Source organism: Papaver somniferum, chromosome 9 (assembly GCF_003573695.1).
Source record: "Papaver somniferum cultivar HN1 chromosome 9, ASM357369v1, whole genome shotgun sequence".
In the NCBI taxonomy this organism is placed as follows: Eukaryota; Viridiplantae; Streptophyta; class Magnoliopsida; order Ranunculales; family Papaveraceae; genus Papaver; species Papaver somniferum.
This window is the reverse complement of record NC_039366.1, coordinates 20,808,422-20,880,510: the sequence shown is the minus strand read 5'-3', so window position 1 is coordinate 20,880,510 and position 72,089 is coordinate 20,808,422. Positions and strand designations below refer to the sequence as shown.

Below are 72,089 nucleotides of genomic sequence, written 5' to 3'. Positions count from 1 at the left end.
GGATAGAAAGTTTAGTTGAGCTCAAGAACTCCATGGAAATCATCATACAAGACGAAGGACTACTCAAGGAACCGGTGGATCTTCATCGACTAAAAGGTATGTGGAGACTTGAACTTATCTATCACTCAAAAGTCTATTTATCTTTTATCTTGAGAAAAAAGTCGTTTTTCTATATAGACTTAGATTATACACATTTGCTATTTCAAACCGAGTTTATCTCGCCTATCTATTTCTCGAAATCTGTGTTGGTAAGCTTTCGCTTTAGATGATTGAAATGAGAGTTTAGATTATATAACCATTGGAGGATATAAGCATTGTTGTGGAAACACATATATGTATAAGTCCTTATTCCTTGAACCGAAGTTTGCGAACTTTGTTGATCAAGAGAACCAGAATGGTGGCGTGAGCCAAGTCCGCGAACTGGCGGAAGTTCTCGTCCCGAGAAATTCTACCGGAGTTTGTGAGCTCCGTCCGGGAACTTAAGTCCGCGAACCCAGTCAGCGAACTTGAGTAGGTTACATCTAAAAATGATGTTTGTGAACTTATTCTTATATAAACTAAGGAATGCAAATTTCAAATCGTGGCTATATAGTTCATGAACCAATTCGAGTGAATCAAATCGCTTTTGCTTCAATTGTGTCTTTTGTAGTTACATAAGATTTCCTTGCAATTGAACAACTCTCTAACTAGTTCATTTGAGTCACTTGAACTAGTTATGGTCAAGAAGAATATGGTTGATATGAAAGTGATCATATGGCTAACCATTTGGTTGACATTGTTGAACCAACAAATGTACAAGTTTGGGTACGGTTACACAAGCCTAGAAACGTGCATTTCATTTGTGTGCAACAAGCTAGTTTTCAATCTAACAGTTGAAATATATTAGCTTGAATCTAATCAGGTTTTCATCTAACGGTGAATACTGAATGTTTCGTTACCAAGCTAAGATTGATTGCAAACCCTGATTTGAAAGACTATATAAGGGAGAACTCTAGCAACTGGGAAACCTAATCCCCACACCTTCTATGTGATACTAGTTGTACTAAGCTAGAGTCGATTCTCTTTTAACCTTTGGTTTCTTCTTCTAAACCAGGTTAACGACTTAAAGACTTCATTGGGATTGTGAAGCCAGACCGATACTACTTTCCTGTAGTTGTGTGATCTGATTTTGCTGTTTCTATCGTACGAGTACAATTGTAATAATTGGCTTGAGATTGATATCTCTGATAGGCAAGATATAAAAGAAATCACAAACACTTCGTCTCACCGTTTGTGATTCTGCAATATCTTTTTTCGCTGCGTCGATTAAGATTATTGTGAGGTGATTGATAATACTAGGCTGTTCTTCGGGAATATAAGTCCGGTTTATCAATTGGTTCCTGTTCACCTTGATTTATCAAAAGACGGAACAAAACTCGTACTATATTCGTGCGAGACGGATATATCTATTACCGTAGACTTTTCTGTGTGATACAGATTTATTTATTAAAGTTTTTGACTTTGGGTCATACCAACTCTTAGTTGTGGGTGAGATCAGCTAAGGGAATCAACTACGAAGTATCCTGCTGGGATCAGAGACGTAGGAGCATAACTGTACCTTGGATCAATGTGAGATTGATTGGGGTTAAACTACAGTCCAGAACGAAGTTAATTTGGAGTAGGCTAGTGTCTGTAGCGGATTAATACAGTGTGTGTTCAATCTGGACTAGGTCCCGGGGTTTTTCTGCGTTTGCGGTTTCCTCGTTAACAAAATTATGGTGTCTGTGTTATTTCTATTCCGCATTATATTTTGTTATATAATTGAAATATCACAGGTTGTGCTTTTGAATCAATCAATTGGAAATCCGACCTTTAAATGTTGATTGAAATTGATTGATACTTGAACATTGGTCTTTGGTACCGTTCAAGTGTTTTCTCTTGTATTCAATTAGACTCGTAGATTTCTATTTTCTTGAGAAATAATTGAATCAAGAAAGAGAGATATAACTCTTTGATATACTTTATTAAGATTGAGTCTAGTTGATTCTCTTGAAAGTATATTGGAGTTTGTCCATATAGATTGCTAAGCGAAATATTGGGTGTGGTTGTTGTACCCCCACTTTTTCAATTGGTATCAGAGCAAGCAAACACGTTAAATACCTTATAAGTCTGTGTTTGTAGCGATCTGATTATGGACGAGTCTATCTCTAATAACGTACCAGTTCAGAAATTACCAGATGATTCTAAAAGTTTGGATTCACCTGAGAGAACTGTCACATATAAGTCAATATCTAAACATTCTCTTGATGTAAAAACTGTTGATTGGGAAAATCTCCTAGAAGAACACTTGGATGAACTTTCTGAGGAAGGTGATTCAAATATTGATAGAGATGTTGATGAGGAAGTCTCAGAGTATGTTAGGTTTTTGGATTCGTGGAATATGAAGAAGATTACAACTTCTCATGTCTCACCTCTTCTGACTCCTCTTTGTCGAGAAAACAAGAAATTGAGAAGATGTTACGCAGGTGTTTATTTTTCGAATCATTCTAAAGAATCGATCCTCAAGGATTCTGAGGAAAATATACGTATGAAGTCACTTGAATGTGATAATCTTTATCAAAAGTACTTTTTGTTGGAATAGAAACTTGCAGAATCTGAAGCAAGGTTTAACTCTCAACAAATTAATTTTGATGACAAAAGAAAGTGCTTGTCTCGCTCGAGAAAAACGCCTTGAGGCTGATTTAGCTGCTGCTCTTGATAAAATCAAGATGTTGGAAGATGACTTGAAAAAGTTCAATATTAGTTCAAGCAAATTAACCAATATGCTAGGAGCAAGTAAAAATCATCGTGATACACGAGGATTGGGCAATAAGGGAATAGATGCTCCAAGTATTAGCAAAGAGGTAAAATTTGTCAAGGCTAGTGATTCTTCTCAACAAAAGGTTTCCACTTATGGAAAAAGTGAAATACCTTCACCGGCAATTAAGGTTCGAAAGAGCAAAGTATATCAACCTCCAAAGTCAGCACATACGGATCGAGGTAAGAACATTCCTTATGTTTGCCACTATTGCGGAAATAAAGGTCATCTATAAAGGAGATGTTTTTTCCATATAAGGAATGAGAAACTTCATGATGTTATTGTTTGGACATCACAAGAAGTTGTGAAACCAAGATCATATGTTAAAGCTAATCCCCTTAATGCTACAGGTTGTAACTGTCCAACCTTTAGGCAAAGGAATCAGTGTTGTGATAAACCTATTTTTGCCTATAAACGTCATACGAATCCTTCTCACAATCGCAATGGTTATCAAAAGGATAACTTCGTAAAGACGAAGAAAAGATCCGATGTTCCCAGTTGGAGAAAGACTAACTTGCAAAAGAATAGTAAATCCAATCTTATTTCGAGAAATCTTGAAGAGGGTAACGGGAAGAAGATTTCGGTTGTTTCTAAACGCACTCATAAGTGGGTTCTAAAGAAATTCAATGACACTTTGAGTGTGAAAAGGAATGATCACCCAGAAAATTCCATGACTATGGAGAAGGCAGTATCCATGATGTTGGAACTTAAAGAGTTCTTTGGAAAGATGGATTTGGATGTGAAAGGTTCTAAAAGTGATCTCTTTCATGATAATCCAAAAGTCACTTGTGGTGAGCCAAACATTTTTCACCTCAACACAACTTGAGTGTGTTTTAAGTGCATCCTCACCAAGGAATGCCCTGTTATGTATACGGTGAGGGAAGCACGAAAATTGGGACACACAAATTATGTTTGGTAAGGCTGTAAAATTCAATTGGATTCATCTAAAAAGGTATGTCTATAAACTTGAGCAATATTTGTGCTTTTATTTTCTCAGAGAACTTATAATGATTCACGTACCTTTCTTATCGTTCTTTTCTACCTAACTTGATCTGTGTTTAAGGTTCTTAAATGTTTAGGTTTGAAAATAATAGTTCGGGATGTTTGGACTACATGGTACACATACCAGGTATGCATAACATCATTTAAAACCAAAATCCAGGGGTTTAGGTACGCATACTCGTTTTCATACTGCTCCAGGATACGAAAATTCGTTTGCAAACCCGTATGCATACTTGACGTCGATATTCGGTAAATTTGTTTTGGCCGTAACTTCTTCGTCCGAACTCGGAATGACCTAATTCTTTTTGGGTTCTCTTACTATTTGAATTATATTCAAAATGGTGATGATAAATACTAAATGTGAATGAGTTGAGGTTGGTCTTTGTCCCGTATCTTGTTTTTGAGTGTTTTGCTCCGTTTCGTCACACTTGTTCTACTAGACTTGGGCACTTGGATTCTTGGAGTAATTATATTCTAAGCTCATTTGTACCTTTTACAAGAATAAGGTTGGTGAATCACAAAGAAGGAAATTCAAGAATGGGCAGTAGTACGCATTGCCATGGGATTCTTGAATGTTCACAATCATCTGATGTGAACTATGATGCATGGTCTTTAATGACTTTGTATGTTCTTCTTTGTTAAGAAAATATTTTTATACGCTTTTGGTAACTACTCTTGGTGTAAATCCGTGCTAAAAAGATTGATTCTACCTTCTAAGGACAAAGATTGATTTTTGCAGTATTAATCTTTATGATTTTATATATTGCAATATTGTTATTGGATATGTGTGTTTACGTCCGTGAACTATGATTGTTCCATACCTTGTCAAAAGTAAATATGTCGATATGCATGTATTGATAAAAGAATGAATAGACTTTTGACAAAATACAAAAGTTAAGCCTATTATGTCAATTATTGATGAAAGATAGGTTAAAATCTTTTGTTTGCAGGGATTACGTCTATTGAATGTCGTTATGCGAATAGTGATGGAAAATAGAATGAATCCTTGTGTACTCCGCAGTATTGATCTTCCCTGATCCACATTTTTATGTATTACTATGAGGCTCCGTAAAGTGTCTTATGTTGAGCATTAAACGTCCAAGTTGATTATTTTTATGATTAGCTTAGTTGTTGTTCTGTGAGGTACTTTATGTCAAGCATATTCAACTAAATTAATCATCTTGTTTGGTTATTTAGTTGTTGCTCCGTAAGTTTTCTTATGATGAGCATGACCAATTAAATTGATTACTTTTGTGATTAGTTTGGTTGCATATTTCAATTAGATTAATTATGGGTTCTCTTTTGATTAATCTAGTTGTATATTTTTGAGTCTCCATAAGTTTACTTATGTTGAGCATTTTTCGATTGAATTAATCATGGGTTCTCTTGTGGTTAATTTAATTGAGTATTTTGGATTCAAATTCATACTTGTATGTGATTTGTTATGTCCAAAGAAATCCTTCTTTTCTTTCGAAATTAAGGTCGCTCTTGTTGTTCTTTCGGGAATGACATTTTATGGGGGAGAGTTCTTAATTGAACTTGTGCTTAATTGCCAAATCTTTGTGAGGAGTGCGGCTGTGGAATATTATAGGGGTTATCTTGTATCTTTATAAACTCCTTGATGAATGCATTTAGCTTCGGATTTATGATTGCATCTAAATAAGTTGATATTTTGCTTTCTTTGGGTCAAGAAATATCTCTTTCGGAAATTTCATTAAGATCTCGTTCTTGTACCTTTGCCAATTTTATTGATAAAAAGGGGGAGAATTAATATGTAGTTCACACTACAAATACATATGGTTTTCGGATCATTATGTAAGGGGGAGTGGTTTCCATGTGAGATGGAGTATTGACTAAGGGGGAGTGATACATATCACCATAGTATTGTTGTTGAAGCTGTGATACAATTGAACTTTGACGCTGTGTAATGATACTATGACAATGTATAACAATGATTAAGAACTCTTGTTTTCTCATTGTTATAACTATGGATTTTCAACAACGATGATCCTGAACTTACAACCTTTGGGATCATTGGAGTACTTGATAGACACATTTTTGTGTCTAAGTTGTCCTCAATTTTCTTTATGTTGGTACTTATTGTGGTCTTTTGTGTGTTTGTAGGTATTTTTGAGAAATAAACATTTTTGGAAAAATCGGCTCGTAAAGTTGCTCGGGGCACCCCCGGAGGATATTTGTTAAAGGCACCCTCACTTTGGATAAGGGCACCACTAGGCACCCCAGTTGTTAAAGGCACCCATATTTTGGATCAGGGCACTTCGTCCTCAACATTTTGAATTTCAAATATGGCGGGAAACTGTTGCAGTTGAAGAACAGATTAGGGCTTGATTTTTGGGTGTGCTAGAAGTAGACTCAATGGCTGAAACTTCATGGTTCGACTTGATTGATCTTAACAGGCATGGTACGATCAATGTTTTGGGTTAGAATTGGCTGGAAACTCAGATTACGTAATTCAGGGAGTTACGTATTTTATAAACCCGTTAATGGTTGTTTTGGTTTTGGACGACTTCTAGGGAGATTACAACGCTACAATTGGTTGGATTGGGACTGTTTCAGATTAACAGGTCTACTAAGTCCATCAGAACCGGTGAATTTAGGCTACATCATCGGAGAGAAGAAAACAAAGAGTACGTGTACAAAGTGAGACAATCACGGGATTTCATGAGCTGTAGTGAGTTTTAAACATGTACGACAGAGTTAAGCAACCATTTGGAGCATGTATAAGATAAATATGGAGATTTTACAGCTGCAGAGTGTGTGAAAATCAAAATCAGAGAAAGAAAATCCGTACCCTGCATGGAGAATAACGAAGAATATTTTACAATCAAGACGAGATATTTTGTTGTTAATATGTATAAATAGGCTGCTGGGATGTTGTAGAAGGGGGACGGATAGTTGGGAGAGAGAGAGGACCAGAAAGTCGAAAAAAATCAAGTTACAAAGCTGCCATTTTTCTGCTGCTGCTGAAGAACACGAAGAACATTGACCCACACAAGCAGTCGTTTATGCTACAGTGAATACGAAAGTCGCGAGACAGTCTTATATGCTACAGTGGTAACGACCCACAGCCGAGGGTCGTAGTTCTCTGGTTTGTAACAAATATAATTGTTACAAACCCGGTTTTGAATTATTTCTCCCTTTTAATCATTTGTAAACACCCTTTGAGCAATAATAATGATTTTTGAGCGTGTTTCCAACATGATGATGTGCTAATTCTCTCACAACCAAGGCAATGAGGAAGCTATTTACGCATGAATAATTTGGTAACTATTACATTTTCTCTAATATTTAATTATAATTCACTCAATCACTACTTTTGCAGAGTTTTAAATTGTTTGCGTAATTTTCCTAATCAGTTTTGATTCAATTAGATAAGTTATGCTTTGTTTAGATAATCTATGCTTAAGGGATACAATTGATGTTTGAGAATTTGCTTGATTATTAGTGAATTAAGATATAAAGGACTTAAAAGATAATTAGAGTTTTGGATTATTTACCATCATTAATTCATGTGTAATAGTGGAATCAGTGTCTTGGTTATTTTCTCATATCTTGAAGTCAATTTTGTAATAAGTTTTGTTTGTTTTTAAATTTTTATTAAGTCTAAAATTCATTGCCTTCACAAGTCTTAAAACAACCCTTTTATCACTATCTACAACAACTTTGAAAACACATCAGTATTTGGAAGTAACGAAGATTTTGAGTGATGTTGAAGATTAGACATGTGGAATAGGAGCTACAAAAGTTGATTAAGTTATTTTTAGTATTCCATATGTACTGATAGTTTTGTCACTAAAATTGACAAAGGGGGAGATTGTTAGAGCATTGCTCGGTCGAACTCGCATGCGTTGCTATCTCAAGCATGTTTTTCAACGTTAGTGATCAAACCTATAAGTCTTGATTTCTAGTCTACTATAGCTAAGGTCTTAGACTAGGATAGAAAGTGTAGTTGAGATTAAGAACTTATCTATCACTCAAAAGTCTATTTATCTCATATCTTGAGACAAATTCGTTTTTCTATATAGACTTACATTATACACATTTGCTATTTCGATCCGAGTTTATCTCGCCTATCTATTTCTCGAAATCTGTGTTGGTAAGCTTTCACTTTAGCCAAGTTCATCTTTACCTAGTGATGAAAGTCATGAAAAGTTTCAATCACTTGGAAAATTACTTACTTTGACGAAAAATAGTTTGTGAATAACAACTATAGAATATCAACGTCCTCTAAGAATGTTTCAATGATTGAAATGAGAGTTTAGAATATATAACCATTGGAGGATATAAGCATTGTTGTGGAAACACATATATGTATAAGTCCTTATTCCTTGAACCGAAGTTTGCGAAATTTATTGATCAAGAGAACCGGAATGGTGGCGTGAGCCAAGTCCGCGAACTGGCAGAAGTTCTCGTCCCGAGAAATTCTGCCGGAGTTTGTGAACTCCTTCCGGGAACTTAAGTCCGCGAACTTGAGTAGGTTATATCTAAAAACGATGTTTGTGAACTTATTCTTATATAAACTGAGGAATGCAAATTGCAAACTGTGGATATATAGTTCATGAACCGATTCGAGTGAATCAAATCACTTTTGCTTCAATTGTGTCTTGTGTAGTTACATAAGATTTCCTTGCAATTGAATAACTCTCTAACTAGTTCATTTGAGCCACTTTAACTAGTTATGGTGAATAAGAATATGGTTGATATGAAAGTGATCATATGGCTAACCATTTGGTTGACTATTGTTGAACCAACAAATGTACAAGTTTGGGTACGGTTACACAAGCCTAGAAGTGCATTTCATTTGTGTGTAACAAGCTAGTTTTCGATCTAATGGTTGAAAGATATTATCTTGAATCTAATCAGGTTTTCATCTAACGGTGAATATTGAATGCTTTGTTACCAAGCTAACATTGATTGCAAACCCTGATTTGGAAGACTATATAAGGGAGAACTCTAGCAATTGGGAAACCTAATACCCACACCTTCTGTGTGATACTAGTTGTGCTAAGCTAGAGTTGATTCTCCTTTAAACTTTGGTTTCTTCTTCTAAACCAGGTTAACGACTTAAAGACTTCATTGGGATTGTGAAGCCAGACCGATACTACTTTCTTGTAGTTGTGTGATCTGATCTTGTTGTTTCTATCGTACGAGTACAATTGTAATAATTGGTTTGAGATTGATATCTCCGATAGGCAAGATATAAAAGAAATCACAAACACTTCGTCTCATCGTTTTTGATTCCGCAATATCTTTTTTCGCTGCGTCGATTAAGATTATTGTGAGGTGATTGATAATACTAGGCTGTTCTTCGGGAATATAAGTCCGATTTATCAATTGGTTCCTGTTGACCTTGATTTATCAAAAGACGGAACAAAACTTGTAGGTATATTCGTGGGAGACGGATTTATCTATTACCGTAGACTTTTCTGTGTGATACGGATTTTTTATTAAAGTCTTCGACTTTGGGTCGTAGCAACTCTTAGTTATGGGTGAGATCATCTAAGGGAATCAAGTACGTAGTATCCTGCTGGGATCAGAGACGTAGGAGCATAACTGTACCTTGGATCAGTGTGAGATTTATTGGGGTTCAACTACAGTCCAAACCGAAGTTAATTTGGAGTAGGCTAGTGTCTGTAGCGGCTTAATACAATGTGTGTTCAATCTGGACTAGGTCCTGGGGTTTTTCTGCGTTTGCGGTTTCCTCGTTAACAAAATTCTAGTGTCTGTGTTATTTCTATACCGCATTATATTTTGTTATATAATTGAAATATCACAGGTTGTGCGTTTGAATCAATCAATTGGAAATCCGACCTTTGGTTGTTGATTGAAATTGATTGATGCTTGAACACTGGTCTTTGGTACCGTTCAAGTGTTTTCTCTTGTATTCAATTAGACTCGCAGATTTCTATTTGCTTGAGAAATTATTGAATCAAGAAAGAGAGATATAGCTCTTTGATATACTTTATTAAGATTGATTCTAATTGATTTTCTTGAAAGTATATTGGAGTTTGTCCATACAGATTGCTAAGGGAAATATTGGGTGTGGTTGTTTCACCCCCACTTTTTCAATCTTAGTCTTGCCTTGATGTCCTTCTGAAAACTTGGTATGTCTAATCTTTGTCCCTCCACAATTGAGAATTCTTAGTGGAGTCGTGAATTTGCGGAGTTGGTTATTTCCTTGAATTGGGTACTCAAAGTCTCGACATTTGTGGATTTATCATTCTTCAAATGATGGCGATGACGTCTTCCAACAAGAAGTTAGGCTTTCCTTGTTTGATTGAGCAAATGTGTCGCACTTCCTCCACTGCTCCTATTGGAACTCCCAAGCTTGTTCGTCCTTGTAACTTCAAACGTATGAAGGAGAATTCTTGCAAGAGACAAAGATGTGATACCGTTGACGATTCTTGTGATTCTACCACCTTGATTCTTCTTCATCAAATTCATAAGGTGTGTAAGATCAATTCCAAGGTAAAATGTGTGCAAGAACAATTACGTGTAATTGCCACTAAGTTCCCCGAAATCAAGGAATACATGGATAAGATTCACGCTACTTTGATAGTTTTCGATGATGAAGGTGATGCCTAAAGTTTTCTTTCTCTTATATAATTTTGTCTAGGAAACTTCTTATGAGAATTTATTCTTGTGTTTTAAGAAGGATAACTAGGGTTTGAAATAGCCATTATTGAGAGTACACATAACTATTCCCAACGATTTTCATCTTGCAATGTTTTTAGATTTATTTATTTAAATTCTAAAGTTTATTTGGAAGATGATTTTGCAGTATTAATCTTTATGGTTTTATATATTGCAACTTGTTATGAGATATGTGTGTTTGCATCCGTGAACTATGATTGTCCCATATATGCTCAAAAGTTAAGTTTATTATATGTCACTATGCAAATATTGATAAAAGATAGAATGAACTTTTGAAACAAAAGTTAAGCCTATTATGTCATTATGCAAATATTGATGGAAGATAGGATGAACTTTTGTTTACAAAGATTAAGTCTATTACATGTCTCTATGCAAATATTGAAGAAAAATAGAATGAATATTTGAATATTCCGCAGTATTTGTCTTTCCCTGATCCACATCTTTGTGTAAGTATTGTGCGGCTCCGTAAGTTCTCTTATGTGAGCATTTCCGATTAAATTAATCATGGGTTCTCTTGTGGTTAATTTAATTGAGTATTTTGGATACAAATTCATGTTTCATGTAATTTGTTAATGTCCAAATAAATCCTTCTTTTCTTGTAAAAGTAAGTCGCTCTTGTTGTTCTTTCGGGAATGACATTTTATGGGGGAGAGTTCTTAATTGAACTTGTGCTTAATTGCTAAATCCTTGTGGGGAGTGCGACTGTGGAATATTGTAGGATTTTTCTTGTATCTTTATAAACTCCTTGATGAATAAACTAAGTTTCGACTATGTGAAATCATCGAAACAAAGTTGATATGTTTTCTTTTAGTCATGCAGTATCTCTTTGAGAATTTCATTATGATCCCACTAGTTTTCGTACCTTTTCCAATTTGTATTTCCAAAAAGGGGGAGAATTAATGTGTACTTCACACTACAAATACATATGGTTTACAGATCATTATGTAAGGGGGAGTGGTTTTCATGTGAGATGAAGTATTGACTACGGGGGAGTGATACATATCACCATATTATTGTTTCCAAAGTTGTGATACAATTGGAATTTGATGTTGTGTAATAATACTATGACACTGTATAAAAATGATTGAGAGCTACTATTTTCTCATTTTTATATCTACGCACCTTCAATAACTATGATGTTGAGTTGAACACATTCAGAATCACTGGAGTACTTGGAAGCGACGAAGATTTCAAGTAATGTTGAAGAACCAAGGAAATCAAGCATTTGGATTGAGATCTACAAAGTTTGTTTATTTTGTATTCCATATGTATTGATAGTTTTTCACTAAAATTAACAAAGGGGGAGATTGTTAAAGCACTGCTTGGTCGAACTCACAAGAGTTCTATCTCAAGCTTGTTGTCAAGTTTAGTTGCCAAAACTATAAGTTTTGATTTCTAGTCTACTTATAACTACGTCTCCGATTAGGATAAAAAGTGTAGTTGAGCATTAGACTTCACGGAGTTCATCAATTGAAGACGAAGAACTACTAAGGGGAGCTTGTGGAACTTCATCAACAAAAGGTATGTGGAGACTTGAACTCATCTATCACTCAAAAGTCTATCTACTCTATCTCCTATTTGAGACAAAAGTCGTATAGCTATATAGACTTCGATTATACACATTTGATATTTCGATTTGAGTTTAACTCGCTTACATATTTCTCGAAATATGTGTTGGTAAGCTTTCGCTTTAACCAAGTTCATCTTATATTCTTGACGAAAGTCAAAAGATGATCATGTGAAAATCACCTGGTAACATCTTACATGATTTGTGTCAGACAATCATTTGATGTAGACTTGGAATGTTTCGTATTGATCATTCGATCACTTGAAAATTGCTTCGAAGCTAATAGTTTGTGTGAGACACCTATTGTTGTCTTTTAAGAATGTTTCAATGATTGAAATGGGAGTTTAGAATACTTAACCATAATTGGATTATCTGCACAATATGCGTACTTGCATATGTGTTGATCCAAGACCGGAATCTAGTATGCATACCGGTATGTGTACTGGCGAGGTCAGGTAAAAATCGGGAGCTAAAGTATGCATACCAGTACGCGTACAGGCGAAGTCAGTTGAAGTCCGGGTACTATAGTATGCATACAAGTACACATACTGGATTCAACTGAAACTTGGAAGTGTACAACAGTATGCGTACACGTTTGCATACTTGCAAACACATTCCAAGTCCAGCTACTTAAGTATGCGTACCTGTTTGCATACTTGAGTAGGTTATGTTCTAAAATCGGTTTGTTCACGAAATAATACATTTACATATTAAGGAATGCAATCTTTTGCAAACAGTGGCTATAATGTTCATGAATTGATTCGAGTAAATCAAAATCGATTTTGCTTCAATTGTGTCTTGTATACTTCTATGAGAATATAAACAATTGAACAACTCTAGAACTAGTTTCATTTGAGTCATTTGAACTAGTTATGGTTAAGATGAATAAAGTTGATATGAAAGTGTTCATATGACTAACTTCGCTTAACTATTATTGAGCCAACAAAGGTGTACACGTTTAGGTACGGTTACTCATATCTAAATGAAGTCACTTTTCATTTGTTTTTAACAAGCTAAGTTCGATCTAACAGTTGAAAGATATTAGCTTGAGTCTAATCAGGTTTTCATCTAACGGTGAATATTGAATGCTTTGTTACTAAGGTAACATTTATTGCAAACCCTGATTTGAAGACTACATAAAGGATAACTCTAGCAACTGGGGAACCCAATCCCCATACCTCTTGTGTGATACTAGTTGCGACTAGAGTCGATTCTCCTTTAACCTTAGGTTTTTCTAAACCCCTGTAGGTTAATGACTTGAAGACTTCATTGGGATTGTGAATCCAGACCCAACTATTTTCTCTGTAGTTGCGTGTTCTGATCTTGCTATTTTTTTATCGTGATTGAGTACTATCTTCTCTAATTAAGATTTGCTCGAGATTTAATCTCCGATAGGCAAGATAAAAGTAGTCACAAACATCTTCGTCTCATCGTTTGTGATTTCACAATATCTTGTTTCGATACCGTACGATTAAGATTAATGTGAGGTGATTGATATTTCTAGGTTTTTCTTCGGGAATATAAGTCTGGTATATCAATTGGTTCCTGTTCACATTAATTTAACAAAATACGGAACAAAACTCAGAGGTATGTATGTGGGAAACAGATTTATCTATTCAATAAACTTTTTATGTGCGACAGATTGGTTTATCAAGTCTTCGACTTTGGGTCGTAGCAACTCTTAGTTGTTGGTGAGATCAGCTAAGGGAATCAAGTGCGTAGAGTTCTGCTGGGATTCAGAGACGTAAGGAGCGCAACTATACCTTGATCAGTGCGAGATTGGTTAGGGCTCAACTACATTCCAGTGCGAAGTTAACTTGAGTAGGCTAGTGTCTGTAGTGGCTTAATATAGTGTGGTGTTCAAATCTGGACTAGGGGTTTTTTCTGCATTTGCGTTTCATCGTTAACAAAACTTCTGGTGTCTGTGTTATTTCTTTTCCACATTATATTTGTTTATATAATTGAAATATCACATGTTGTGCGTAAGTTCAATCAATTGTGAATCCAACCTTTGGTTGTTGATTAAATTGGTTGACACTTGGATATTGGTTTTTGATACTGTCCAAGTTATTTCTTATATTCAATAGGGCTCACAAATTCCTATTTTCAGATTGAATTGAGAAATAGAGATATAACTCTTTGATATACTTTTCTTAAGATTGAGTCTGTCTGTCTAATTAATTCGCTTGAAAGTATATTGGAGTTAGTCCATACAGATTTCTAAAATAAATATTGGGTGTGGTTGTTAGACCCCAGCTTTTTCAAACCCAGGGTCACACACTATAAATTGCAAAAAACATGGTAATATAGAGAGCTTTCATCTTTAGATTCCTATACATGGGACTAAAATTTTGGTTCACCAAAGTGAAAATGGGCTGGTGAATCCTCAATGACCCTCAGGTCTTAAATTTCAATAATACCAAGACCATCAAAACAACATGAAACTCATTTCTCAAAATGAATTAAATTTCAATAAAAAACAAAAATTACAGAAAAACTCGGGAAATACCATATTAGACAGAGTTGTCCATGAGGTCATGAACCTCTGCTTAGTGAGATATTACCGAAACTACTTGTTATAGACAATTAACGTGATGTCTTGAACTGCTAGTGTTTGATATAATTCGCGATAACATCCACACATGAAATCTCCAAGGTTGCTGCCAAGCTCGTGTCGTTGTGTCCATTTTGGCTCTGAAGTATTTTGTTTCTCAGAATGCTATGGAGAATCAGCTCATATTCTCATAAGAAGAGACCCACTTCCTCATTAATATAGGTGAATTCTATCAAGAGTGTTACTGCTACACCCCATTTCAATCTTAAATTGGAATTATAGAACTCATTAAAACTTCTTAAAAGTCACCATTCACATGCAGTCACACTATTACAAAAATGCACCAAAATGAGGGACATAGAATGTAATTCTCTAAATAGTGAATTCCTTTAATTATTACAAATTAGTTGTCTCATTTGAAACCTTGATCTTGTGATCTCCATTCAACAAAGTTGAGTATCCTTCATGGTTATTTTATTTCATGAGCTTATATCCATTCCCCTCGATGCAATAACAAACTATCTCTCTAGAGTTTCAGCAGTGGTTCACATAGGCTACGCTGACAGAGGAATACCCAACAAAAGGGTTTTAAATATTCAACTTCCTCTCATTCTTTAATTAATTTAAGAAAGCGAACTCTAATTTCATCTCAGTCGATTTCCTCAATGTATGTTGGAGGATTTCCAACCACCTATACATCTTACGAGGGCATACACATAGGCTAAGATTCTATAAAGACGGAAATCACGTACAACACTTGTCAAGTTCAGTGCAACATGTATCGCACACGTACAGAAATTAAAATGTACATCAAGTACTGCAAATTTCTGATATGATCATCCCAATAATTCTTATGGGTCACACTTGTATTTGTACACCTAATGCGCTGCACATTTACAACACACATTAAACACATCGAGTTTGACGAAGACCATTTCCGTCAGAATTTCTCCTGGTCCCAGTGATCCTTTTCATCATGCTTTTTTACAACAACTTAGTCTTTCAATCAAATTGTAAACATCATATCTAGGTGGTTATAAAGCATATAAATGCATATACAAGATATGTGTACTACATACTAGTACAGTCACTATATATTCCTCCAAAGGTTAGTGCAAAAAATATATCACATATTTGAAATTAAATAAACATCCCAGTTATCTGTTCCTCTAATCAAAGCATCCCTGTAATTTTCCAGAATAAAATGGGAAACATGCACACATATTTTACAACACATATTAAAATCATTTAACAGAAACTACGTCATCAAAATTTAATTTTCGTTATTTCTTATCCTTTAGACCACTTCAACAACATATTAATTTTATGTCAAACTATAAACGACAAAAAAATTGTTAGTGATTGTTAAACACATAACAAAGACATGCTAAACATATGCACATTTAATTGATTTGGTGTAAACACATTTATCAAATTCATTAGTTTCACATGTCCAGAAAGTACAATCATCTTTTTCCTGTCTTTATGCTTAAGAGACAAATTTGGCAGAAAACACTCTTTTTAATGTTCTTATTCTTGTAATCATGCTCATGTTACTTACCGGATATATCAACAGTATAAGCCTAAACTTACAAAAATTTGTATCACATTTTGTATGAGATTTTAGTTTGGTCTCTATCAAAACATTGGCTCTTAATCGACTTTCCTCAACATATTGGTTCTTAGTAGTGTACTTTGGTTCGAATAGAAAATTTTGTTGTTGGCCGCTAGCTAGCTCTCTTTCTTAAAAGCCGAAATTGAAGGAGTGGAACAAAGTGACTTTCGAAGGCTGGCTGCAAAAGCTCTTGTTGATACCCGGATACTCGATCATTTACATCGCTCAAGTGGCCGAGTTCTGCAGAGATCTGGTAGGCTGATAGGTAGCTGTGGATCTTTTGGTAGATGAGGGAATTTTTTGGCACAAGATTTTCTACTTCGAATTTCCACTTAACCTTCCTTGATGATAAGCCCTACTGTATATACGGGAAACATCAAATTTGAATCACACTCGGATTCAGAACTGATCTGGAAACGTTTAGATGATGACTCAGCATGCCACATCATAAAAATGGTCTAACTGTGACTGCCTCAACGATGTTACTGATCCAACCATTAATCCGTTTCTGCAAAACCGAATCTCGAAGATAATTTCTAGGAAAATTATTTAATTTTGGGATGTTTCCACCCCATAACTGAATCTGTAACCAATTGAAAAACAAAAAAAACAAACAAAAAAAACCCGGGAAATAACAACTTCTTATCAAGCTCGATCGAAATACAAATACAACTAGCTAAATGTTCGCTAAAAATATCAACAAAGGATATATAAATTCCGAACTATGATTTTGGGCATACCAAAATCTTCCAAGGCATACTGAATGAAGACAAAAAAGGTTGTGAAATAGCAAAATCAGATAACCCCTTAACCCAAATTTTTTTTAATGGCAAATCTGCCATTTACGTATTAGTGTTAATAATCTTGATTAGTGATTAAATATTTTGTTTAATGATTAAAATAATTTTCAGAATTATAAGAGTTGTTTAGATGAAAAATTTGGGGAAAAAAATAATCAAAGTTTTGGTTTGGTTAAGAAGGAGAGAAAGAGAAGCAGAAAGTGAGAAAATTCTAATTCTTGATTCAATGGAGGATGAGGAGGGTCATCATTCATCTAAAAAACCTAGGAAAATACATATCAACTACAACAATGATCCAGAAATGGCTGATTTCTTAGATTATGAGAATGATTTTACACAAACTCAAAAACAAGCTCAAACTCAAACACAAACTCAAGATGATGATTTTTATGAGCCAAATCCAGATGATGAAGACATTGATGACGAACCCAATGCTTCTAATACACAGGTACACTTATATCCTATACTTAATCTCACTTCTGTAGCTCTCAATTATCAAAAGTTAGGTTTTTTGAATCATGGTTTGGCGAAACAGGTTGAGGTTCGGCTCACATCTATGAGCCGAATCTACCAATTGATGAACGGTTCGGCTTACTGAATCTGTTTACTGCATGCGCCGAACCTATAATTTCCAATTCCAACCCTTTTGCGATGACACTAGTTCGGCTTATATGAAAGTTTCATAGTAAGCCGAACAACATCCTGAATAGAATCATTACTAATTCGGCTTATATATCCAAAATCGTATGTGCCGAACATAATTTTTTAATTTCTGGGTTGAAATATTGTTACTGGTTCGGCACATATGGAGAATATCGTATCAGCCGAAACCCCTTATGTTCAAGGTTCGGCACATAATATGATTATCGTCTGAGCCGAACATGAATTTGTTAATTTTTGGGTTAAAATATTGTTCGTGGTTCGGCACATATTGAGGATATCGTATAAGCCGAAACCTGTAAATATTTATAGTTCGGCAAATAATGTGGTTATCGAATGCGCCGAACCTTGTTATTATATTCCCTTTCTAGTGTTTAACCTTGTGACATTCTTTGTAGATCGTGCTTGGACCCATGGAAAATCAACCTGATCCAGTAGACATAATTCACGAGGATACCAAGGATCACTTCCAAAATGATTTGGTATGTAAGAACCTTTTGTTTACCTTAATGTTGTCGGAATATTCCAAAGTTTTTCTTACTAATTACTTGTTTTGGAATGAACGTAGATATGGAAAACTAAACCAGAAGTTCTGGATTGGCTTGAGGAACACGCAATGAAGATAAATTGCGTACTAGTTAAAGGACAACAAAGCCGATGGGATCGGTTTGAAATGATTTGTGAGCGTAGTGGAACCGGCGCTAGCAAGGTTAAAAAGGGTACTGTATACGTTGGGAAGACCGGGAGAAAGAATAGGACGAAGACGAAAAAAAGACATTGCCCTTTCAAGATCGTTTTCAACCTCAATAATAAGTCCATGAACAAAGAAGATCAATATTGGATAATGAATAAAGATATGGATTTTCGTCATAACCACCCACGTCCCAAAGACCTTCATGGACATGCGAAACTAGCACGACTCAAACCCGACGAGATGCTAGAAGTGGATAAAATGACACGAGCACGTTTGCCACCTTCTAGGATTCTTAGCAAATTGAAGGCGGACAACAAGAATAACAAGTCGACTATGCAAACTATCTACAATGCAAGACAAAAGATTAGAAGACTCAATTTGCAAGGTAGGATGGTGATGCAACAAGTAATGTGGTTAGGGGTCAAGAATAACTACGCTTGCCAAAAGAAGTTGGGTGACTTCGGTCAAGTCACACACCTTTTCCTTGCCCACCCGGAATGCGCCCAATTGGCTCTATGCTTCCCACAAGTTATTATATTGGATTGCACGTACAAGACTAATAAATAGAGATGCCGTTGATGAACATTGCGGGGCATACTTCGACAAAGGCACCGTTCACCGTGGCTTTTTGTTTCATGGAAAACGAGAAGAAAGAGAGTTATGTTTGGGGGTTAGAACAATTGAAGTTAATCTTCCAGGAGGGTGCTCTTCCTAAAGTGTTCGTTTCCGATCAAGATTCATCGTTGATGTATGCTATTAAGAAGGTATTTCCGGATGCATTCAATTTTCTTTGTACGTTTCACATATGGTGCATTGTGAGGAAAAAATGCCAACCGATAATTCAACCACTTAAGTTGAAAGAATTAGAGAATATTGCTAAGCTACCGTTGGAGACACGAGTAAAGAAAAACAAGGAATTCTTGAAAGCATATGAACATAATGATATGTTGTGGGATTCTTTCCAAGGCGAATGGGAAGCTTTGATATGGTCAATCACCGAGGATGTCTATGAAGAAAATTTTAAAATGCTTATTAAGCATTGGAAGACCGCCTACCCCGATGTCATTACTTACTTGGTCAAAGATGTGTTGGAACCTAATAAAGAAAGCTTCGTGAGTTGTTTCACAAATCGGCACAAACACTTCGACAACCAAGCCACAAGTATGGTAGAGTCGGCTCATTATCGGTTGAAGAATAACCTTTTTGGTTGTGTTGACACTTTTGTCACGGTTTTTGATGCAATTGATGAATATTTCAAAAGTGATGTTGTGAGAATTAAAACCGCGTTCGAGCATGACCTTATGTTTAGACACAAGAATTATGGTACTAATTGGCTATGGGAATTAACTTATAGAGTCTCCCATCTATGCATCGACTTGTTGATGAAAGAAGTGGATTTGATTAAGACATTAGGCGCCACCTTGGAGGAAGAGTGTGTTTGTAAAATGAAGAAATCTATGGGACTTCCATGCCGCCACGACCTACTTCGGTACAAGGATGGTATCATACCATTTGAGGATATTGATCATTTTTGGAAACAATTAAGCTTCGATCCTCTCCCAACCGAAGACGACGAGGATGATCTAGAGATATGGGACACGAAAAATGGGAAAAAATTTGCGGAGATGTATAGGAATATGTCCCGACCTCAAAAGAAATTCCTATGGGACAACATGATGCCGGTCATGTATCCTTTCACCCAAGAAAATATTTTGGAACCGGAGAAGAGTGACCCGAAAGGTAGGAAGAGTAAGAAAATGAATAATTTTCAAACTAGACAAGCCAACAAGGAACTATTGGCTAATAAAAGGAATCCATCCGGCGTTGAGTACCATGATGCAAGGTTTGAAAAGGCAAAGAAAGAAATTGAGAAGTTGATGAAGGAGGAAGAAGTCAAAGTTCCAAAAAAACGAGGTCGTCCGAGTATTCAAAAATCGGAAACAAGTAACAAAGAGGTGAATGATAACGATTGTCCGTCACAAGCTAAGGATAGTAAAGAGGATGTCAAGGGGAAGGCTAATATGTATCTTTCACAAACTAAGATAAAGGAGAAAAGGAACGTACATGAAATTGGTAGGATGAGAGGACCCAAAAGAGATAAGTCCGGTAAGTATATGAGGCCTATCAATTTTATATACGATAACTACTTGGAAGATCTATCGCCATAATTCATGAGCATATTATAGCAATGGACGACGTGCAAGGCGATGAAAATTGTGGTTATTACGTCACGGCGGAACAACTTGATCCTTTTATGGAAGGGAATAATCTGGTGCCCCCTGAAAATGAAGTGAACTATATTCGGCAACGATTGTTACAAAGCCTACGTAAAAACAAAGAATTCTATAAGACAATGATGAGAACAGGTCCAAGAAAAGATGCAGGGGTGGCAGCGGAGTACGTTGCATTCGAACGTCGTTTGCATGGGGATTTTATCATTACCGAAGAACATTGGATGGCAATGCCCATTTGTGGGTTTTTAATAGCGGAGACATTCAATTGAGTCGTACATTGTTTCGCATGGACGGGTAGTAGCTTTACTTACGCGCCTCCAACAAAACCTTGCAATGATGGTGTAAAAGATAAAAGACTTGTTCTTGGATTTGTTCAAAATTGTCATTTTATCGGCCTCAAACTTAGACCCGGTTGCCCATTACCACCCTTGATGAGTGCAGCCTTTTGGCCTAGATTTGAAAATAATTTTGCGATGGATTGGTGTGCAAATTATGCGACGAAAATGGATCTTTGGAAATCTTTGCATGTGCAGCCTCCAAGTGGACAAGTAATTACGTTTTCAAGTGATGAGGATGAAGATATTAACCAAGAGGTCAGTGAAGATGATGAGAATGAGGTCAGTGAAGATGATGAGAAAGAGGTCAGTGAAGAGGATGAGATTCGTTTAGGATCTCCATAAAAAATGTTTCATGGATTTATCCGTTTATTTTGTGTCTTTTGATTTTCGTGTAAGATGAGGATGATATTTTGACTAGAATTGCAGTTACATGTACCCATCAAAACGAAATACTTAAATGATTTACTTTTTAGTTATGAAACGTGTCGTTTTCTGCAAACTGGAACCATGAACACGTGCGAAGGTTCGGCTTATAATAACAATTCACTGCAAGCCGAACCTGACAACAAAAAAATACCATATTTTTTTGTCAGGTTCGGCTTATAATATTATTTCACTGCAAGCCGAACCTTAAAACTTTAAAAAACCAGAATTACTTTGCTAGGTTCGGCTTGTAGTATATTTTTAAATAAAGCCGAACCTTTCATGATTCATGAACACAAGAATTATTATATCATTCCAAATAGACTTTTCAAATTCATAGAAATTGTGGATTACATCCCTGCTACATATTAGGCTTCCAATTAATTTCTAATATCCTAAACGGGTAATGAGAAACCTTCTAAGAATGTGGTAGTGATCTTTGTATTTGAAATTCTTTCTCTTACATCGTCGCCATTCCTCTAGAGCTCGAACTTCAATCTCAGAGTTTGTTTCACCTTTGAGTCGATATCGACTCACAATCCGAACTAAAGTTATGAAGTCTGTGACTTTTTTCTTAATACTTTCAATTCGGCAAACACAAGTCCGCACTATTCCGTCTGTGAGGATTAGCTGTTTCCATGCTGAAGGCTTCATGAATTCTAACCAAGTAGTACATACTCATCAGACCTTTTACTCGTCGTTCTTCACCTTTCTTTGGATAGTATGCTACATAATTAGTGCAAATAGATAAATCTTCTTCTAGAGTAACCACCGGGATACCACAATGGCCCATGATATATACCTACCGGCATATCCTCATCTTCAACAACTTCATCTTCTTCATCTTCCTTCTCATATGGTTGAAAAGTGACATCATCAACACCAAGACGGTCTAACGTCTCTCTCAAACTTTCCACCAACTTCTTTTTGTTTCTTTTCTTGGAGTCCTCGTACGCGTACCGTGCTGCAGTTGGCTCTGTATCAACATAATCGACATCTTTCTCAAATACTTTGGCCAAGTTCAAAATTGGGAAATGGTCATATATCCACACCTACATCCAAATAACCACATTAAAAAATCAAAGGAATTGAATTGATAGAAACAAGTTTTACTTGGAAACATCAAAGTAAGAATAAAGTTTGCAAACTCAGAGAACTGTTCGGCTTATATGGAGCAAGTATTATAAGCCGAACCAAGTAAGTAAAAACTTCGGCTTAAAAGATTTTATGGTTATAAGCCGAACCATACTCTGAACTACCAAAAGTTACCTGGAGCAAAGTGAAGTTCCCTCCGATGTTTGTACTTGTCAACCTAGACGCGGTGGCAAGTTGGTCCAGCAGGTAAGCGAGCGTAGCCGTTTCCCAAGCAAACTTGTTACAAGTTTCAAGATTCTTTACCAATTGGAGATAATTAGCATTTACCTTGTTTCCGGTAGTGTCGGGAAAGATGTCTCTACCAAGAGTATAAAGCAAGTAGGCAGTTCCGGTTTGCTTCACTTTGACGGGATCCATTATCAACAAACCTTGTGTTACTCTTTCCTTTGTGTTCTCAAACTCCTTTTTCAAGTTAGTCAACTTGATCTTCTTATTTCTGCCACCTGGTATGCAAACGGTATCGACATCTTTAACTGATCGACAAAACTCCAACTCAGTTTTGTGTGAACCCAAACCAAGGCATTCCAGGTACAAATTGTATAGCTCATCCCAACTCATGTCATAAAAACCAGCATCCACACTTACACCCCTTGCTTTAAGGCCTGTAATCTTACTAGCCTCATCAGGAGTGATTGTCATCTCTCCAAAAGGTAATTGAAATGTGTAAGTTTCTGGACAAAAGCGCTCGGTAAAGGCAGAAGCCGACACACTATCATATTCCTTATGTCCATAATTGATGATAGGACATAAAGCACTGCGTTGTACGTAAGCAATCACCTCAGGAACCTCTTCATCAAGACTCCATTCCGCTGCCCTATGGTGTCTCAATACTCGGAATGCACGGTTGTGATCAGGAGTCTCATAAATTTTCTTCGCCAAGAATCGGCATAACCAATCAACACATTTCCTCCATCTTCCGGAAGACCATGAGGAAAACCATCTGATCGAGGTGTAATTACGTCATCTTCATCAGGAATGTGTAAACCAGTGATCCGTCGATCATCATCGTCCTTCTATTTCTCGGGTTCTGCCACCTTCTTACCTTTCTTGTCTTTCTTGGGTTTTCCTTGGGGTTGTGTTTCTTGATGAACTTCTTGATTATCATCAACTTCTTCATCTTCAGCTATTCCTTCTTCTTGTCTTTCAATTCTTACTTGTCCAGCTTCTTCTTCTAAAATTCCCCCTCTACCTCCCGCTCCCAATTTTTTCTTACCTCCTTCTCTAGGATCGGGAGTTTTAGAAGTAGAAGGTGTTACCTCCATCTTCTTCCTCTTTGTAGCTGCATTGGTCCTGACACAAGTATGAAAGTTATAAGACTAATTCGAACAACAAAGGGATTTGGAAAGCCAAAAACTTGTAAGAAAATAAGAAGGCTCGGCTTACCCGAAATAACACATATGAGCCGAATCATGTCTTGAAATTTTTATTAGCTTACACAGAGAGTGGATCGGCTCATACCACAAAACAATTATAAGCCGATCCTATATATTCGTCTCACAACCGATACTGTCGAATAAGTCGAATCTATGGTTATGAACTCAAACATGTATTCCGGCGCAACATGATATCATATAAATAAGACGATCCTATACACTTGTAAAATTTATGGAATTTTAAAAATGATATTCGGCGCAACCCTAATACCATCGAATAAGCCGAATCTAGACTTATGAATTGAAACATTTATCGGCATAAAATGGTGTCATACAAATAAGTCGATCTCACACATGAAGAATTCATGAATTTCAAACAACATTAATCGGCGCAAAACTAATAAAACCATACAAGCCGATCCTAAGCACATGCAAAAATTCTGAAATTCAAACAACATTTATTCGGCACAAAACTAATACTACCATAGTAACCATACAAGCCGATCCTACGCACATGCAAAATTTCTGAAATTCACAAAACATATTCGGCACAAAACTAACACCATCGAATAAGCCGATCCTAAATATAAGTCTCTGTGTCATTAAGTTCGGCTCAAAACGGATTTCAGATTTACGCCGAGCCGTTCATACGCACTTTCAGGGTTGAGTTTCAAGTAGGGGTGTAAATAATACCCGAAAATACTCGGCCTGCCTGTATCCGCCCGAACCCGCCTGTACCCGAAATAGCCCAAAGCCTGTTATGCCCCGTCATGAGCCATCCGGTCTGGTCTGGATTAATTTATTGGGCGGTCTCGGGCTTTACATTTAATTATGATGTCCGGACTGATACCCGGCCTGATGCCCGGCCTGAAAACCTTCTATGTACCATTAATCATTTAATATCCTCTTAAAAAGACTTAAAAGTTACCATTTTACAATTGTCAATTTTGTGTCAAGAAAAATTAAATATATACTTGTTTTTACTTATAATTAACTTTTTCAAAACATTAATGGTAATATATTTTCTTATTAGAAATTTTATTGTACTCTAATTAATTATTTATTGTAGGATATAATTAAAAGTTTGTCATTGTAATTTAAATATAAAATAATATATCACTTACGGTATGCAATGGTAGAAAGGAAAGGATATTATATTAAAATTAAATAAATTTAATTGCAAGCCTGGAAAAATAAATTTAATACCATTCATTTGAAAATTTGAACTTAAAAATAAGAAAAAAATTCAAAATAGTGGCATATCCGGCCCGATCTGGCCTGCCCGTATAAAAAACGGGCTTCGGGCGGTCTTTGGGTAGCAAATTATCATCTTTTGCCCGGCCTGCCCGGCCTGAATTTGTTTACGGGCTCACAAATATTAAGCCTGGCCTGCCCGACCTGTGTTAGTTTTTGGGCCGGGTGGCCTGGCCTGCCCGAATTCACACCCCTAGTTTCAAGAACAGCTCGGCGCACATCTAAGATTTGTTTTGCGCCGAACTATACACTGTCACCGCCGCAGAAACATGATTTTGACGAATTAAATCGACCAAACCAATCTAAAACATCAAATACGAGATGGATTTGTAGAACTAACCTTCTTATTCTCATTTCCGGAGTTGGTTCTTCTTCAATCTCTTCTTCCGGTTGATTTTGTGGTTGATTTTGAGTTTGTTCTCCACTCTCTAAATCTTCTTCTTCTTCAATAGGTTGTTGAGTCGATCGATTTGAACGAGATACTGTCTTACGACGACCCACTATATAGATGAGTTTAATCGTCGACTAAATTTTCACGAATCGACGATTAAATTTCCGCGATGATACGATGAAAAAAAAAGGAAGAAGAAGAAGAAGGGTTCGGCTGTTGTGGAGGAGGGAGAAGAAGGGGTTAGGGATATGAAACTGATTTTGATTATGAAACTGATTTTATGTTTATTGATTTTAGGTTTTTGTATTAGGGTTAGGGATATATTAGTAATTTAAAGGATTTAAGGGCATATAGGTAATTGAACCACCCCATAGGGTACCCCTTATAAGGTCACCCAAGTTAGGACTAGTCCTTTGTATGCCTTGAAAGTTTTTGGTATGCCCAATATCATGGTTCTAAATTCCAGATAAGGATTTGGAAATGTGATGAGGTGTCAAACGGGGAAGAGGGGACTATACTCATAGTATGTGCCCCATCGTAGCCGAACCACTTGACGTCCCATAAAGCCGTTGAGCCTAGATCGACCTAAAAACAGACGCCCAATCGCCCGTCAATCCACCAACCTCAAATATGAGAGCGGGATCTTGGCCAACTGGGCTAGTCCCTTTTGGTTACCTCTTACTTAGTATTTTACAAAGGCTAATTAACCGGACGTTCGGCCGGGAGTTACCAAATGTTCACACCTAACATTGGTTTCACCTCTCTATTTAGGGTTCTTTGATGAGAAAAGGAACGCAATACAACAATTATGAGCGGAAAACCCCAAGTTGGTTGTGGTGATCAAAGTAACACCATGTCGTCCTCTATCACTGCAACACCAGCTAAGAATAAAAGAGCAACAGGAATTGGTCGTTCTGCGAAAAGTAAAACCAAACAGTCTTGTACTATTACCATTACTCCTGCAGCAACACCTACAGAGATGAAGAAGACGAAAAGAGCATATAGGAGAAAAGGAAGCACCTTCATCATGATCTAATTATGGAACAAATACTAGCCAAGCTTCCAGTTAACATTCTGCTGCGTTCCGGTGCGGTTTGTAAATCCTGGTATGAATCAATTCATAATGATAATAAACGCTTAACTGACACTCACTTTCTTCAATCGCAAAAGAAACCCTATTTACTCTTTTAATCTTTTAAATGTTAGACATAATGTCGCTGATACGGGTGAGGTTAGATCTGGGTGTCACTTTTTCAAATTGGCTTCTAGACCTAGCTCAATTCATAGGGATTATCTGCGTCTCCAGAGGTTCCGTAATTATCCTGTTCATTTCTCTACCAAGGAACTGGTTGGTTACTGCAATGGTTTCCCTTGTATTGCACAATCTGATGGTAAATATAAAGCTGTTTACACAATCTTCCAAATATACAGGGCTGAGACTATGCATATCACCTGCACACCCATTGTTAACCAATATATGAACAGTGCCCGCACCATTTGTCACGGATTTGGGTTTGATTCCTTAGCAAATGAGTATAAATTGGTAAGTGTGTTTCGTACCTCTCAAAAGGAGCTTAACTTCATTGTATTTACATTGGGAACTAAATTATGGAGAGATGTCGCTGCTGCAAGCACGCCCGTATCCGTTCATGGCCTTCCTATTACGTGGGTAAGAGCAGCCACTGGTAAAGATAAACAAGCCATCTTTTGCAGTGATAGTGGCAGTGGATGTTTGGTTTGGAAGATATTAGTAACTGTGGCAGGAGGAGGTGCTAACAATGATAGCAATAATGAGATGGAGATGTTGTTATTGTTCAATCTGCATGATGAGAAGTTTCGGTTCATTCAAGTACTCGAAACTAAAGGTACAAATGGCGAAGTGCAGAAGCAGTTACTTGTTGATTATCCCCATCTCTTGGAGTTCAAAGGGTATCCTTGTATTGCACGTTTAGAAAAACCATTAGGGAATAATGGAAGTGATTGTTATAATCCTCTTCGTCATGATCGTCGTGCTGGTAGTGGTAGTTGCTGCTGCTGTTGTAAAGTTATATTTTCGTGTTCAAGGATGAAGTGAAGCAAGTATGGGTTAAGGAAGAGAGTTTCAATGTTTGTGTGAAACCTTCTTTTCACCCTGAAGCTTGGACTTGCTATTCTAAAAATGCACCAGATCCCTGCTGTTTTTGTTTCGGGAGTACTACTACACCTCCAACTCGTATCTTCAGTTCCTCTGATCAGATCTTTCTGTACTGGTTTGATGGGAGATATCTTCATGTTTTTGACCTGCGTTCCGAAAAATTACTGCTTGCATCCCCTTATTTTGGTTTTGATGATGGTCTATTTAAAACTAAGATGAAAGAACCCTCGCACACCTCTGATGCTGGTGGTGATGATAATATTTATTGCTCCAGTATGGATTATCAGCTGCACTATCAGGGGGAGAACTTCCTTTCTCTGCAATCCTTCGTACCTAAAGGAGTGGGAAGCGATGATATTCTGCTTTCGAGGAAATAGATTCGAAGAGAAGAACCCATCCATATTCGGCTTACATATCTCAACCAAATAGGAGCAGAAATCCAGAACAGCTTCAGTTTTTATCTATTGATATACTGCTTAAACCACAATTATCCATTTTACTCGTGGCTTTTAGATTCGTTTCGTTTTTCTCTAGAACTTATACAATGTCAACTGGGGACTGAAGTTGCTAACATATATTCAAACAATATGTTCTGAGAAACATTTGCAAAAGCTCCTAAAGTTCCAATAATAACAAAGTAAAAACAAAATTTTGATCCCTTAGTAGCCTTCAATTTCTCTCTAATTACGAAGTTTGCTTGATATGAAACAACTCCCATGTTTTTTTCACGTCTAGCTTCAGTATCTGGTTAACAACGCGAAGAACCAATGCCCAGAATGGATTCATGATAGAATTCATATCCAGTCAAGCTCCACTTTGTGTAGAGAACTGGGGTAGCCTACCAAGTGGAAGAATATGATCCTTCAAAAGCTCGTACTCTTCACTACTTATCTGGGCACCATCCAGAACCTTGCGTGTTAACATCCTCGTACCTGTCATATGTGCTGAGAGTCCTGGAATTTGACACACCGAGAGAGCATCCATAAACAAAAGAACAATCAGGTGCCACTGTTTCATTCCGAAGGATGGAAGTGCATCGATGAACGACATAGTCTCTATCAAGCGGGACATTCCTTGCTCCAGGAAGGATACTGGAGTCGGCAGCCTTAAATCCATAACAAGTCCTGGCAATGCTCGGGCAAGACAACCAGACAGTGTGTGCTTAATTTCAGAAGAGCGCCCATCACTCAAGACAATCTTGTAAGGATATGATCTCCCATTAATGGATAAAAACTCTTCTTGAGAATCTTCGTCGCGCCCATAGATATAAGCCACAGAAGAAGATGTTACCCATCCAAAAAGTGCCATATACATTGTCGCAAATGGTGATAAACTTAAGTTAAAGCCCTCGGGTTGAGGTTCAAACCATGAGTTCTCAGGATCAAATAGCTCAAGATCAAAAACACCAGGCTTTGTTGGCCATTTTAGAGGTGCTGATTCTGGTTCGAGGCCATCCTCAACCATCTCGGTGTCTCCTCCATACATGTGCTGTGGCAAGATAATGATCCCAGCTTCAGATACAGCATGACTGGCATCAGATTCACCACAAGCCACAACTACAGCTGCTTGTTTCAAAGCATTTGCACATGCCTCTGCTGATGCTAAACGTACGGCACTGTCCATATCCTCCACTGTCTGACTACCTGAGCTTTCAGCGCTACCTTGCGAGTCACCCATCTCTTGAACATCACAAAGGTTGCCATGGCTCTCATTACCAGTATCAGTTTCTTTTTCATCAGCCCATGTAACATTGCGAGTCAATTTTTTTGAACCCGAAGACTTCAAGGAGGATTTCAATGCAGTTTCTTGTAACAGAGCATCTATTCCAGCACACAGCTCTTCTTCTTCTAAATCAGTAACATTCACATCTGAACCACTTTTGGACGCATAGTAAGATACTTCAGGAATTTCATCCTGACTTATGACAATTGAATTGTTCAATTTTACTTTCGACTCCTCCTCTAACATTGTTTTAGAACAACTCTTAACAGCAGAAGACTTGTTAGGAATGCCAAGTTGATCCCCCATGATAATACTACTCGTAAATTCCATCTCATTCACTGCCTTGCCTTTCCCTTTCTTTGGCTTAGCACTTTTAGCCTTCAACCCTTCTCCTTTCTCTGGAAGCTTCAAAGATGAGTCACTTTTGGGAACATACCCTTCAATTGCATTTGACGGACCACCAACCCAATCATCCAACGACACCCCTTCCCCAACCTTGGCATCCATTTTTTCCTGAATCCTCAACTCAGATAATCCCAAATCACCATTCTTCTTCCCCAAACCCTCTTCTTCCAAACTCAAATCCTCAAACAACTTCAAAACCTCATTAACCTTCGACGAATTCACTACTGGGCATCTCTCATCTTGCAAACTACCCCCAAAAGCTAAACTGTTAACAACACATTCAGAAGAACAATACATATACGTCTCTTGTAGGTCATAAACCTTATGCTCTTTCAACGAAATCCTATACCGCCCTTTCCTTGGCCGCTCTAATGGCAACGAATTCTTACAAAGAGGATAACCACATACATTAGAAATCGACCTTTCAGTAACAACATCTTCATAATCCCTTTTAGAAATCAAAGACCCAGCTGCAAACAGTTTGTTCTCATCGTTTATACCCTCAAGAAGTGCAAGCTGTAGCTTGTGCACAGCATTATTTGTAAAAGCTAATTCAGCTTTAGCCATTGCAGAAGAAAAAACTCCAATGCAACTTGTACCAATTCAAACCTAGATCAAAAAAATCAAAAAAAAAATCAAAAATCAACTGTTAATGTAAACAGATTAAGTTCAGTTTTGCAAAATAAGAAATCAAGAATTCATTCAACAGTTGTATAAAAAACCCTAAAATTAACAAATTTCATAGTCAGTTGATATGAAATTACTTGCCTGATAAAAGAAGAATGAATGATTATTCACTGACTTGATTTCACTTAGGGTTCGTTGAATCGTTCTTCTCTTCTCAATTCCAACTCAATCAGAGTGACCGACTGAGAACTCAGAAGGGAAAGAAACTTCGAAGAAAGAACTGAGTCGACGATTTATATAAACCAGGAGGGGTTAAAAAAATTTAAAAGACACAATTACCCCTAGAAAAAACTCATATTTACATCAATTACCCTTGACAAAGGGTTTGAACTTTTAAGTTTGTTTCAGGGTTTCCATTAGCTAGGGCAAAAACCAGAGAAGAACCAAGAGGAAGAAGACGATGGAGGGAGGAGGAGGAGCGACATCAGATGCTGTTGGCGACAAAGAACGATCTTTACCTGCTGAAATTGCTATTGCTACTGCTAAAAATGGTTTATGGGGAGCTGCTTTCGGTGCTTTGTATAGTAGGATTCCAACTAAGCGTGTTACTCTTCAGGTTAAGTTGGCTTCCTAATTCAAACCCTAGCTTCTTTTTTTTTGCCGAATTTTAATCGCATTTATGTATTGTTGACTGTTTGTATTTTACAGACTCCTTTAATTTCAGTTCGTAATGTCGCTGTTTTAGCTGGTGTCTATGGAGGTACGATGTGTGCTATGAGAGAAATCAGAGGGAAAGAGAAAGACGATACCAAGGCTTGGTAATTTTAAAACCCTAATTCTTATTCACTCTAATTTTGACTTCTTTGGAACAGTGAAAGAAAATGTTGTATCCTACACTATGATGGTATGGTATGATGTTAGATGGACCACTTTTAAAACTGATTCTGAGGAAAACTCCGAAATGTTCGTCTAGACCTCCAATATAGACCTAGGATTCAGGTAGACGAACATTGAGCTTGTTATTGGTAACGATTTTGTTAAGGATTGAACTATCTTTTCACGGGTTTCTAGCTTTCTCTGATAAGATTATCTGGTATTTATTTCAAAAAATTAGTTAGAAAGTTATTTCTATCCTCAGCGTAAATAGATTTCCTTACGTGATGCAACTGCTGTTGAACTTTTCTTTTTATTCAAAGTCTTCGATGATTAAGATAATAATTGCTTCTACCTGTGATAGATTTGTTTGTATGTAGATACTGATTCATTTGGATTATCAAAGTTCGAGTTGTGGTTGTAGTGGGTTAATGGCATATTCAAGTATGAATGAGTTCTGTAAGGAGATACAAGTTTAGATGCTAAAATTGGTGAACTGATTTTTTTGTTTTGTTTTGTACATCTGCTCTTCAGTTTGTGTTTGATATTTCCAGAGTCAACTACACTGTGCTTATTTATGGTCAATGTATACATGGGTTCCTTTGGAGCAGTACATCTTACATAAAGATGTCACATATTATTTTTGAGTTTGCGTATGTAGTAATTCAATTGGTCTTTCACCAGTCATAGTGTTTCTTATGGATCATTTCATGTTGTGGTATTAGATAACAAACCTTTTTTGGAGTCTGAAAATGTTGCACAGCATGTGCTCTTTATATTCTTTGCTATTTGTGCTTTTTGCTACACTTTTATTAACTGTATAAAGTGTTTGAGTTATTTTCGTGTTGATACTTCCTTTCCTCAACTTATTATGGAGGATCATGGCCGCCTGACAACAAGTGACTGCCAAACTTAGTTCACTATAAATGACCTAGGTCATCATCTTGTTTTGCAGCATGGTGGCAGGTTTTACTTCCGGATTCACGTTTTACTTGGTTGCGAGGAGGCCTTCTACTCTTAGAGTACCAACTGCTGCAATTGGAGTAGGGCTCTTCTTTGCAGGTTTTAATGGTCTTCTGCATGAGGTAACATTCGTTATCCACTTTCTTAATTGCCACATACTAATCGGTTATGGGGGACCCATCATTGAACTAAACAACTGCAACATAGAGCTAAACGCATTTTGAAACTGTTTATTGTCTTTAATGCTAATTAGTAGTTGTTCCGGGAACATTTTGTAATAGTGGACATGGAACACAAACATCAATTTTCAATTGAGGGATCATAAATCATCTTGATTGTGCAAACAATGGAGACCTAAACAATAGAGAACCAACCGATTGAATAATGTGTGAAATCAAATATCAAACTTCAGAGGTCTTAGCAAGAACCATCACCACTAGCTGTTAAACCAAGACAAGTTACAGCAAATAAACCGACTCTTTTAGTGGGACATCTGCCCAACTTGCTGATTGGCTTCAAAGTCTAATTATGCATATTTTCCAGCAAATTCTTAAGTATAAACAAATGTACTTACTTCCCCAGGAGTTAAAGCAGGAATATAACTATCAGACGCCATTCTACCTCTCATAGAAGGATCACAAGATAAATAAAGATTCTTCAAAAGAACTGAATTTGATCCTTCTGGGACTTTGAGTTCGAATCGCTTGTATCTGTGGTTGGTATCATATCTGATTCTTTAGGAAACCCAGAAATATAATGTCTAAAAATGATTCTTTTATTACTCACTTCATCTCCATTTCCCATTTTTGTTTGTCTCTGTAACTAAATTACTATGTGCTTATGTGCAGGTAGATGGCCGTATTCGGGGTACAGCAATGGAGGATACACATGTTTTCGGAGCTAGAAAAGGCTGAAATCCCTGTTGGAGCAAGGATTCTAATACTGAACCACATTGAAAGGTGTTGATTTCAGATCTCAATTTCTTTTATATCCAAATTACTCTTTTTATTCTTGAGGTTGTAAATTAAGATTTTCCCTTTGTTCACACCTTAACCCAGGGATCCTGGTTTTCGAAAGATGTGGGGAAGCTGAAAACATACATGTGTGACTGATGGTGAACAATTGAGTTATATATATTATGTAAAGGGATATAAGCTGTTGTTGGGTGAATTACGAACCTTTCACTAGTAAGTTCTACTAAATTTAACTTATAGTTAGTGGTAATAGTAGGTATAACCATGTAGTTGAAAACACAATGATCTTAGTATGTAATGGAAAGCTTTTGTCATGAGTTGAAGTTCGCCTAATGATGCTTGCTTTAGATTGAATTTTTAACCTTTCACCAGTATCTTTTACTGAATGCAGCAGTTCTTTGTTTAGTAATGTTCTTCTACTGGGCTTTAACCATATTGACACCATAGCACCACAACAGGAAATTTTGTGGTGGGTGCTGACTGCTGTTAATCGAAATTACTGAATATGGTTTGGAGGTAGGGATAATGATCAGGTTAACTGTTCAGGGGATACTTGAACAGTTGAGATAGTGGGGAATCTGGTAGTGGGGTTGAGAAACTTACTAAACAATGTAACTTAAAATCTTCAGTATAGATCTAACCATGAAATAGTATTGTGGTGTTAGGTTATATATGCTTTAGATCTAACCATGAAAGATGTGGAGGTTAGGGTTGTATAAAAGTGAAGCACAAATAAGATGTTATAACCTACAGCTAGGTATTTCAGATTTTACAGGAGAGTTTTGCATTTGGTAGTCAGTATGATGTTGGTAAGCTCTATGATGCTGACATTCTACATTGTGGGAACTGAGAATTACATATTGAAATATGTCGCAGCAGAAAGATACTTCCATTTGGGTTGGATTTGCTTCTGGGGTTCTTATCATCACTAATTGATTTTTCTATTAGGAGTTTTCTGGGAATGCATCTTCTGATATTAGTCAGTCTAGCTAGCCACATTGTTTTTTTGTTGCTGATTTGTGAATATCACGGTTGAACAGTTGATTTGCTAGTTAACCCACCTTTCAGTGGCAGTGTTGGATCGTTTTAGTCCACTGAACATTTTATCTTGTTAAGAGATTAGCACTCCAGAATGCAAATTTGCTCGTTGTAAGTTCTGTAGCCTAGTGAAGTAAGTTGTATTAAACACTAGGAATTAGCAGCTTCTGTTTGCTGGTGTTTTTTGGGATACTACTGTAAGTCTCTGTGTAGCCTCACTTGTAGCTTTCTGTTTGCCTGCAATAGTTTCTAAGATTTCAATTGTCCGCCATGTGCTTCGCCTTAGAATCAATCAAGACACTTTTGTTTTCCATCTGGCTACTACAGTATGTTTACTGTTTGCTGATGTGTTTATATATGCTTGTGCTTCTGCTGAGCTGTCTATCTGATGGAGAGAATGTCCTATGTGATGTTTGAGGTTCAATGTTTACCCATCACTTGAGACTAATCTGTACCACCAAGCTGGCACCCAACCCCCACCAGACCAGGGACCAAACCAACCGGTTCTCTGAGTTTCGAGAGCAGAGGTTGTCATCGTCCACCAACCCCCATCAGACCAGGCACCAAACCAACTGACAAAATCCTTCTATCCCCATGAGCTGGATAGTTCAAACATGTGTGCGGACGGTTTAAAAAAATAAATAAAAACAACCCTTTTTTCTTTTGACGCTTTCCGTTCAATCTCCTCCATCTAATTTTTGAAAATTCACTTGGTTACAAATTCTGTAAATTCCTTCCTATATGTGATTATTATCTTAAACATCAAGTTGACCGAAAAGAGATCCCGTATTTAATCCAGCAAGACACAAACACTGGAATCCATTTTAGCCTTTACCAATCCCAATGTTAAGAGGCTTCTTTTCTATCTGTCGGATTTCCTATCGGGATAAAACCCGGAGTCTCGGACCAATGTTAATAGGCTTCTTTGTTATCTGTCGGATTCGGGATAAAACTCGGACAAAATATCCCTACCGATATTTTTCCCAAATAAAAATCCCGATAGGGGATATGTGGTTCTGGGAATGCTTCTTTGCATCGGGATTATAAATGGGGTTACGGTGGGTCTGACTGTTCTCCGAGTCGGGATTATTTATCCTGAGAAATCCTCGGTAAAGCTATCATTTTCGGGATAAAAATTACATAGTAGTTAAAAATAGGAGTTAAGAGCTTAAAGGATTAAATTACCCCTCACAAAAACCGATATTTACAATAAGTTGCCCTTCACAAAGAAAGCGTTGGATAGAATATTAATCCAGGGAGAAAGCAAACAAATACAAAAAGAAGAATGAGAAGAGTTTTTTTTTTTTTTTTTCTTTTCTTCCTTGCACGGTAAGAATAAGAAGAGTTGGAGGAGCGACGGCGATGGCACCAACTTCTGTTGTCGATAAAGAACAAGTATCTTTACCTGTTAAAACTGCTGTTGCTACTGCTGGCGATGCTTTACTTGGAGCTGTTGTGGGTGTTTTGTATAACAGGATTGCTAAGAAGTTTGTTTTTTTCAGGTTATGCATTAAGTTGAATTCCTTCCTTTCTTTGAGCATATCAAATTCAAACCCTTTTTTCTTTTTCGAATTTTAATGGCAATTATACATCGTTAACATGACTGACTGTTTCTTTATTTTACAGACTCCTTTGATTTCAGCTCGTAGTACGGCTGTTTTTTGTGGCATCGATGATTGGTGCTATGAAAGGGATCAGAGGGAAAGACGATACCAAGGCTAGGTAATTACCTAATTTAAAACCCTATCTCCCTCATACATTTATTTACTGCTTCTTTGCTAGTTTTGAGTTCTTTGGAATAGCGAAGAAGCAACTATTAAACAAACAAAACTGTGATGGTATGATGTCAGATGGACTTTTAAACCTGATTTTGAGGAAAACTCCGTTTCCTTACCGAGAAAATGTATTCATCTTTGCACCCAAGTGAATGAAACATTTCGTTTTGTAGAGTGGTGGCAGGTTTTACTTCCGGATGCATGTTGTACTTGGTTGGGAACATGCCTTCTCCTCCTAGAGTACCACTCGCAATCGCATCAGGGCTCTGCATTGCGTTTTATAATGGTCTTGTGCATGAGGTAGCATTTGTCGTCCACTTTCTTAATTACCACATAGTAATCGGTTACGGGGTTGCTATCAGTGAACTAAACAACTGCAACATAGAGCTAAACACAGTTTGAAACCGTTTTCTCCTTTACTATTAATTACTAGTAGTTGTTGCTGCACATTTTGTAATAATGCACGCGGAACGCAAACATTATTTTTTTCAATTGATAGATCATGTTCAGCTTTGTTTTGCTTATGTGCAGGTAGAAAGCCGTTATCAGCATGCAACATTGGAGGATACACGCTACATCAGAACAAGACGCATGTTGTCGGAGCTAGGCCTTGAGGATTACGAGAAGCACTTTAAGAAACACTTGTTAAGGGACAAAACAATGCATTTGCTTAAAGAAAGGCAAGTGTAATCGGAGGTTATCATATTATGCCTTCGTTGTTGTGTGCGTTGTTAGTGTTTTCTGGAGATGATAACAAATATTTTTCTGTGTCTTGATTTTGCACAGTGATCTAGAACAGGCTAAAATCCCTGTTGGAGCAAGGATTGAAAATACTGAACCACATTAAAAGGTGCTGAATATTGCTGATCTCAATTTCTTTTGTTTCTATTTGCTTTTCTTATTCTTGAGGTTGTAAATTAACACCTTAACAAAATACCCAGGGATCCTGATTTGCGAAAGATGCGGGAAGCTGAAAACATACATGGTATGTGAAACTGATGGTGAACGATCAAGTTATATACTCCAATTACACTTTAAAAAATTAGTGGAGTATTATTTAGAAAGTTATATATAAGTTGTTACTGGGATAATTTCAAACCTTTCACCAGCAAGTTTTACTGAATTTCTTAAATTCTAATTAGTGGTAATAGTAGGTATAACCATGTAGTTGAAAACACAATTATTTTAGTATGTAAATGGAAAGCTTTTGTCGGGAGTGTTCACCGAATGATGCTTGCTTTAGATTGAATTTCAAACCTTTCACCGGTGAGTTTTAGTGAATGCAGCAGTTGTTTTCTTCGTAGTATCCTTTTACAGCACTTTAATGGTACTGATCATAGCACCACAACAGAAAATTTGTCAACATAAATGTTGATGTTACCCATTATGTGTATACATATATCTCACCATGAGACACGTGTATATAGAAAGATACGTGGAAAGCATGCAGGCCAAGACATCAAAATACGATGCATTACGGAACACCAAATAAACCCCAAGGAGTTACTTTATCTCATCCCCAAAAGAAGCTAAGATCAACGGTGGAGAGAAAGTTAGCTGACACGGACGTGACAGGGGCAGAAGACACTTGTCTGACACGAGCAGGCATCTCAACTACCCTCATTAAACACTCTGAGCAGTATACGTGTCGATCAACCCGTGGGACGAGCGAGGATGTCTCTGCGTGATCAAGTGGAAAACGCAGACCTCTGCGTGATGGACACAAGACACTAGAAGATAAGGTTCCAACGGCCTTCAGAGATGGGTCCCACACTCTAACCCTATAAATACCCCCTCTCCACCAAGAGGAAGGGGGATCGGAAAAATCAAGAAGGAAAGGAGAGAGAGATTTCGAGTGTAAGTTAATCCTTTAGAAGAGAAAATACATGTAAGCCCAAAAGTCATTCGACTACTCTTGTAACCGTGAAGAACATAGTGAAACAACAAACCCCGTGGACGTAGGCCTTAGTGCTGAACCACGTAAACCTCGGTCTTGTTTATATTTCAGCACTTTATATTTGCCTAACCCCATGGATCTTTACTTTTATGTATTGTTTTCTTTGTTTTTACCTATATCCCGTGCGCAAACGCGCCGCATGGAGTTGTTAGATGAGGCTGTGATAAACCCGAAGGTTTTGAGCCAAGGAATCAACACTAAGACATCATCATCACAAATCACTCTAGATTACGATGATTGGTTGTGAGCATTCGGATGCCTTCGTGATTTGAGTGTTCACAATTTGGCGCTGGAAACAAGGACTTCGTCCCGGTAAAAGATTTATCTTGTCCTGTGATTTCATCTTAAACTGGCATATGACTGCTCTGATTTATTAGCTCGGACCGTATAGATCATTTGTTAACTTTATTATATTCAAAAACGCACCCATTATCTTCGATAAGATTTATTGTTTTGATCCATGGATTTACGTTTTTCTTTAGATCTCGTGCGAACCTGTCTCTCAGGAGGGTTTTCGTAGTTTTTTAAAGGATCTACTTGCATTTTTAAAAGGATCTCTTTTAATAAAACTTTAACCCGTGTATTGTAACTCGTATGTGTTAATCCTCTCCTGGAAGAAGATATTTCGCCAACTAACCCGATTCACGCGGATATTCCCGTTTTTCGCTGTTTGAAATTCCCTTGTGCAGAAAGAACGGATTGTGAGTAAAGAAGGCGAGTTTCTGCGAGATCTCATGGAAAAGACGCAGGAAGCAGGAAAATCCAAAGCTTTGTCAAAGGAAACACCCAGGACAACCCCGGTCATCACCCGAAGCAAGCAGAAAGGAGACAAAGCTAAAATGACCAGTCAAAGGCAAGATACTGTGGAAATCACTTCACCTATGAACGCTAATTCAGTTGCATCCGCGGCTCTCAGAGCAGCGGCGAAAAAGTACGGTGCGGCTGCGGTAGTCCCGAAGGCTGCAGAGTCTAGCAAAACTTGTGCTATGAATCAATTTCATCAACCAAGAGAAAGGGTGGATGAATCCAGAACATACCAACCCGTGCACCTTCCAACTTTCGGAATGCCACCAACAAATGATCAAAATCAAACCATACCGGCGGCTCTAGTACCGCAGAGGGGCACTCACACCGATTTGGAAATGCCAGCAACCGAAGCTGAACCTCTGCCACCTTTAGTGCAGACCGTAGAGGAAGGCGGCACCATGGCCGTAGTGGCACGCGCTGGGACTCCCAATCAGGGGTCCAACCAATCACATCGACTGATGGCTGAGCTTGAGAATGAAGAAGAGCCAGCAGGTTTACGCAGATGCTGTAGCCTGTTGGCCAGAGAAAATCAAGATTTAAAGCGGATTGCTCTAAGCACGAAGACCAGCCAACAACTTGATGAAGCAAATTCCAAAGCACCAGAGCCAAACCGAGACTGTAGAGTCGTCATAGCGGCTAATGAGACGCGACTAGGGGAAGTAGCGTATCCGACCCGGATTATGACGACGGAGAGTCAGACGGTAACGAGCAGAAGAATTAGGGCACCACCGCGCGATGGAAGAGCTACGAGATGAGATGATGGCCGAGATCAGGCAATTAAAAAATAGACAAGGCGGGGGAGGTTAGAAGAGGTCATGAGAGAAGCTAACTCTACGCCCTTAACTCATCGCTTGGCCAACACCCCTATTCCTGAAATGCCCTGTCCCAACGTTCGAATGCTATGATGGATCCAGCGACCCTGCTGCACATATTCGGTACTACAACCGTGTCTTAGCTAGATGGGGTCAGAACGACGCCGTACTCTGCAGATACTTCCCGTCAAGCCTGAAGGGATCGGCATTATCATGGTTCGATAATCTGCCACCAAACTCCATCCACTCATACGACCAACTCGCAGAGAAATTCTTAAGAACATACATGTACAACAAGACTGTAAACACCGGAATGGATAAGCTCTTTTCACTAGCGATTGGCTACAAGGAAACCACGAGGGAGTACACTAACAGATGGCACAAGATCTGCCAAGCCATAGGGAGCGTGGACCCAGTGGTAAGCATCAATTGCTACAAATGGGGATTAGACCGAATGAGTCCCCTATTTGTTGAAATTCATGGAGCGTGCCTAAGACAGAGGGAGATCTTCGAATAATTATCGAAAAGCACGCTCGACTTGAAGAAATTCAACGGGAAAACCCGAGGGCATATCCGCAGAGATCTCACCGCACCAATTCAGCGAACAAACCAATGGGGCCAAAAGGAGTTGCTCAGTGGAGAGACCTCACGAAGATAGGAAGGAACGAAGGGATGAACGAAGAACAGGTGACCGAAAATTCGAAGATCAAGTTTACACGAAACTCAACGCTAGCTATGCTCGTATCCTACGAGAGATCAAAGGGAGGGAAAACTGGAGTGGCCATGGTCTAAGGGAAAGCAGCCCCCGAGATCCGAGAAGTCTAAAGATTACTGTGAATATCATTGTTTCAACGGACACCAGACCGAAAAGTGCAAGAACCTTAAAATAATGATCCAAAAATTAATTGATGCGGGAGAGCTCAAACATTACGTACGAAAGGATGTTACCGAGGATAGATCCAAGCGAACCAAACCAGTCCAACTTCCGGAAGGAAACCGAACAATCAACACCATCTCGTGTTCTGAAGCCACAGGGCCCTCACTTACAGCGCAGATAGGAAAGAGGTTACGGAAGCAATTCGAAGACCGCTGCGAATTGTATAAGGTCGATGGGATAGTGGTGGACGAGCACGAAGAATGGATGGAATCTCCTATCATCTTCGATGCCGAGGATATCGAAGAAGATATGGAAGACCATAACGATCCCTTGGTCCTAACACTACCAGTAGCTGGATGTAACCTCAAAAAGATCCTCATAGACGGGGGAAGCTCCGTAAACGTCCTATTTTACGATGCATTCAAACGGATGACTCTTATTATGACACACCATCTACGGATTCAATGGAGCAGCCACGAAGCCCTTGGGAGACATCGTGTTGCAGGTTAACGCAGGGCCCATGAAACTGAAACCCGATTCAGTGTGGTGGACACCCCTTCCCCCTACAACGCTATTATTGGACGAAAATGGATACATAAACTCAAAGGAGTTGCGGCAACGTACCACCAATATCTCAGATTTCCAACACCTGAGGGAGTAATGGAAATCAAGGGAGATCGGGTCACTACGAGAGAGTGCCAGGCCACTCAGGATCATATCAACAACGAGCAAGAAGAGCAGCGAAAAATCCGAAGAGTAAAAAATAAAGAAACCGCGAAAGAGAAGGCCATAGACCTGTTCCTCAAGGAAACTACAGGGAAGGGCTTGACGAAAGATGATAATGTCCTAAGCACAGAGACAAGTACTTCAACAACCAGCGAAGAACAGAAACACGCTAAATAGCAATTAAAGAACGTCCCAGTCCTCGGAAACCGAAGCCTGTGTTCACACCAGTGGAGCCCGTAAAAGAAATCAACATAGGAACGGAAGAAACCCGAAGATGATCAAAATAGGGACCATAATGGACGAAGGAAGGAAGATTCTTAACCAAATTACTTAAGGAATACGCGGATGTGTTCGCCTGGAAGCTAGGAGATATGCCGGGGATTGACCCAAAAGTAATCCAACACGAGCTACTACGCATCAAACCGGGCACGCCCCCGTTCAGGCAGAAAATACGAAAAGTAGCTCCAGAGTATCATGAGGCAGTAGAAACAGAACTTCGGAAACTACTAGACGCAGGATTTATCAAGGAAGTCAAGTACCTACCTGGATCTCCAACATGGTCATTGTTCCTAAGAAAAATGGAGGGGTTAGAATATGCATCGACTTTACTAATCTCAACAAGGCATGTCCAAAGGACAGCTATCCCCTGCCGAGCATAGATCAGCTGGTAGAAGCAGTAGAAGGATATGAAGAACTGTCATTCATGGATGGACATTCTGGCTACAACCAAGTAGCCCTGGCAGAAGAAGATCAGCCACACACAGCGTTCTACACCCCACATGGCCTTTATTGCTACACTAGAATGCCCTTCGGACTTCGAAACGCAGGGGCAACATACCAAAGATGGTCGATGCTATCTTCAAGCCATGGATTGGAGGAACCTTAGAAGTCTACGTTGACGACATGCTCGTCAAAAGCAAGCTGCGCAAAGATCACCACCAGGACTGAGGAATATCTTCGAAGCAATGAGAAAACATCACATGAAAGTGAATCCGGAGAAATGTACTTTCGGTGTCACCTCGGGGAAATTCCTCGGGTATCTGGTAACAAAAAGGGGCATCGAGGTAGACCCAGCAAAGATTCAAGCCATAGTAGAGATGCCGTCCCCGAATTTAAAGGAAGTACAGAAACTCAATGGATCCATAGCAGCGTTGGGCAGATTTATTGCCCGGTCCTCGGACAAATGCAAACATTTCTTCAATATTCTCAAAAAAGGGAGCAGGTTCGAATGGACCGTTGAATGCGAGGAAGCATTCCAAAAAATCAAAGAACACCTAGCCTCAATCCCGATCCTGCAGAAGCCAGATCCTGACGAGGTTTTGGCATTGTACATAGCAGCAACAGAAGACGCAGTCAGCGTGTTGGTCAAAACCAATACAAGATAGAACAACCTATCTATTACGTCAGCAAGACCCTCAATTCTGCGGAAAGGAACTATACTAAGATTGAACAACTCATCCTCGCATTGGTATGGGCTACTCAAAAACTGAGAACCTACTTCCTAACTCACCTCGTCAGGGTCCCATGCAAAGCACCATTGGAAGCAGTCCTCAAAAGCACGGGAAAAGTGGGCCGAATAGCCAAATGGAACACCCATCTGGACCAATTCAACATCATTCATGAAATTCAACATTCTCGGAAGTCCCAAGTTCTGGCGGATTTCTTAGCAGACCTCCCCCTTGACAACGACGAAGAGATTAAGGGAATACCAGAAGCCGAGGAAGAAAACAAGGATCCAATGGATATCCTCGAACCTGCGAGTCAAAGACAATGGGAAGTCTTCGTCGACGGATCCAAAAATAAGGAAGGAGCAGGAATAGGCATTGTCATTATCACCCCAACCGGAGAAAGGATTATACAGGCACTTAGGTTAATTCAAAGAGCATACCAACAACATCGTTGAATACGAAGCTGTCGTACATGCCCTCCGTATAATAATAGAGATGGGGGTAACCGATGTAAGGCTGACAAGTGATTCGCAGCTTGTCATACGGCAAATAGGGCTCGAGTATAATGTGTACGATGACACCCTCTCAGCTTACATGGCCTTGGTCCAAACATTGGCATCACAAATCCCGAACATTAAGTTCCGGCACTTATGCAGAAGGGACCTCAGGCACGCGGATGCCCTAGCATATATATCATCCATGCTGAGGGATAAAAACGTCGAAGCTATTAAAATAGCAAGGGTATACGAGCCTTCGATTGCATCTCAATTCTCCTTCGCTACCAATCAAGATACAGTGGAAGAAAATATCGAAGACCAGGTAGGAGAAGACATCCATAACGACTTTGACGAAGAAGATATCCTGTCAAGAGCAAATCAAGACGAAGACTTCAGCAACGAAGATGACTGGAGAGTGATGATCCATGCCTCTCGAAAAGGAAGCTTACCTGCGGATCAGAAACAAGCTAGGAAGATACTCTCCAAAGTAGGAAGATATGATCTTCGGGATGGGGTCCTGTACAAGAAATCCTTCCTTGGACCATTACTACGTTGCTTGTCCCGGAAAGAGGGGCATCGAATTCTAAATGATATCCATTATGGTGACGCGGGGAATCATAGCGGCATGAGATCACTAGCTGACAAAGCAAAAACGCAAGGATATTACTGGCCGACAATGATACAGGATGCCGCGAGGATGTCCCGACGGTGTGAAGAATGTCAGCGCTTCGCAAAAAATCCACGCGCCGGCAAAAGTTAAACTCTCCGTCGATAGCCCGTGGCCATTTGCAAAATGGGGCGTAGACATCGTCGGGCCTTTCATCGAAGGATCAGGGAAAAGACGATTTTTGATAGTAGCCACGGACTACTTCAGTAAATGGGTGGAGGCTAAGGCCTTGGCCAGGATCAGAGACGTGGATGTGTTTACTTTCATATTCCAGAACATCATTTGCAGATTCGGTATACCCGCTGAAATTGTCTGATAATGGCAAGCAATTACAGGGGAAAAATATAGACATGCTCTTCGATACTTTCAAATAAGAAAGAACAAGTCCACCCCCATATACCCTCAAAGCAACGGACAAGCGGAAGCTACCAACAAGACCCTCGCCCTTATACTCAAAAAACAATTAGACGAGCATAAAGGGAGATGGTGTGAACAACTGCACAATGTGTTATGGGCATACAGGACAACGCGAAGATCCGCCACCGGGGAATCCCCGTTTCTTCTAACTTATGGAGCTGAAGCAGTCATCCCTACGGAAATCCTCATGCCAACCACGAAGACCGAAGCTTGGGAGAAAAACCTCACAACAGATATGATGTTAGAAAGGTTGGACGACTTGGAAGGAAGAAGGGAAGCAGCATTACAAAAGATGGAAAATTATCAACGAAGACTAGCAAGGGAGTACAACAAAAAGGTAAAGCTTCGGAATTTTGTAGAGGGGCAGTATGTGTTGAGAACAATCCCACGGTATCAGCAAGAAAGATGGGGAAAATTAGCACCTACGTGGGGAGGACCTTTTATAATACACGACGTTGCGGGTAACGGTTCCTACTACCTTCGTAATCTAAAAGGCGAGGTCCTCCGGCATCCTTGGAATGCTAAGTGGCTCAAACCATACTTCCCATAGGAGCAACGCAGACTTGAATCTGCTTGGAGTGTACCAGAAGAAGAAGGGAGCCTGACCGCTCCACATGTTTCTATCTCTGGAAGAGGAATTGCAGGCCTCAACCTATCAATCAAACAAGCTTTCAAATTATCAAGTCAACGAATCTATCGACAATATTGGGGAAAGTAGTTAATCTACAATCTCTCAGGGCTCCCCCATCAGTGTCCATAAGTGTAAGACCAGGGGGAAGGCACCCAGCAGAAAGAGATACCCAACCAATCTTAAGGCAACGGGTCGACGGAATGGGTGTGTAAATATTTTAACCCCATATCCTAGAACGTTGCCTCGGCCCCCACCGTCTGGGAATCCTCTGGCCCAGGATTCGCCAGCGGGGTGACAGGTCTCAAGACGATCACGAAGGTACCTCCTTCAGTATCGCACCCAAACACTTAAAATTTTTTTGTTTTTTCACAAATGCTTAAAATAAAAACAAACCAACATTGCAGGTATATCAAGAAAAGGATCCATTTCATAAAGGATATTGATACAAAAAGTGAAAGGCCAATTCAAGGAAGATACACATCAAAAAATATTCCTTTTACATGATATAGCAAAAAATATTCTTGTTACATGATTACAAAAAAGGGAAGATAATAAATGCTGCGGTCTCTACCTAGATGCCGCCCCATCGCAGGATTGTTCCGAAGACTTGAAGGGACGCTCCCACCAGAAGAGGGTCCCGAGGAGCAGGCAAGGCAGAGGAACTGGACGACGCGGATAGTTCTTCACAGACCATGCTCGTTCTTTAGGCCAAGTTCTATCTTCTCTCAGCATCTTGTTCGTCTCCTCAGCCAATTGACAACGAGCCTTGTGCTTAATAACTGGTCCGCTGTTGGGCTTGGGATAACGAAGATAGACGATTCACTTCTCTAGAAGCAGCACCAACGGCCTCCTCGCGGGTTGCCGCCAAACTCTTAAATGATTGGTCTGTTCTTCCTGCTGCGCTAAGGAAGATTGAGCCTTTTCAAGTTTTTCATTTGTGAACGCGAAGTGTCCCTCGAGCTCTGAAAAAGACAACACGGAGTTAGCACAGAAAAACACAATCACACTCGATGAAATAGGGTTATACCTTCGACACAAGCCGAAGCCTCTTCATACTCATTAACAACCGCATCTCGCGCTTCATCAAGATGTCATATTCCGCGGATAATTTCTTATAGTCTAGTTGAAGGTTGGTGAGAGTAAATTGACAGGCATCTAATTCTACCTGCTTCATCGAATCCATGTGACGAAGGTGGTCGACTTCTTTATTTATCTCTGATACCCCTTTGCTAAGTCTGTACATACACACTTCAAGATTCCTCTCAGACTCAGCCTGACGAGCTACTTCAGCGGGACGCGGCAAGGGCATTGCTGAGCACAGACTTCGGCACGGGCATCATCTCTTTCTCTGACAAGACATAGCATAATCCTTAACTCCTGGAAGAGGAATGGATCGAGCCTTCTGTAATTCTTCTTCCAGCAGCTGAATCCTAGACTCCAACAAGGAAGTACGCTCACGGGATTCCCGCAGACTATCACGTGTCCACAGCAGCGTACCATTAAATAAAGCACGGTCATGGTTATACAGATTTTGCATGTCGACCATCTGAACATGCCTTGCGCGCCATACCTCAGCCCGAGCATCCCATTTCTTGGCTTCATTCTTAATTTTCTCAACAATTCTTAATACGAGATTTTGCCGTGCTCTTTCGTTTCGAAGCCATATCAGCTCGGGGACGCCACCCACTGGAGATAGGGTGGGGGACTCAGACAGAACAACTAAGAAATAGAGGAATGACGACCACTGCGAGGGAAAAAGAAAAAACCAAACCTGTGAAAGCTGAAACTTGGCCGCGAGTTTGCTCTAACTCAGCGCGAACAGCAACAAGCTCTGAACGAAGACCGGCCTCCGCTTCACCCAGCTTTTCTTTCTCCTTGAGGCTTTTCTTCAGCTCTTCTATTTCCACCTCAGCCGCAGATAATTCCTTTTCTCTGTGACGAAGCTTAGCCTCGAGCTTCAGAGATTTCGCTTTGAAGAACTGATACAGCACGTGGTTACAATGCTCACTCCTCATCATCTACACATCAAGAGACAAAACATTATTTCACCGAAGAATTGATCGTCACGTAGAAGTATGTACGAAAATTTACCTCCAAGACACGCTGCTGAGGAAAGCCATATTGATACCCGTCGGCTATGGCCATCATATCTGCAACGGAAGTAGGAGGCTCCGACACAAGGGTAGCTTCGGGAACACTCAAATTTTTCCCCAGGCTCAGACACCCGCGCCTTGGAAGACATTCCATCATGCGACGGGTATACGCATCAGAATCCTTTTCCCCAGCAACAACAGGGGCGGGATGAGGGACAAATAGAAGATTCTTTTCCTTGAACCAATCCATTATGGCGTCCTCACCCTCAGATGTCGGCGAATGGAAGATCCGCAGCAGGCGATCAATGACCGACTTCCCCTTTCTGACACGGCCCCTTCAGCACAAATGTCGGCACCACATGCGCACCATGCTCCTCCGCGCCACCATCTTGAACAGCAGCGTCTCCATTACTAGCACCCCAGACATCCCAATCATCATTGGGGGAAAGTAGAGAGAAGTCCTCAGGAAAATCGAGGGCATCATCATAAAACTCCCCTGTGGAATACATCCGATCAAAAGAAAACTTGAGAGGTGGGAGAGTATCCGCGGCATCCCCAACAGGGACAGAAATCACCAATAACACCGTCATCAGCTACCACGGCTTGTTTCTCCTTCATCACCATCATGACCCACAGACCTCTTCTTCGACATTGATAGGGGAAGTACCAGTACGTTCCTCCCCATCTGTAATCTCCTCATCCTCAGCAAACTCTTCGTTCACTGGACTTGTAACTTCTTCATGGGCCTCAGCCTCACCCATCACAATGGTAGAAGACTGCTTCGGCTTAATCTTTTTCTTCTTCGACACCTGAAAACCAACACCACAAAAAGAATTATTTTTCCCGAACAGTTGAATTTCTAAAGAAGGAGAAGCGCAGCTAGAATCCGCGTACCTGAGCAGTCGAGGCTCTCGGTGGAAGTATAGCACCAGAACCTTCCTCCTCGTCTCCCTCACGACGTCAAGGGCATAAGGAAAATTCATACCTGCGAAGTTTAAACGCCAGGGACAGAAATCTCCATAACGAGCAGGAGGAGATTCACGTGGATTGCTACTCTCAGTAGGACGCCAACCGCGTGGACCAGGGATCCAATCGTATACCCATGGACCAACAACTTCGATAACGGTAGCGTGCCACTCGTAGTCATGGTCGCGCTTGATCCTCTCGCGGGCCGGGAAAAGTTTCCGCTGACTAGAACCCTCCGTCCCGGGAACATACTTCAGCTTGGCATCGCTGACCTCATTTAACAGACGAATTTCGCTCCGAGGAGCAGCGAGATTCCGAAGGCTGACACTCCACGGCTTACGGTTCCTACTATTGACGTAATCACCGAAGGAGTTATTGAAATTCTCAGGAGTATACCATTCCTTCTCCGCGGGATTGGGAACATAACAAGTCATTGACGTCTCCCCCTTACTCCTCAGATAGCACTCCCTCAGGGCACGGAGATAATTCCCCGATAGTTGCGATACAGAACGGCTGTGAGTATTGGTGGAAGAGCCTTCACGACTAGCAAGCACATCATAGTAGAAGGAATCACCTGACTTGTACAACGACAACATAAGACCAGCTTCGAACGCTCCAACCGTAGTCAACAAATGAAATTCATCGAACTCATACTTTGAGATAAGCTCATAAGTAATATCATCCTCAGGGGCATAGAAACGAACCTCGAAGGCTTGGAGCTCATGCTTTTCCTTGAAAATTTCGAGTTCAATATGTTTAAACGTTACTTTTTTCTTGCTGACCGAAACACTGCGTATCAATGGGGCAGCCTCATCCTCCTCGGCGGGACCGGATGAACCAATGAACGCCTCGGAAGCCTTTCTCTTCGAAGAAGGATTTTTTGAAGATTCAGCCCTCGGAACACCACCTTTCGTATTCTTCCCTTTAAAAGAAGTTGTAGGAGGGGGCGGCAGATGATGCTCGGGCACTACAGAACGTAGAGGAGGAACATCAAAAGCGACAGCACGAGTCGGTGCCTGCGTACTCCTAACATCATCACGAGGACGAGACACCGCGCGATCGAAGACTTTTCGAGCCCCAGAAGGATTTGTCGAAGGAATCTCTTCCCTAGAAGATGAGGCCTTCTTCCCAGAAGAAACTCGACTTCTACGAACATCATCTTGAGACTCTCTACGCGGAGGAGATCTCGATAGACCAAAACCAGGAGTCTGATAAGGAACCCGCGGACGGTCAGACATGGCTGCGAAAAGATTAATCATAAACAAGTCAAGAACAAACTCAAGGACATTACCAACGATCAAAAAACCACATAATTAGCAATCCACACACGATAACGCAGAAACCTTAAAATTAGCATACATGCTCGAAATTCCATAAAATCCCTACCCTGAAAAGCTCAATCAATACAAGAAAACAATGGCCTCCTTGATTTAAGACGAAGAACAGGGGAAAACTAGCATGCAAGCATTAAAAGAAGTTCTTCATCACAAACAAGGAACAACAGTAGCAGAAAATTTACAAATCAACATAGCGTAAAACCATGGAAACAAAGAAAAGAAAAACTTATCAGAAATAAAGAGGAGGCAAGCGTGATTAATGCTAAGGTGGAGAGAATTTAAGGGCTGAAGAATGAAGACTGACAGAGAATTTAAGGGCGGAAGAATGAAGACTGACAGAGAATTTAAGGGCTGAAGAACGAAGAATGAAAACCGAGAGAATGTTTATGAAGAATGAAATTAATTTTCTTTCTCTCCTTAATATACCCGAAAGAAAGAGAAGGAAATTAATGGAGGAATGGGAAACGTGCCCGTTACATGAGCAGTTAATGCACAAATAAAAGACGTGCCCAAGTATCTAAGAAAAGTTGTTAGGAGAGATAGAAGAATATGCAACGACTGTTTTCTTCAATGCACCCATTAAACATTCAAGCCCGAAGAAAAGGGGCAAATTGTGTATACATATATCTCACCATCAGACACGTGTATATAGAAAGATACGTGGAAAGCATGCAGGCCAAGACATCAAAATACGATGCACTACGGAACACCAAATAAACCCCAAGGAGTTACTTTATCTCATCCCCAAAAGAAGCTAAGATCAACGGTGGAGAGAAAGTTAGCTGACACGGACGTGACAGGGGCAGAAGACACTTGTCTGACACGAGCAGGCATCTCAACTATACCCTCATTAAACACTCTGAGCAGTATACGTGTCGATCAACCCTGGGACGAGCGAGGATGTCTCTGCGTGATCAAGTGGCAAACGCAGACCTCTGCGTGATGGACACAAGACACTAGAAGATAAGGTTCCAACGGCCTTCAGAGATGGGTCCCACACTCTAACCCTATAAATACCCCCTCTCCACCAAGAGGAAGGGGGATCGGAAAAATCAAGAAGGAAAGGAGAGAGAGATTTCGAGTGTAAGTTAATCCTTTAGAAGAGAAAATACATGTAAGCCCAAAAGTCATTCGACTACTTTTGTAACCGTGGAGAACATAGTGAAACAACAAACCCCGTGGACGTAGGCCTTAGTGCTGAACCACGTAAACCTCGGTCTTGTTTATATTTCAGCACTTTATATTTGCCTAACCCCATGGATCTTTACTTGTATGTATTGTTTTCTTTATTTTTACCTATATCCCGTGCGCAAACGCCCGCATGGAGTTGTTAGATGAGGCTGTGATAAACCCGAAGGTTTTGAGCCAAGGAATCAACACTAAGATATCATCATCACAAATCACTCTAGATTACGATGATTGGTTGTGAGCATTCGGATGCCTTCGTGATTTGAGTGTTCACACATTACAAGGAATCAAAACTCTTCTATATCTCCATGGGGTCGCCAGTTTGAAATCCGTGCACGGACAATTAGAAAAACAAACACAACCCTTTGGTCTTTCCATTCAAAGGAGCAGTGCTGTCGCTTTGCCGAAGTTGGGAACTGAGTCTCAAAGTAGTCTTGGGGTTAGGCTTTGCGAAAAATTAGGGGAACACTAATCAGGCCGATAAACCAAAAATGAAGAGATCTGATTATGAGGCCTTATAAATCTTGGGCGCGAAGCAAACAAAAACAAAAAGAGCGAAGAAGAAGAATATTCATCTTTGCGATCGGTCCGAAGAAGAAGAGTTATGATGGAAGGAGAAGGAGGAGCGGTGCCGGTGGTGATGACTCCAACTGCTACTAATGATAATATTACTGAACAACGTCTTAACCGTATAGTAGACCTAATTGTTTTACCTCTTGAAACTGCTCTTTATGCTACCACTTATGGTTTATTTGGAGCTGCTGAGAGGGATCGCCAACTTTTTTGATGTTCCTTTAGAGGTTCTGAATTCCTTTCTTTTAGCAGATCATATTTAAACATTATTTTTTTTCCGAATTTTAATTCCAATTCTTTTTATTTTGCAGCTCGTTTGGTTTCACCTCGTAGTTTCGCTGTTTTAGAGGCCGTCGATAGAGGTATGATTTGTGCTCTGAAAGGAATCAGAGAGAAAGACGATACCAAGGCCAGGTAACCGTAATATCTCTCGTACACTGCATTTTGCTAAGTTTAACTTCTTTGGAAAAGCAACTAGAAGAGAAAATTTATGAGCTGGGTTATGATCATCTTTGCATCTAAGTGAATGAAACATTTCGTTTTGCAGAGCGGTGGCAGGTTTTACTTCCGGATTCATGTTTTACTTGGTTGGGAACAACTGAACAAGCCTTCTCCTCGTAGAGTACAGTTGGAATGGGGCTCATGTTTGCGCTCGGTAAAGGTCTTATGCATGAGGTAACATTCGTCGTCCACTTTCTTAATTACCGCACAATAATAAGTTATGGGGGTCACATCATTGAACTAATTAAACAACTGCAACATAGAGCTAAACACATTTTGTACCCGATTTTTTCATTACAAATTATTACTAGTAGCTGTTACTGAACATTTTGTAATAATGCACAGACGTTAGTTTTCATGTGCAGGTACAAAGCCGTTCTGAGCCTCCAGCAGTGGAGGATACACGCTATACCAGAACAAGGTGCATGTTGTCAGAGCTAGGCCTTCAGGGTTACGAGAAGCACTTCAAGAAACACTTGTTAATGGACGAAACCATGCCTTTGCTTAACGAAAGGTAACATTGCCTTCGTTATGTCTTCGTTTTTGTGAGCGTTTTTAGTGCGTGTTTGCTGAAGATGGTTACGAACATTTTCCCTGTGTCTTAATTTTGCACAGTGATCTAGAAAAGGCTGGAATCCCTCTTGGAGCAAGGAAGCTAATACTGAACCACATTGAAAGGTGACGATTGTAGATCTCAATTTCTTCTGTATCTACATTTACTTGTTTTTTATTCTTGAGGTTGTCAACTAAGATTTTCCCGTTTTTCACACATTAACAAAATACCCAGGGATCCTGATTTGCGGAACGTGCGGGGAAGCTGAAAACATACATGTTGTGTGAAACTGATGGCGAAAAATCAAGTTATCTATATTATAAAAAGAAGTGCTGTGTGTGCAGTCTGATAAATCCGACCATTGATTTCGTCATCCCACGGCGTGGATCGATTCGTTATATGTTCTATATAGACGTCCCTCGGATTGTTGGGTTTCCTGATTTGACTATGCTTCCATAGTAAGATGTCTTGACCATTATATATCGGGAAAAAAATACCACGTTAACTACGTTTCCTAATAAAAATATGGGAGAGGGATATATTCAAATTTCCTTATCTGACTACGTTTTGAGAGATACTTACGTTTCATCTACAAGGGAAAACAAAAAATAAAAAAGGAAACCAATGCAAAAAAATTCGCAAATTTTTTTTTCAAAAAAAATGTAGACAGCCGTAGGACATTAGCACAATATCTATATATGTACTAGGTATCAAGTTAAACTAACTAAGTTATGGTTAGGTAAAGTAAGGAATTGGAGAAAGTTGTTGGGAAGGAAGCTTCACCCGGGTGCAACCTGGTGCTTCATTCTCTTCCTTTCGCAACAAATTAAGACAAAGCAAAAAGAAAATGTTACCAAATAGACACGAACTCAAAAACACGAATAGCATCCCATGAAATCATCATCTCTTGCAAATTAAATACCGAATGACATAATTTAATTTGCAATTTAAAGAAAGCACGAGGAGCAAGCATAAAACCTTGCCCAAAAACATAAAAAATGAACAGCCTAAAAGTTTGACTCGGTCAATCAGACCTTTGAGGATGCAAATGTACAAATTGCTGAATGCATACAAAGTTGTACAACAAAATGGACAAACAAACTCGGTGTAGTTTACTAATATTGTATGTACAATTTTAGAACCATGTATAGAGATATTAGATTCACGCATATTACAAATTAGCCTTGGGACAGATCCAAACATTGACTTTGGCCATTCTGCCGCTTGGACCGTTAGTTCACGAAATGTACATCCGTCTGTTGTATATATGACGGGGATTTTATTATTTTGGACGTTCGGGATTGATGCCACGATAAAAGAATATATGACTTTGAAGTAATAATAAGGCTGTTATAAAAAGAAGTGATGTCTGTCTTGGGTAATAGACGATCCTTGATTTCGGCAATCCGACAGCTGAGAAAGATAGTTGGCGAGATTTCTATCCATCCCTCCGTTTTAGACATATAATTTTGAGAGATATTTACGTCCGTCGGTTCGTGAGATGATCTTCTTTTAATATTTTTTTTTAGACGGCAGGGATTATGCCCTGGCCCGGTGCAAAACGAGACTCAACATTTCCTTATGTGACTCGAATCAACATTTCCTAATACGTGTCGGTTTCCTTGAAAGTTTTCATGCACTAACTATAAATATCCTTTCTGATTTTACCAAAAAAAATAATATTAATTTGAAGACTCTATAGATTTTACCTAATCACGGCTAATTTTAATGCAGATATCATATTTTCCTTTAAATTTTCTAATCCACGGTCGGGACCGTAGGCCCCGGCCCCATCCGGCTACTATGACCCGTCTAATTGAACACGCTATTGTGACCCGACTAACTAACACGGTATAATATGACACGACCAACTAAATATCAGGACCGTTGCGGTATTGACCGGACTAACTAAATATACTCCCGACTATTATAGATGGACTAAAATATGGGAAGACACTGGCCGACCGACCAAACAATAAACAGAACTCTAAAAGGTTGAGCCCCGGCCTGATACCTAGTCTATATTATAAAAAGAAGTGGTGTTTGTGTAGCCTTACAAATCCGACCATTGATTTCGTCATCCCACGACGCGGATCGATTCGTTATATGTCCTATATAGACGTCATCGATCCCTTGAGTTTCCCGATATTGTTTGAGCCCCATTAATTTATTAATAATAGCTTGATTTCTAAACGTGAGTTTCCCACTGTTTCAGAAAATAGATTTTGTCCTAATTATGGAACCAAAAAATACTGTCCTAATTCTGATACGAAAGAGTCCTATATAAAAAAACCAAGCTATCATTAATAAATAGACAACTTCGTTTTCCATTGATAATGGACCCCATAACGTATTACATTCACAAACTTAGCTGCTTTCATTTGGAATGGATTTTAAAGTTTCTCGCCGAAACCCAATCAACCACGACACCATCAGCCTTAGATCATATGAATGAAGTAGAGCCAATGAACAGACCGACATCCACTGCTCCGTTCATCTGTCAGTTCCAGAGATCTGCATCAACATGGTAATGAATTCATGAAATTTATCACATTATTTCACGACCCCAATTATTAAGATAGTTTCCTAATATTGTCACGGTACCTTTAATAACGTGGTTTCTTGGACTGTAGCGTCCACCCGCTCATTGCCAAAGAGTGGCAAGAGGGAGACCCACAACAAAAGCTATAAAATCAGGAGAATGGGATATCTTTAATGTGACCATTTGTAATCCAAATATTGCCGACCTCCTGATCGAAACAAAAAATAAAATAAATTGCCAACCAAAAAAAAAACAACAAATATTAATCTGAAGACCCTGTAGAGTTTACTTAATCATGACTAATTTTAATGTGGATATTATATTTGCCTTTAAATTTTCTAATCTACGGCCCTGGCCCCATCCGGCTACTATGATTCAACTAATTAAACATGTTACTGTGATTCGACTAACTAACATGCTATAATATGACACGACCAACTAAATATCGGGACCGTTTTGGTATGACCGGACTAACTAAATATGCTCCCGACTATTATAGACGGACTAATATTGTATCGGAAGATAAATGGACTAAAATATGGGAAGATACTGACTAACCGACCAAACAATAAAAAAAACTCTAAAAGGTTGAGCCCCAGCCTACGTCTAGATTATAAAAAGAAGTGGTATTTGTGTAGCCTTATAAATCCGACCATCGATTTCGTCATCCCACGGCACGGATCGATTCGTTATATATTCTATATAAACGTCCGTCCGATCGGTGGGTTTCCTGATTTTGCTAAACTACCATAAAATACGTGTATATTTTTGGATACCAATTCTTGGTATTTATTTGAGTTTTATAAACTACAATAAGATCCTTGTAGTTGCCTTATTTTTGGATTTCCAAAATCAGTACCAATTTTTTGGTATTTATAATAAAGTTAAAGTTTTCTCACTATACGTTTATAGGCTTATTATCTCCGATTCACTAGACCAACCGATACGCTCACCCCTTCGATCTTTGTTGTTTTCGAGTGTCTATTCATTATTTATAATTTCATCGCGCAAGGCTATTATAAATCGGTGATTTGAACAGAGATGAAGAGAACACGAGGCCAAGGTTAAAAAAATCAAACTTCCTTCCACAATTAATCTACTAGACTCTCCCTACATGATTTAATTCGAAACACTTTCACTATCCGAGGAGCGTACTATACCATTCATTGATTGACTACACCACACGCGACAAATCATCACTAAAAAAACACATGTTATATCAAGTTTGCAACAAGAGGTAAATTGAAGGGCTTACACATCACGACAAAAAAGGCAAGTGTTTCTTTTTTTCCCTTCTTAGGCTAGCTTATATTCTTGAAAGGTGAACAGTGTTAATGCGACAAGTTTCTAAAACAAATATCTGACATAAGCTTGATGACCTTTCAGCTTCCCGAACCTCTAATTCCAGAAAACAAAAGCGCAAACTCCATGGCAATTATCACCGATAATAGAAAACTCATTTTAACAAATTTCGTTCTTTTGAAAATTTATTTAGGTTTACCGTAACTATATTAACTCTATTAATGACGGATAACCTTAGCACCAAATATAAATTTGAAAAAAATCAAAGGGGTCACGATCGGGCTTATGATCATGGTTACTTTGACCCAATCAAAAAAATACTGGAATTTACGTGTAAAGGACCACGGTCGGAGTTGTAGGTCCTAGCTAATTTGGTCTGACCAATAAAATAACTCGAATTTGTGTAAGGGACCACAACTGGGGCTGTAGGCCCCGACTAATTTGATCCGACCAACGACATACTGGAGTTTGCGCAAGGGACCACTGCCAGGGCTGTAGGTCCCGACCAATTAGACCCGACCAACAAAACATCGAGGCTGCAAGTCCCAGCTAACTTATAAACTCAACCAAATCACAGTTAATTTCATATTAAAACTGGACTGTGTTTGTCCGTAGATTTTTTAATCCACGGCCGGGGCCGTATGCCCCGGCTACTATGGTATGATAAGACTATCTAAATACATAGACCATCCTTAATCGCGGGTCCGCATGTTTAAGCCCTGACTACTATGACTCAACTAAAATTTTGTGACTGAATACTAACTCGCCGACCAAACAACAAATAAAAGATTAAAAAGATTGAGTGATACTTATTATATATATATATATTATGTAGAGGGGGGATATATACGTTGTTCTTGGGTGAATTTCGAACCTTTCACTAGTAATTTTTACTGAATTTAAATTATAATTAGTGGTATTAGTAGGTATAGTTCAAAACACAATGATCTTAGTATAGTTCGCAGAATGATGCTTGCTTTAGATTGAATTTCGAACTTTTCACTAGTTATATTTACTGAATGCAGCAGTTGTTTTCTTAGTATTAAGATATCACTGCACTTTAACGATATAGCACCGTAACAGGAAATTTGCCTAATATTTGATGTTACTTAGAGCATCTCCAATGGAATATGAGTCTCTAAAAATATTGAAGCCACCTAGGATTTTAGAAACGTTAAACAAAGAAAACCTCTCTAGTGGTGGTTAGATATTAAAATTTTACTCTGATGTGGAAGTTTGAGTTTGGAAGAGAGTATGGGTTTTTAGAGACTCTCATCCATACCCCACGTCATAACTATTTGCTTTTATTTTATTTATTTTGTTAGATTTTGTGGATTAACTTTCTACAAATAAGTGACAAGTGTTTCAAAATAGGTATGGATACAACTACCACTGGAGGTGCTTATCAAAACCAAAAAAATTATTTGATTCTATGTTGTCAAATACCTCTTTTTTAGGTCTCCACATGGGGTAAATATCCATACACCATTGGAGATGCTATTATCAGCGGAGACTAAATTGTAAGGATCTCATCCCCATTGAGGCATAAAACTGTGCTTGAAAAACGCCAGGCTACACCAACAGGCTTCTTTGGCCATGTTAGGCACACTTATTCTGTTTCGAAGGCATTGAGAAAAAAATCAAAAAAAAAAAAAACACTAATAGGGATCCACTTTCACGCATGAGAAGATTAGAGCTTTGATTCTCGAACTTTCATCTCTTCAGAAAGCCTTAGAATTCCATTGATGGTAGGGTACCTGAAATGGTGTAAGGTCTCACACAAGTCCATCCTGTTTCTGGCAGCAGTATATATATTCCCAAACCAGATCAACCACTTTGTAATGCAGATCTGCTGTCTCTTCCTTAGTAGCCAGGAATTGGAACGAGGTCGGAAATGGGAGCGAGGACGGAAGTGGGGATCGTCAAATTTTCAAAAAATGAGATACGAGAAGCGAGTTGGGAGTGTGAGTTAGACTACTAATTTCTAAATTTTTAATCCAGAAATAAAACTTGGAAATTGCCAGTCTTTAAACTGTGATTAATGTAATAGAACAAAGAGACCAAGGATATGAATGGGAGTTGAAAAGAGTGCTGTTGATCATGACGGTTTAAGCAGTCCAGACACACACTTAAGTAACTAGACACCTATATTTTGCGGAGGTTGCTGCTTGGAATTTTCTGGGTAGTGGTAAAAAGTAATTGTGTAGGAAGCTGATGTGGAAAGCGGGTCCATCACAATAACTGGATAAACATATAACGTACGTTACACAGAGACCCGAAGATATGCAATACTATATAGAGATATGAGAATATAAACAGTTAGAAGATTCAGTAGATAAAGATACAAAGATTTGAGAATATATACACTTGGTAGATAAAGATATATGAGAATATACACACTTTAGTATATAAAGATACGAAGAATTGAAGATAAGAGAATATACTAAACTAGTGAAACGTTTCTCTCAGCTTAGGAGCGTATTTCTCTCAGGTTAGGAGCGTGCTCCCATCACGATTATCATTAAGGAGCGCAAAATCGCGGATCTCAGTGAGATCCGTGACCACTTCTCACGTTCCTGGCTACTAAGGTCTCTTCTTGTTCTAAACTAATTGAGCCCTCAAAATGGAGAGCATGTCATACCATTTCTGGGACCATTATCCCTTGTATTTTAGGTTATCAATTGGTTAACCCACGTGTTAAAAAAACAAAAACAACCCTTTCGTCTAGTTAGAACTACTAGGTTCAGGTTTAGTTAAACAAGAAGATAGAACTGCTAGGTTTAGGTTTAGTTAAATAAGAAGATAATAAACAGAAGAAGAGATAAACTGACAACTGAATTCTATTGATTTTTCACACATACAATTGTCGAACAGAGCACATCATATATACATAGATTTCCTTGAACTACTAGGTGCATTGTTTCCTAAATAAATTGTATTTCCTAATATACAACGAGTCTTCTTGTCTGGTAGGGTATCGTGTGTTATTTCACACACGTACCATATGTTGTGTTAACACCCTCCCGCAAGCGTAACGGGTTATCCTGAACCGTAAAGAAGAGAACCGATCCCTAGATAATGGTTTTGTGAATATATCCGCTATTTGATCCTTAGATGATATAAATCTGACATCAAGAAGTTTAGAAGCAACCTGATCACGAACAAAATGATAATCAATCTCAATATGCTTTTTCCTTGCATGGAAAATAGGATTGACAGTGAGATAAGTAGCTCCAAGATTATCACACCATAAAACAGGAGGGGATTTAGTAGAAACACGAAGTCCTGAAAGAAGTGACTGAATCCACATAATTTCAGCAGTAGCAATTGCAAGTCCCCTGTATTCTTCTTCAGTACTAGAAAGAGATACTGTTTTCTGCTTACGAGCACTCCAAGAAATAATATTACCACCCAAGAAAATACAATAACCACTAGTAGAACGTCGATCTTCGAACCAGCCCAATCTGAATCAGTATATGCACTGAAAGATAACTGTAGAGAAGGATATGGCCGAAGAAGTATACCAAAGGTAGGCGTATTTTTAAGATAATGGAGTATACGCTTTACCAGACCCCAGTGAAAAACAGTGGGTGCATGTATAAATTGACATACCTTATTAATAGCATATGCCAAATCGGGACGAGTAAATGTCAAATATTGTAAGGCTCCAACAATACTACGATATTCAGTAGCATCAGATAATAAGGTACTACGATCAGAGGAGATGTCACCAGAAGTACTAAGTGGGGTTTGAATAGGTTTAACACCATCCATTTTTGCTCGAATAATAAGATCATGAGCATACCTTTGTTGAGAAAGAAACAATCCTGAGGAAGTACGAATCGCTTCAATTCCAAGAAAATAAGACAAGGATCCAAGATCTTTAATTGCAAATTCTTGTTGTAGACGATCAAGAGTGGATTTAATACCAGCAGAGTTGGAACCTGTAACAATAATATCATCCGCATACACCAACAGATAAATAGTACCGTATGAACCATTGTAGATAAATAGAGATGAGTCACACTTTGAAGTGATAAACCCAATTTGTAATAAAAAAGTACTGAGTCGGTGGTACCGTGCACGAGGAGCTTGTTTAAGACCATAGAGAGACCGATGCAACTTGCAAACGTGTGTGGGAAACCGAGAATCAACATAATCTGGGGGTTGTTTCATGTATACCTATTCTTGAAGTTCACCATGTAAGAAATCATTATGCACGTCAAGTTGATGAATAAGCCAATTGGAAGACAAAGCTAATGTAAGAATAATACGAATAATACATGGTTTAACAACCAGACTAAACGTTTTAGAAAAGTATATTCCCTCTTGTTGATTATAACCTTTAGCAACCAAGCGAGAGTTACGGAGTTCAATTTCACCATTAGACTTGCGTTTGATATGAAATACCAATTTACATCCAATAACATTCATAGAAGGATCATATGGTACTAATGTCCAGGTACCATTTCGGAGCAATGCATTGATCTCATCATCTGAGGAGACACGCCAATCTGGATCCTTATGAGCTTCTGAAATACAAGTGGGTTCGCGAAGAGAGTCACATACCAGTGTATATTTGGGGGCACTAAGATCTTTGTAAGAGGGTTTAAAAATTCCATCTTTTTCCCTGGTTACGGAAGCTGGTGCAGAGTCCGAAGTTGACGCAGAACTCGAGTATGAGGCTGATGCTGTAGTCAAAGTGAAATCTGGTGACAAGCTCGGAATGTTTGGTGGGACAGTAACGTTGTCCAGCGTAACTGATGGCTCGTGGATGGGAGACAAAGTAGCAACAACTGAATCTGACTGAACTGTCGGTGATGGAATATGGGCAGATGAAGACGAGTCATCTAAGACTGGTAGGAGCGACTGTATAGTTGTGTTGCGGCTGGAATCACATGAACTCGAAGAAACTGTACCAACTGGTAGTATGGGTGTAGTAATATGTCGAGGAATTGAAACCAGTGGTAATGAAACCGATAGGGGTGAAGAGTTATTTACCTGAGAAGGGATCGATGTCGGTGAAGGTGGGGTGGAGGCAAAGGGAAAGGTAGTCTCATCATAAACGAAATGACGACTAACATATATACGACCCTTAGGAATATGAAGAAACTTGTAGCCCTTTTGAGATGGACTATAACCAATAAACACATATGGAGAGGAAAGAGGCTCCATTTTGTGAGATCTATACGGACGTAAGTGAGGATAACATAAACAAACAAATACACGAAGGGAGGTGTAATCCGGTGGAAGACCAAAAAGAGCTTCATATGGAGATGAATTATTAATAGAAGTGGAAGGAACACTGAAAAACGGGGGTCTAACAACACCACCCAATATTTCGCTTAGCAATTTGTATGGACTAACTCCGAAACACTTTCTAGAGAATCAACTAGACAGGCAGACTCAATCTAGGTAAAAGTATCTCAAGGAGTTAATATATCTCTCTTGTTTTGATTTTCTCAAGCTAATAGAAATCAACGAGTCTTTAATCAAACACAAAGAATAACTTGGACGGTACCAAAGACCAATGTCCAAGGATCAATCAATGTTAATCAACAACCAAAGGTTGGATTATACTAATTGATGATCTAAACGTACAACCTGTATTATTTCAATTATAAAGATAAATCAATATAATGTGGAAACTGAAATAACACAGACACCAGAAATTTTGTTAACGAGGAAACTGCAAATGCAGAAAAACCCTGGGACCTAGTCCAGATTGAATACACACTGTATTAAGCCGCTACAGACACTAGCCTACTCCAAGCTAACTTCGGACTGGACTATAGTTGAACCCCAATCAGTCTCCCACTGATCCAAGCTACAGTTGTACTCCCTACGCCTCTGATCCCAACAGGATACTGTGCACTTGATTCCCTTAGCTGATCTCACCCACAACTAAGAGTTGCTACGACCCAAAATCGCAGGCTTTGACAATAAAAAAATCTGTCTCACACAGACAATTATATCAAAGGATAAATCTGTCTCCCACAGAAAAACCCTACAGTTTTTGTTCCGTATTTTGATAATAATCAAGGCGAACAGGAACCAATTGATAATCCGGTCTTATATTCCCGAAAAACAGCCTAGATTAATCAATCACCTCACAACAATCTTAATCGTATGGTAGCGAAACAAGATGTTGCGGAATCACAAACAGTGAGACAAAGATGTTTGTGATTACTTTTTATATCTTTCCTATCGGAGAAATCAAACAATCTCAAGCCAATCAATATGATTGTACTCGTATGATAGAAGATGCAAGATCAGATCACACAACTACGATAAAAATAGTATCGGCCTGGCTTCACAATCCCAATGAAGTCTTCAAGTCGTTTAACCTGGTTTTAGAAGAAGAAAACCAAAGGTTAAAGGAGAACCGGATCTAGCACGCAAACTAGTATCACACGTAAGGTGTGGGGATTAGTTTTGCAGAGTTGCTAGATGTCCCCTTATATAGTCTTTCAAATCAGGGTTTTTCCTTGGTAACGAAGCAATCAATATCCACCGTTAGATGAAATCCTGATTTAGATTCAAGCTAATATTTCTCAACCGTTAGATCGAAAACTTAGCTTGTTATACACAAATGAACTGCGCGCTTCTAGGTTTGTTAACCGTACCCAAACGTGTACATTGTTGGTTCAACAATACTCAATCAAAAGGTTAGCCATATGAGCATTTCATATCAACCATGTTCTTCTTCACCATAACTAGTTCAATTGACTCAATTGAACTAGTTAGAGAGTTGTTCAATTGCAAGAAAATCTTATGTAACTACACAAGACACAATTGAAGCAAAGATGATTTGATTCACTCGAATCGGTTCATGAACTTTTATAGCCACGTTTTGCAAATAGCATTCCTTAGTCTTTTTAAGTTTAAGTTCAGAAATCATCTTTAGATATATAACCTTCTCAAGTTCGCACACTAGGTTCGCGAACTTAAGCAACCGGGCAGAGTTTACAAACTCCAGCAGAAAATCTCGGCAAAAGACTTTCCGCCGGTTCGCGGACTGGTACTCACGCAACTAGTTTATCAACTCTAGCAGAATTTTTCGGGATGAGAAGTTCGGCAGTTCGCGGACTGGGTTCTGTTAGAGCATAGCTCGGTCGACCTCGCATGCGTTGCTATCTCAAGCATGTTTGTCAATGTTAGTCATCAAAACTATGAGTCTTTATTTCTAGCCTACATAGCTAAGTTTCGAACTAGGATAGAAATTTGTAGTTGAGCTCAAGGACTTCATGGCGATTCATCATACAACAACGAAGATCTATACAAGGAACCGTGGAACTTGATCAACAAAAAGGTATGTGGAGACTTGAACTTATCTATCACTCAAAAGTCTATCTATTCTATCTCCTACTTCTTATGAGACAAAAGTCGTACACTATATAGATTAGATCATACACATTTGACATTTCGAGCTGAGCATTCATTGCTTATCATTTATCTCGAAATCGTGTGTTGGTAAAGCGTTTCGCTTTTATCAAGTTTATCTTCACCTAGTGACGAAAGTCATGAAAAGTTTCAATCACCTTGAGAATTGCTCTGACGTGAATCGGTCTGTGAATAACGGCCACATATCGTCCACTAAGAATGTCTCAATGATTGAAATGAGAGTTTAGATTACATAACCATGTATCCCTTGAACTTAAGTTTTCGAACTTTATTGATCAAGAGAAATCGGGAGGATTACGGAATTGGCTTGCCAAGTCCGCGAACCCAGTCTGCAGACTCAGTCCGCGAACTGTCGGAAGTTCTCGTTCGAGAATTTCTGCTGGATTTTCCAAAACTCTTCTATGTGCTAAGTCCGCTAACCCAGTCCGCGAACTGGCGGAAGTTCTCTTTCCGAGAATTTCTGCTGAGTTTGGAAAACTCAATCGATTAACTTAAGTCCGCGAACTTGTTTGTGAACTTAAGAGGTTATGATCTAAAGATGTGCTCTGAACATGAAACTTAATTACTAAGGAATGCTTTATGAAAACCGTGGATAAAATGTTCATGAGTCGATTCAATCGAATCGAATCATCTTTGTTTCAATTGTGTCTTGTGTAGTTACATAAGATCTCATAGAAATTGAACAACTCTTTAACTAGTTCATTTGAGTCAATTGAACTAGTTATGGTGAAGAAGAACAAGGTTAATATGAAATTATCATATGGTTAACCTTTTGGGTTACTATGTTGAACCAACATACACGTACACGTTTGGGCATGGTTTTCACGAACCCAGTAAACGTTTACCAAAATGTGTGTGACAAGCTAGGTTTTTCGATCTAACGGTTGAGAAATATTAGCTTGAATCTAAATCAGGTTTTCATGTAACAGTGAATATGGATTGCTTTGTAACTAAGGCAAAACCCTGATTTGAAGGCTATATAAAGGAGACATCTAGCATTGTGCAAAACTAATCCCCACATGTCTGTGTGCTACTAGTGCGCCCGCTAGAGTCGATCTCCATTTACCTTTGATTTTATTCTCTAAAATCAGGTGAACGACTTAAATACTTCATTGGGATTGTGAAGCCAGACCGATACTACTTTTATCGTAGTTGTGTGATCTGATCTTGCATCTTCTATCGTACGAGTACAATCGATTGATTGGCTTGAGATCGTGAGAGTTCTCCGATAGGCAAGATAAAGAAGTCACAAACATCTTCGTCTCACTGTTTGTGATTCCTCGATAATCCGCTTGTGTAGTCAGGAAGGATTGTAGAGAGGTGATTGATTAATCTAGGTTGTTCTTCGGGAATATAAGACCGGATTATCAATTGGTTCCTGTTCACCTTGATTTTATATCAAAAGACGGAACAAACCTAGGGTTTATCTGTGGGAGACAGATTTATCCTTTGATAGACTTTTCTTTGTGAGACGAATCTTTTTATTATCAAGTCTGTGATTTTGGGTTGCAGTAACTCTTGGTTGTGGGTGAGATCAGCTAAGGGAATCAAGTGCGTAGTATCCTGCTGAGATCAGAGACGTAGGATACAACTGTACCTTGGATCGGTGGGATACTGATTGGGGTTCAACTATAGTCCAGTCCGAAGTTAGCTTGGAGTAGGCTAGTGTCTGTAGCGGCTTAATATAGCGTGTATTTAATCTGGACTAAGTCCCGGGGTTTTTGTGCATTTGCGGTTTCCTCGTTAACAAAATTTCTGGTGTCTGTGTTATTTCTTTACTGCATTATATTTTATATAATTGAAATAATACATGTTGTGGGTTCGTGATCATCAATTGGAAATCCAACCTTTGGTTGTTGATTTATATTGATTGATCCTTGGACATTGGTCTTTGGTACCGTCCAAGTATTCCTTGTATTTGATAAAGACTCGCTATTGGTTTTAGCTTGAGTAAAAATCAAATCAAGAGAGAGATATTAACTCCTTGAGATACTTTTATCTAGATTGAGTCTGACTGTCTAGTTGATTCTCTAGCAAAGTATTTTGGAGTTAGTCCATACATATTGCTAAGCGAAAAATTGGGGGGTGTTGTTAGACCCCCGCTTTTTCAATTGGTATCAGAGAAGGCAAACACATTTAAGACCTCATCAGTCTGTGTTTGTAGCGATCTGACTCTATGGACAAAGGTGCTATCTCTATTAATGTACCACTAGTCTTCGATGGCTCCAATTACTTATGGTGGAAAATTGCTATGAGAGATTTTCTTCAATCGCGTGATTTTGAATCATGGGTATATGTGGTGAATGGTTATGATGTGCCCGTTGTTGCAGCTGGAGACGGAACTGTTCCCAAGAATATTGGTGAATATAATGCTGCCGAGATTCTTGCTGCGAAGCAGAATTCTGAAGGGTTAAATGCTATCATACATGTCATTGCCCCAAGTCTTCAACACCATGTGTCTAATTTCACTAGGTCTAAAGATGCTTGGGATATCTTAGAAACCGTATTTGAAGGAAACTCCAGTGAAAAGGAAGCTAGGCTTCAAAACCTTACTTCCGATTGGGAGAACCTTCGTATGGCATATGAAGAAACATTTGATGATTTTAATCACAAAGTGTCTGAAATTGTTAATGCATCTTTTGCATTGGGTAAGACTATTCTTGAAAAGGACATTGCAATGAAAATTCTCAGATCGCTTCCATCTAGATACGAGTCTAAGAAGCATGCTATCGTTGAAGGGAATAACCTCAATAATCTTTCCAGAAACACCTTGGTTGGGAAGCAAAATATCTTTGACCATGAGCACACATCCAAAGTCGGTAAGGATGTTTCCTTTAAAGCACAGAAGAGCACTAAAATACTTGCCAAAGGTAAAAGTGTTCATGTCTCTGAGGATGATCAATCTGAGAATGATTTTTCAGATGAAGACCTTGACAAGTCGGTCTTCTTGATCACAAGAAAGTTTAGGGATCTTATGTAGAAGAGAAGTAAACGGTTTTCAAGAGACAAACCTATGTCATCAAATTAACTTCACGGTCGCGTACCTCCTAAAAACAGGGATGCTGACGAGGCTGATGACGAGGCTGATGACGAGGACATGCCTCAGTGCTTTAAGTGTAAGGGTTTTGGCCATTTTGCTAAAGAATCCCCAAATCATAGAAAATACATTGGGAACAAAGGTCTAGCTGTAACACTTGATGAAATGTCTGAAACCTATGATTCCGATGAAGATATGAAATCAAGTGTAGGGCTCCTTGGTGAAAACATCGATTTTGATACTTGTAGCAATACATATATCAACCTCAATGGGTTCGGAGAAGAAGGAAACCCAATCAAGCTGGAAGATTGTCTAACTGGAAACCCTGTCAGTAATGTTTCAGGATCTACTGTATGTCTAGCTGCTTGCACATCTCAGATGCCTGAATACTATCCAAGTTTGACGTGCTCATTTTGTTTGATGAAGGGACACGAACTATCAAGGTGTTACAAATACAAGCACCAAATAAGGCACGCCAGCAAACTCCAACGAAGAGCAGATCGATTAGCAAGGAAGCTGAAACTTGCTCAGAAGACCGCCGAGGTATGTAGGATCTTATCTTCGTCTAAGAAGTTGGTTTCCAGGGATAGAGTAAGACCATTTGAAAAGAAAGTATGGTCAAATCGTTTTGATAGACAGAAGTCTGAAGATTCCTCTCTTGAGGAAAATGGTGGACAAATTGTTGTTCACCACAACACAAATTAATTGTGTTGTTTGGAAAATCTTGTCTCATGTGCCTGTTCAAAAGAGACAAGATCATGAACGTACAGGCTTTAGAAAAGGGTGTTTTCTTAGGTTTGTTGTTTTCTGTCTATCAAATAAAAGAACTGGTTATTATCGACAATTCTACTCTTTATATGTTTAGAGTTGAATGACCACGAACCTGTTTATAGGTTTCGAACCCTACATTCCTTTTTTTTCCTTGATATTCTTTGTATCTCAAGACTGTTTAATGAGATTGTGAATTCCATCCACAAAAATCAGTTGGTTATAACTATTCTCAAAGCATCGTGTCTATGGAGAGAAAAGATGTCAACATGATTGTTAAATCTTCAATCAAGGAAAAAGAAAAATCTCCTGCAACTCCATCCTTGAAAAGAAAAAGGAGGAATACAAGAAAGTCAAAGGCTGTGACTTCTAACTCTCAGAAATTTTCCGATGTTCTTGATGAGTTGAAGGAAGTAAGAAAGGAGATTCGTGAAATAAAGGATTTTGTGTCAAAGTCCTTAGAAATTCATAGAGCCCTGGTACGACATAATCATCCAAGACAGTTCGTTGATATAAACTCTTATCTTCGTGAACAGTATGTTTCAATGGCTGTTGACAACAAGGAGTTCAGGAATGATGTTGAATTTCTCAAAGGCATTATCGCCTAGGATGTCTTATTTTTGGATTAGTTGGAAGAATAACTAGTGCTTTGAATAGCGATGATTGTGACTACACATAGCTATTTTTGTTTTCATCTTCTTATGTTATTTTTTAGGTTTATTGGTTACTAAATTCTAAAAATATTTGGAGGATGATGTTATTGCAGTATTGATCTTTATGATTTTGTGATATTGCAATTTGTTTATGGGATATGTATTGTTTACGTCAGTGAACTTGAAGGTCCCATATTGGGATCAAAAGTAAAGTCGTTCATGAATTAGTACTCGTATTGATGAAAGGACGAATGGACTTTTTACAATTACAAAAGTTATGCCTATGCAATCATGTATTTGATGGAAAATAGGATAAAATCTTTTGTTTGAAAAGGATAAAGTCTATTATATCGTTATGATGGAAAATAGAATAGATCCTTGTATGTTATCCACAGTATTGATCTTCATTGATCCATCTTGTTATGTTTTACCGTGAAGGCTCCATTGAGTGTCTTATGTTGAGCACGATACAACTAAGTCGATTATTCTTATTGGCTTGTTGGTTTTTCCATAAGATGCTATATGTCGAGCATTATGAACTAAATTAATCAACTCGTTTGGTTATTTAGTTTTTACTCCATAAGTTTTCTTTCTTATGTCGAGTACATGTACGGTTAAGGTTGTCATATTCTATGATGAACTTAGTCGGGGTTCCATAAGTTCTCTTATGTTGAGCCCAAAATAATTAAATTGATTACTTCGGTGATTAGTTTGGTTGTTTGTATTCCAATTAGATTAATTATAGGTTCTCTTGTAATTAATCTAGTTGAGTTTTCATATATTCCACAAATTCTTGTGTTGAGTATATGAACGGCTATACTAATCATGTTCTATTGGTTAATGTAGTCGTATATTCTGTAAGGTTTTCCTTATGTTGAGTATGTGAACGATTAAGTTAGTCATCTCCGTATGATTACCTTAGTCGTAGATCCGTAAGTTTACTTATGTTGAGAACTTTCAATTAAATTGATCACTTTTGTGGTTTGATTTAGTTGCATTTTCAATTGAATTAGTCATGGGTTTACTTGTGATTAATTTGGTTGATCTTTGGATATAGAAAATCATTCCTATGGTTTTTGGTGTCCAATTAAAAAATCCTTCTTTTCTTTCGAAATTAAGGTCGCTCTTGTTTTTCTTTCGGGAATGACATCAAATGGGGGAGAGTTCTTTTGAACTTGTGCTTAATGGTAATATCTTGCGGGGAGTGCGACTGTGGAATTTTATAGGGGTTATCTTGTATCTTAAAACTTATTGATGAATGATGTTAGCTTCGGCTATTAGATTGCATCTAAATTAAGTTGGTATGTATTTTTCTTTTAGTCATGAAATGTCTCTTGTGGAAATTTCATTATGATCCCATTCTTGTACTTTTGCCAATTTTATTGACAAAAAGGGGGAGAAATATTGTAGTTCACACTACAAATACATATGGTTTTCGGATCATTGTAAGGGGGAGTGGTTTCCATGATCGAGATGGAGTATTGAGTAAGGGGGAGTGATAAATATCACCGTAGTATTATTTTTAAAGTCGTGATACAATTGGACTTTGATATTACATAATAATACTATGACACTGTATAATAATGATCGAGAATCTCGATTTCTCTCATTGTTATAGCTACAGATCTTCAACAACGGTGATGCTAAACTTACAACCTTTGGGATCATTGAAGTACTTGGAAGGACTAAGATTTCAGGGAACGTTGAAGATTAGACTATGGAATAGGATCCACAAAAGTTTATCTTTTTGTATTCCATATGTATTAATAGTTTTTTCACTAAAATTGAAAAAAGGGGAGATTGTTAGAGCATATATTGGTAGACCTCGCATGCGTTGCTATCTCAAGCATGTTTGCCAATGTTAGTGATCAAAACTATGAGTCTTGATTTCTAGCCTACATAGCTAAGTCTCGGACTAGGATAGAAAAGTGTAGTTGATCTCAAGGACTTCATGGCGATTCATCATACAATGACGAAGATCTATACAAGGAACCGTGGAACTTCATCAACAAGAAGGTATGTGGAGACTTGAAATTATTTATCACTCAAAAGTCTATTTATTCTATCTCCTACTTCTTACGAGACAAAATTCGTATGCTATATAGACTAGATCATACACATTTGAAATTTCGAGTGAGCATTCATTGCTTATCTTTTATCTCAAAATCGTGTGTTGGTAAAGCGTTTCGCTTTGATCAAGTTTATCTTCACCTAGTGACGAAAGTCATGAAAAGTTTCAATCACTTTAAGAATTGCTCTGACGTGAATCGGTCTGTGAATAACGTCTACACAGCGTCCTCTGAGAATTTCTCAATGATTGAAATGAGAGTTTAGATTACATAACCATGAATTCCTTGAACCGATTAGCTTGTCAAGATCTCATAGCAATTGAACAACTCTTTAACTAGTTCATTTGAGTCAATTGAACTAGTTATGGTGAAGAAGAACAAGGTTAATATGAAATTATCATATGGTTAACCTTTTGGGTTACTATGTTGAACCAACATACACGTACATGTTTGGGCATGGTTTTCACGAACCCAGTAAACGTTTACCAAAATGTGTGTGACAAGCTAGGTTTTTCGATCTAACGGTTGAGAAATATTAGCTTGAATCTAAATCAGGTTTTCATCTAACGGTGAATATGGATTGCTTTGTAACTAAGGCAAAACCTGATTTTAAGGATATATAAAGGAGACATCTAGCATTGTGCAAAACTAATCCCCACACGTTTGTGTGCTACTAGTGCGCCCGCTAGAGTCGATCTCTATTAATCTTTGATTTTCTTCTCTAAAATAAGGTTAACGACTTAAAGAATTCATTGGGATTGTGAAGCCAGACCGATACTACTTTTATCGTAGTTGTGTGATATGATCATGCATCTTCTATCGTACGAGTACAATCGATTGATTGGCTTGAGATCGTGAGAGTTCTCCGATAGGCAAGATAAAGAAGTCACAAACATCTTCGTCTCACTGTTTGTGATTCCTCGACAATCCGCTTGTGTAGTCAGGAAGGATTTTAGAGAGGTGATTAATTAATCTAGGATGTTCTTCGGGAATATAAGACCGAATTATCAATTGGTTCCTATTCACCTTGATTGTATATCAAAAGACAGAACAAAACTTAGGGTTTATCTGTGAGAGACAAATTTATCCTTTGATAGACTTTTCTGTGTGAGACAGATCTGATTATTATCAAGTCTGTGATTTTGGGTTGCAACAACTCTTGGTTGTGGGTGAGATCAACTAAGGGAATCAAGTGCGTAGTATCCTGCTGGGATCAGAGGCGTAGGAGTATAATTGTACCTTGGATCGGTGGGAGACTGATTGGGGTTCAACTATAGTCTAGTCTGAAGTTAGCTTGGAGTAGGCTAGTGTCTGTAGCGGCTTAATACAGTGTGTATTCAATCTGGACTAGGTCCCGGGGTTTTTCTGCATTTTCGGTTTCCTCGTTAACAAAATTTTTGGTGTCTGTGTTATTTATTTTCCGCATTACATTTTATATGATTGAAATAATATAGGTTGTGCGTTCGTGATCATCAATTGGAAATACAACCTTTGGTTGTTGATTGATGTTGATTGATCTTTGGACATTGGTCATTGGTACCGTTCAAGTATTCCTTGTATTTGATAAAGACTCGCTATTGTTTTTAGCTTGAGTAAAAATCAAATCAAGAGAGAGATATTAACTCCTTGAGATACTTTTATCTAGATTGAGTCTGACTGTCTAGTTTATTCTCTAGCAAAGCATTTCGGAGTTAGTCCATACAGATTGCTAAGCGAAATATTGGGTGGTGTTGTTAGACCCCCGCTTTTTCAGGTTCGCGGTCTTGGCAACAAGCCATTCTTCCGGTTTCTCTTGATCAACAAAGTTCGAAAACTTTGGTTCAAGGAATAGGACTTATACATAACTGTGTTTCCACCACAATGTTTATGTCCACTATTGGTTATGTAATCTAAACTCTTATTCCAATCATTGAAACATTCTTAGAGGACGTTATATAGTTGTTACACCATTTCTCGTCAAAGCAATTTTCAAAGTGATTGAAACATATCATGACTTTCGTCATTAGGTAAAGATAAACTTGCACTACAAGAAAAGGGGTGTATTGCAACATGTCAAAAATGTGGCAACAACCTATATTTAGTGTGGCTACAACTTTTTGCCACATAAAAATATTTTGCAACACCCGTGGCAACAGCATGGGTGGAAAGAAATAATTGCCACCCCATTAAGGTACAGTGGCAA

The 72,089-nt window shown here is 38.7% G+C and overlaps 4 protein-coding genes across 4 annotated transcripts; 3 read left to right on the top strand and 1 right to left on the bottom strand.

Moving 5' to 3' along the window:
* Positions 1 to 28,143: 28,143 nt before the first annotated feature.
* LOC113310147 (putative RNA polymerase II subunit B1 CTD phosphatase RPAP2 homolog) lies at positions 28,144 to 30,728 on the bottom strand. The gene is made up of 2 exons (XM_026558730.1): positions 30,601 to 30,728; positions 28,144 to 30,441 (listed from the first exon to the last, which is right to left on the bottom strand). The coding sequence occupies exon 2, from the start codon at positions 30,397 to 30,399 to the stop codon at positions 28,510 to 28,512; it is 1,890 nt and encodes a 629-aa protein (XP_026414515.1). The 5' UTR covers positions 30,400 to 30,441; positions 30,601 to 30,728; the 3' UTR covers positions 28,144 to 28,509.
* A 139-nt stretch (positions 30,729 to 30,867) lies between these two features.
* On the top strand, positions 30,868 to 33,595 carry LOC113313569. Its single transcript, XM_026562362.1, has 5 exons — positions 30,868 to 31,075; positions 31,168 to 31,277; positions 32,288 to 32,417; positions 33,144 to 33,254; positions 33,354 to 33,595. The coding sequence occupies exons 1-4, from the start codon at positions 30,920 to 30,922 to the stop codon at positions 33,207 to 33,209; spliced, it is 462 nt and encodes a 153-aa protein (XP_026418147.1). The 5' UTR covers positions 30,868 to 30,919; the 3' UTR covers positions 33,210 to 33,254; positions 33,354 to 33,595.
* A 2,074-nt stretch (positions 33,596 to 35,669) lies between these two features.
* LOC113311550 (chloroplastic import inner membrane translocase subunit HP30-2-like) lies at positions 35,670 to 36,772 on the top strand. The gene is made up of 4 exons (XM_026560377.1): positions 35,670 to 35,798; positions 35,950 to 36,029; positions 36,256 to 36,382; positions 36,614 to 36,772. The coding sequence occupies exons 1-4, from the start codon at positions 35,670 to 35,672 to the stop codon at positions 36,770 to 36,772; spliced, it is 495 nt and encodes a 164-aa protein (XP_026416162.1).
* Positions 36,773 to 51,112: 14,340 nt separating this feature from the next.
* Positions 51,113 to 52,261, top strand: LOC113311549 (chloroplastic import inner membrane translocase subunit HP30-2-like). The gene is made up of 5 exons (XM_026560376.1): positions 51,113 to 51,251; positions 51,390 to 51,492; positions 51,637 to 51,733; positions 51,945 to 52,093; positions 52,195 to 52,261. Exons 1-5 carry the CDS (start codon positions 51,113 to 51,115, stop codon positions 52,259 to 52,261), a joined length of 555 nt encoding a protein of 184 aa, XP_026416161.1.
* The last annotated feature ends 19,828 nt before the right edge of the window (positions 52,262 to 72,089 follow it).

What these genes read in the sequence shown, in the direction of transcription:
- LOC113310147 (XM_026558730.1), bottom strand. Translation starts at nt 30,399, where the DNA reads ATGGCTAAAGCTGAATTAGCTTTTACAAATAATGCTGTGCACAAGCTA.
- LOC113313569 (XM_026562362.1), top strand. Translation starts at nt 30,920, where the DNA reads ATGGAGGGAGGAGGAGGAGCGACATCAGATGCTGTTGGCGACAAAGAA. An exon ending in CTAAGCGTGTTACTCTTCAG is followed by an intron (nt 31,076 to 31,167) that starts GTTAAGTTGGCT and finishes TGTATTTTACAG; the next exon opens with ACTCCTTTAATTTCAGTTCG. An exon ending in TTAATGGTCTTCTGCATGAG is followed by an intron (nt 32,418 to 33,143) that starts GTAACATTCGTT and finishes GCTTATGTGCAG; the next exon opens with GTAGATGGCCGTATTCGGGG.
- LOC113311550 (XM_026560377.1), top strand. Translation starts at nt 35,670, where the DNA reads ATGGCACCAACTTCTGTTGTCGATAAAGAACAAGTATCTTTACCTGTT. An exon ending in ACAGGATTGCTAAGAAGTTT is followed by an intron (nt 35,799 to 35,949) that starts GTTTTTTTCAGG and finishes CTTTGATTTCAG; the next exon opens with CTCGTAGTACGGCTGTTTTT. An exon ending in AAAGACGATACCAAGGCTAG is followed by an intron (nt 36,030 to 36,255) that starts GTAATTACCTAA and finishes TTCGTTTTGTAG; the next exon opens with AGTGGTGGCAGGTTTTACTT.
- LOC113311549 (XM_026560376.1), top strand. Translation starts at nt 51,113, where the DNA reads ATGGAAGGAGAAGGAGGAGCGGTGCCGGTGGTGATGACTCCAACTGCT. An exon ending in TCTTTATGCTACCACTTATG is followed by an intron (nt 51,252 to 51,389) that starts GTTTATTTGGAG and finishes TTTATTTTGCAG; the next exon opens with CTCGTTTGGTTTCACCTCGT. An exon ending in AAAGACGATACCAAGGCCAG is followed by an intron (nt 51,493 to 51,636) that starts GTAACCGTAATA and finishes GAGCGGTGGCAG; the next exon opens with GTTTTACTTCCGGATTCATG.